Here is a 65997-nt window from a genome sequence, read left to right as displayed (position 1 = left end):
AAGATTTTCCGTTCTCCATGAAGTAAAAGTAATGAGATTTTGATATAAAAACGCAGTAAAAAATTGTTTTGACATTTTTTTGGCATAACTAAAAAAATGACTGTTGTACTTTGTTGTACTACTTTCTTGCAAGAGAAAGCAGTACTACCACTTGCACATGCACCTGCACCTGCACATCCAGTCTGGACCTGTACTAGTGCTGTGAACTCAGCCACATCAACTTCAGTGTTGAGCAATGGCTAATTTGAAGTGACTTTTTATTACTATTTTATAACTACAATTATAGATCTTTCAATGAGTAAGCCCTCTTTGCAGTTGCATCTCAAATCTAGCAACCACATCTCGCGTTGGAGAATGGGTTGTGCGCAAATAATGTCTAAATATATTTAACAACTGGGCTAGAAAAGGTGTGGCTGTGGCTGTAGAGCCACTCAGAAATGTAATAAGTAAAAGTGAATAGCCTGATAAGGTAGATTTGTTTCAAAAGTTTGGTTACTGTGACAGTAAACTATCTTGTCTTTACTCCTTGCCCCTTTGGTTTCTACTTAAAAGCATTATAAGTTGTAGCTTGAAAAGAATCAGCTCCGTTAACCTGAACAAACAGTACAAACAGTGGCTTTGTCAGCTAGCTAACTAGCGGGCTAATTTAGCAAAGCAACCAACGTTAATATTAAGAGGCAACTTTCCACCTCTAATTCTAGCTTCTACTAGATACGTAAGCTAGTGGGCAAATCAGATGTGTTAACACCAAGACTGGATACTATGGTTAGCTAGCTAACAAACTGAGATTATGTAAACACAAAATCAGTGGTGAAATGATAAGTTGCCAGTCAAATACAGCACAGAATTGAACCACGCCTATTCAGTTCTGTTGAGATGGCCGAGTCGTATGCTTATAGCGCAACCAACTGTTCATAGCCACTGTTGTCCAAGAGCTGAGGACCTCCAATATGGCCGGCAGAAGGTGTGTAACATCACCTGAACGTCACCTCTATTCAGTGTGAATCACCTGTGTTGCAGCCTTGGTTTCACCTCAAACAAATCTCAAAATCGACCATCTGTGCTCGAATCTCTTGTCGCTCTCGCCCACCTCAGGCATAAAGGAAGGTCAAACAAGGCTTTTCACATTTTTGCCCGAGTATTTGCTCAGAGCTATGTCAGACCGCACTTAACTAAATCTGCCTATCACTGGGTGGACAGGACTATAAAAAGCACATGCATGCCAGGAGTGTTCAGGCTGATAAGGACACACTGGTGACTTGCATTAGTTTCTAGAGAACATTTTGCTTGGTTGTAAAATTAGAACTTGTCATCTACTGCACTATACTCAAACCTGATGGGATGCGACTGCGCCCGATGGGCTTGGGTACGGGCCTAATGAAGTTCTTGTTTGGGGTAAGGTCAGGCTGAGCTTAGTAAGAATTCATTACTGACAAACTATTTGTGAATTTGACTTTAGATGGTATCCAATTCAGTCTGGGTAAGGAGAGACTTGTTCCGGGTTCACTTGAGCCTTACTCAAATTTTCAAGCCATGTTTACAGTACAGTTTATGCAGTTATAATTGGATGTGACAGTTTTGGAAATAACCCCTTAAAATACCCTTACATTTACATTAATTCTCCCCTTAATTCATACAAAATCCCCTTAAAATGAGTTAAGAGAGTTATTAATGGAGGAGACCCCATCAAAACCACCTTAAACACCCCTTAATGTTTCACTGCTTACTTTCTAATGTAATGGAAAAATTCAGGGACACAGGAACTTTCCCTTAATAATAATAACCCTGTAAAGCATGCACAAAAGGCATAAAAAAATCCCTTAATTTCTAGTGTCTCTGTGAACCAACCCATGAATAAATCCCTTAAAAACCCATGATACTAACCTTACTTTTTTTTTTTTTTTTAAACTATGTTATTTTTAATGGATATTTAATGTTTATTTTTTTGTGATCAGTTGTTTATTAGCCATTTTGCTTTTTTTGCACATAAACACAGGAAAACAAAACCACATACACCTACATACTCATAAACATACACTCAAGTCCCCACTCCCCCCTCCCCACAGGACCCATCAACCCACATCTCCAAAATCACAACAAAGTCAGCCCAACCAAATTCAAATGTTAACAAACACAGGTCATACCTTGACCTATACAATCTACAGAATGAACGTACATCAAATCAACTGTCATGGGACTCAAAATACAACGGTTATAAATTAAATTACACAATATTACCTAACTCACTCGAATAACTCATCACTCTCCTGCTGATATTTAATGTTTATGTAATGAGAAATGAAGGACATCTCAGGGATAAAAGTAAGGGGTTTGGATTCGTAGTGTAGGGTCGGCTTCAGAAAAGCGAGATGGATATCATGTGTTTGCAAACATTCTGAATTTTTGCAGCGGATTAGCACCTACAAACCAGTCAGCCCCACCACTTTGTGTGCTAAACCCTGTGAGGCAGGTGTACTCTAGCAGTGTTTCAATCTGGGCCTGTGTGCCAGGAGGGCCCCGTGCTTTGTTCCTCTCAGACTGAACTGCTCAGTGGTTCTGACTGAGCACACGCCTCGCACCGCTCATCCTGCCTTTAGCCATTTATGTAATCGGTTTGTTTCAGGGATTTGTTTTGCATTGCAGAAAGCGGCTCCTCTTACGAATAGAGACTCGGCGGCTCTGTCTACTAAAAGCATTTTTCTTGCCTAGGGTTTGGCAACAGTGGTGTCGTATGCATGCAGCTTTGTCACCAGGCACATAATGTACTCTACAGTATGGCACTCTCTCGCTGAATCACCACGGCGGCTGCTATGGCTGCACACCACAACAACACACGTACTGTAGAGCCAATCACCTGTTAATCTGCTTACAACTGGATTGTAAATTTGCACATATTGAATGGGCTGATAATGGGTTCGTGACTTTATTTGTCAAAGTTCAGCGTGGCTTACGGTCAGCGAGAGGGAGAGGGGGGGGGGGGCGAGGAGGGAGGAGAAGGGGGTTAAGACGGGAGACATGAGAGACTCGCGGAAGGGGGGGGGGGGGCGGTTTGGACGAAGCTCGCCCCAGAGGTGGCACATGTGTGTGTGGGCTTCAAAGACCCTCTCCCGTCTTTGACGCCTCTGATGGGTGACATTTACCGGACAGAAAAGCCCTCAGAGCTATCAGCAGCCGGGGGGAGGGAAGGTGGGAGGGAAGGGAGGGAGGGTGTGAACTGATTTTCAATTGTGCCCACAGGAAATGTTAACTGAATGCATGCATGAATGAGCAATCACTTATGTAGACATTCGTACAGGCGCATACAGTATACCCAAGAACCCATAAAACACGCTATAAAATAGACAGTAGCAGTAGAAAAAAAGCTTCTCTAGCTCTTCTGCAGTAGTTTGTAGTAGTACACTGTTGTTTCCAGTATTAGCCATGCGCACATCAACTCCAGTTCCTCAACAGTGTTTTCCCCTGATCTAACAGTAGTTCATTCAAAGCTGCAGATGATAATCAGCCCCCTCTTTATCATTATTAAGACCCACATAAAGCTCAGAGCTCCAATGTCCACAGCAGAGTTACATAACATTCTGTCAGCCAAATGAATATGGATCCTTTACCTTGAGTCTGGTGTGTGTGAGAGCGGGGTCGGACTCTGTTTCTCTCCCTCTTCTCTTTGTCACTGCCTATCCCCAACGTGCGTTTTGACGGGACGCAGCCTCCGTCCGGGGTCCAGTCCAGTGCCGGTGTGTGTGTGTGTGTGTGTGTGTGTTTGTGTCTATCTATCTCTACGGCTCTGGACTGAAGATATCTAGTGTTTCTGATGCCAGCGAGTGGGAGCCACACGCGGCATGCTCATTGGTGTGAAATCGTGGTGGGGGGGGGGGGGGGGGGAAGAGAGAGAGAGAGAGAGGGAGAGAGAGAAGCTGAGATGGATAGAGGGAGAGGGAGAGGGAGAGGGGGTGGAATCGGAGAGAGGGAGATGGGGGGGGGGGGGGGGGAGCTTTGTTTGCACAGGGAAATCTCCAAGGACAACCCGAGCGCATCTGTGAAGTGCCTGCCGCGGTGTTCAGTGGTGCTCTGGTTGAGGAGATGGAAACGCACTGTCAGATGTGTATTGCGGGGAGGGGGAGGTGGGGGGGGTAGGGGTGCGGATGTTGAGGTCTGTTGAAGATTTGAGTTCTAATGCTTTTGGGAGAAAGACCTCAACAGGGTACTCTAGCAGTTCTTTGCATCATACATACGTATCACACATACAAGGCGAGCTCGTGATTTTCCCAGCTGTGCCACAATGCAATGCATGTCAAAGAAATGAACAGAAATCAAGGCAATTTTTTCTATGAAGCACACTCCTCAGCTCTTCATATAAAAGGACAATAGTTAATTTTCAATCTCTCCCAAACCACACATAGCAAACAGATTCTGTCCTCTAGCATACTAACGTTGTACTGATGTACATGTGCACATATTGCAATATCCATACACATGCATATTTGTACCCAGAAGGTAACTCATGGAAGTATGTTTAGTTTGCTCAACTGTAAACAAATAGATGCCCTTACAGTATTTATCATATTATTATATTGAATACAAGTAGAAAATCATTGCACATATAAAAACAAAGCACAGATGAATTGCAGTGGCACGTTTTGTATAAAATATAATATATGGAAGATGACATGATGCGATGATGTAAGCCCATATGAAGGGAGAGAGGCCGGAAAACATTTATCTGATTGCATTCTGCAGAGGAAGATACAATCTGCAAGGAGCTTGAGAGTGTGGAGGAGGAGGCAGAGGACAGATAATTCTTGCCACTGAATAGACAACTGAGTGTTACATCAAGACACACACACACACACATATACACACATGCCCACACAAACACACACACACATGCAAGCCTGCAGAAGCACTGCCTACACACGTGTTCTCAGTCCCTCTGTCTCTCTGTCTCTCTCTCAAGTACACACACACACACACACACACACATTCACAGAGATTAAAAGGTAGCATGGTTAGTGTACAATGATCTGGCTAGCGTACAATTTCCTGTCACAGGACACAATCCATTTTACACTGTTATTCTAATAGTAAAGTAAAACTACAACTAAAACTAGACATGAAAAACATTTTAAAACAAAACAAAAAAAAGAAAAGAAAAGCTGAACTATAATATAATACAAGTTGAGTGAAGTGAGGAACCCTCTTATAAAGGTCAACATCAATACATTATCAATGCATTTTTACTTACAAAGATATTTTTCTGTCAGCATGTACACAAGTAGCCATATACTGGCCCTATACTGGCATGACCATTCCAGTCTGCGTTTACATTTAAGGGATTTATCTGACATTCTTATCCAGACTATACAATGAGTGCAACAGTATGAGAATCTTAAAAATGTTACAAAGCAATAGTAAAGAGTGCAAGGTTCAAAGCCACAGTATTCAGACATACGAGAAACCTGTATGATAGAGAAGTGGGAGGCAAAGAGGCAAAAGCCTGGTAGAATAGGTATTATATTTTTTATTTTTTTTTAAAGAAAACAGAAACAGTGGTTTGGGATTTAAAAGAAAAAAAGAAAAAAAGAAGGAAGAACAGAATGTGAGGTGTTTTTGATGAGGTGAGTTTCAAGCTTATGACAGAGGAGTGACTCTGCTGTCCTGACATTAGTCATTAGTTATTATTAGACAGAAGTCACTTCAGCATTGGGAAGTCAGGAGGAAGAAGAGCGGATGGTCAGGTTTCTGCAGGGAAAGGGAGAGCTGCCAGCTGCAGCAGAGTGAAGAGCACGGGTTGGACAGTGGGACCGGGCTACGGCCTGGAGGTCCGAGGGTCCGTTCCCCTTAGTCGCCATATCCATGACTTGTGTTGCTGACGTCGTCATATTGACTCCCCAACTCCCCAAAATTCTATCATAACCACAGAATATACTGTATGACAAGCGACCATGAACAAGCAACGTCATTCTGCCTCGGTGTACCACGGAGCGGCACAGGAGGTCCTTCTTGCCCACCGCCATGAGACTTTATAACTCCTCTCTGGACTAACCCCCCCCCCCCCCCCCCCCACAGACAAACACTGCATGCCCGGGCTTTCTGCTCTTCTTGCTCTTTTTGCTCCATTGCACAACTGGCTCTTGAGTAGCATTTGTATATTGTGTATATATACTGTGCATATTTTATATTTTAATTTTCATTATTTTAATTATGTTTGTACTGTTGTGTGATTTTGTGTATTGCTGTGGCAAAGAAATTTCCCCCTGGGGATTAATAAAGTACCTACCTACCTACCTCACCTGACTTGGGAAGAAAAGGAAAGAAATTTGAAAAACAAGTGGAAATCAAATGTGAAAATTTTAAGGATAAGTTTGCCATTTTTGGACCTATATATAATTTGTCTCTTACATACCTGTAGTACTTGGACCCACAGAGAATACTGACTCCAGAGTCAGCTGTCAGTTGAAACAGCGAGCTCCTGTTGCCTCTTGCTGCTAAAGTAAATCCAAATGCCGTTTGTCAAAATATTTCCAAAAAAGCCGTTTTTAGGCTCCACAGGAGAGTTGAGAGTAAACATGACACAATTCCGCCATTAGGCACACCTTTCAGGAAATCACAGACCTATTTTTCTCTGCTGCAGCACAGGGCTGAAAGTGCGTGATCTAGTTTTGTGGACGGTCAGGTCAGATTGTAAACAATTGCACATGGAGCCGGGTAGAGTTTGGTAGAAGACTATCCACTGATTGAACACCGACAGCTGACTCAGGAGACAATGTTGTCTGCGGGTCCAAGCACTACAGGTATGTAAGAAACAAATTATATTTGGGTCCAAAATCACAGAACTTATCCTTAAACTCTCATCCTACCGACTGGGGTACCTGCAGACCTCATAGGTATACTTTTTGTCATATCTCACAGGTGCTTTATTATTTCATTCCAATTTTTCATGACTTTGTCAATCAATTTGTTCCTAAAGACTTCATATCATTGGGGGTCATACTGAGACCAAGGTCTCTATCTACTTTTGTATTGAAAGACAAATAAAATTAAAAAGTTTGAATGACTGTGGGTTTATTTCAATTATTTTATATTGGGGTCAAAATGACCCCGGTTGGTTTATACCATATAAATATAACACAAATAATGTTTACTTGAAATTACTGAACACTAAATGATACCAGAATCAAAAGATGGTTAATAGGCTTTTAAGTACTAATGTGGATTGTACTTGGGATAAAAGCTGCAATTTGTATTAAAGAAAAGTATATATATTTTCGTTTTACACAATGTGCGAATTAACTGTAAATTTCCTAACATAATAATAATGTTTTTTTCAGATGACATTAATTGCATAACTAATAATGTTTTGCGAAGAAATAAGTTAACATTTTGCTATGATGGTTGTTTCTTACAGTAGTAGTCGGTAGTCCTTGTATGTTAAACACGTTGGTAGGATGGAGGGTTAAATAAAAAAGAAACTCAGCAAAAGTATAGTGACCATGTGTCACACACTTACAGATAAAGTATACTTCCGGCCCTGAGTAATAGGGCTGTAGTCAAGCATTCTCTCTGTTCAGTCTTGCACCTGGCAGCTATGACAAATGTACCAACTGAATCACCCGTTACGTGGTGTAAAAAAAAAAAAAGACGTGTTTGATTAGGAAGTAATGCTCAACCATAAATCACAGTACGCACAATCCTCTTTCCTGCCGGCTGATATCATCCAGGGGCAAACGTTACTTTACGGCGAGCGTTACCTCAAACTATGCGCAAAACCGAAGCCCTTTTCAACGCGAGGAAGCACGGCACAAAGGGAGAGCGATGGAAAGAACGTTCGCCCACATGGTCGACCATGGACGCGTGACCTTCCTGACGCCGACGCTCGAGAGCTAGTTACTGCAAAGTGCTGTATCGCCGGTTTCCCAGTCAGACGCTGCCTTTGTCTCGCTCTCTCTCTCTCTCTCTCTCTCTCTCTCTCTCTCTCTCCGGATGACTAATCGCCTTGGAAATCCTCGCTCCGGAAACTGCCGTATCACCTGTCCTTCGTCGAGGCAATTTCTCTTTCCGACTCGCTCGACATGGGCATTTTTAAAGTCCGGATTTCGTAGTCATGTTTGGTCAAACGAGGAACGGTGTCTTTTGAAATAGTTTCTCGCTTAGTGTTGATCAATCCTTCTGCAAAAAAGTATTTAAAGGAATAGTATAGGAAAGTTTGTCCATATAAACACACAGGGAGGCTGCCAGCACAACTCCATAGCAGCCTTCTCCAAAACAACTGAAGTCAGTGGGGACCAGTTCTTCAGAGTTCCAAAAAGACCTACAGTATATTTACACCATCATTTAGTGCAAATCTTAACTACAACTGATTGATTTGCAACAAATAATGGTGTATAGGTCTTTCTATTCACAGTGATTGTTTGGCTGTTTTTGTTTTGGAACTCTAAAGAACAGGTCCCCATTGACTTCAGTTGTTTCGGAGAAGGCTGTTATGAAGTTCATTTGGCATGAGGGTGAGTAGATGATGACAGAATTTTCATTTTTGGGTGAACTATTCCTTTAACATTTAACATGACATCCACTGGTGGGCTTCGTGAGATGTAAATGAGTTCATTCTGAAGTAAAGGTCATGGTTTTCATGCAATCCAAACGCAAATGCAAAATTAGAAATGGATGTCACCGACAGCAGAAACGAACCACATTTGTTCAGTGAGATGAAGAAGAACTGTTATTCCTACAACTTCTAATTCATACATCAGTTAAACCACTTTTTCATCAGTAAACTTTGCACCTGAGAAAAAAGTTGGTTATTATATGTTTTTTATGACTTATTTTGACTACTAATTCTCCTCTGTCCTCTGTGAGACATTTCAGTTGTTGTTGGTCGTTATATATATATATATATTTTTTGCCTCAAATCCCTCGCATCTATCCACCACAGTCTTTTTCATGAGGTGATTATGAGTTTCAGATTCATTATTATGGCCGACACAATGAAGAGGGTCATTACGGCTTACACAAGGACAAGGCTTACAGGTTCAGGGGCTGTATTAATAAACCCAGTGCACCTGTACGTTCTAAAATTATCGCTCCCAGGTTTCAATCTAATTCACCCCGTTACTCATTGTTGTTCTGTCTGTGGCCGTGATTACATGACTATCCCTGGCTATCAGATTTAATGTTATGGCTTCTGTGGTAATCTGTCTACCCTTGACACAGACAAGAGAGTGCACACTGCATTGTTGTTTTGGCACAGATGGCCTTCATTTAAACCCACTAGAGTGCACCAAATGATGTGGAATATTCTAATCTCTCACTAAATGGGCCTGACAGGTCTATAAATAGTGGCATAGAATGGAGGAGGCTTACTGAATTTGGGACATGGGTGGCGGGGGTTGGCGGTCTGGCCCCGGCGAGCCGATCCGCGCCCGGGCGTAGGATCCGATCGACTGTTATCTGATCAGAGAGCGAGAGAGAGAGAGAGAGAGAGAGAGGGGTGATCCACATTTAATCAGAATAAGAGGTGGATTTGTTCTTGGAGCTCACTTTCAATCAAATCTGTGGAGGGGGGAAAGCCTGGGTGGCACGTAATCCCCGGGGTTTGCTTGTATCAGGAAAGCTTTTCGAGGAAAGTTCAGGTTGAACAAAATATTGGAGACATTATATCAAAAACAATGTTAAGCCCAGTGTCATAGATATTGAGTTGAAGCTTTCAAGGTTGAGGCCAACACATGAAATGTCTATCTTCTACCAAGGATTTTTGCACCTCAGCAATTAAGGATTACACAGTAGGACTTTTTGGCCAAAGTACTTGCCCCATCATGTTTCTCTTTGTCTTTTTTCTTATCTCATCATCATTGTCCATTTTATCATTTTGTCCCAACACCTATTGCACACTCAGCCGTCCCGGTGGGGGAACCCTCTTTGAATTGGTCCACCCGAGGTCTCTTCCATGTTTTTTTCCTTGTAAGATTTTTCTTGGGAGTTTTTCCTGAGGGTCCAAGGTTGGTGGTTCCGGGGAGGCTGGTGTTCTATTTCAGTGATTCTCAACCTTTTTCATATCAAAGACCCCTAATTTAGTCCACATTAGAACCACAGACCCCCATTTGATGAGATTTTGTCTCTTGGACCCAAATCTGAGAATATTTTTATTGTTAGATATGATTTTGTCCAGAATTTCATGACTATCTGTATTGTAGGTAGAGAGATAACAGTGAAACTATGATCAAAATAGTCATTCTTCTACATTTCTACCCCCTCAAGGACCCCTGGTGGTCCCCGGACCCCACGTTGAGAACCACTGTTCTATTTTGTTGTATACTGTATTGCAGCATTTTGGTTTAGTCTCTGTAAAGTCCTATGAGGCATGCTTTTGATGAAGGGCTGTACAAATAAACCCGATTTGACTTGACTGACATGTGAATGAAGGTTCGGGGGAGAAGTACATAACCAAACCGATGGCTAAAACACGGGCCATAACCACAGAAAGCAAAGGCAGAGATGATATTAGAGGAGAGAAGGGGGAAGAAAGGAGAGATAAAGTAAGTGTTGCAATTCCTGACATATTGTGATTAGTTTGGGCTGAGCACTCCCACAGATGGAAACCCCAATGCCACAGCACTCTCCCCTCTGCTGTTATCTTGATGATTCACATCCCGTTGATTCACATTTCCCCCCCATGTGCCCGCCATGTGACATTAAAAAATTACCACCCAGTCATTTGCTCCGGGCCTGCCGCGGAATATGGAATTCCAGGAGGCTGGATGGCAATCGATGGCAGTAGGGGCATTATGCCATGTTATTATGCGTGGAAGCGAGGGAAGACCCCCACATGCGTCAAAGTGATGCATTAAGCACTGTCTGGGAAATACTACTGAGTGCGCCCACACACTGTTTGATCAATGAGGGCTAACAAGACTGGAGGAGCTTCCCCCTTTGGGTGTTTCACACCAGCAGGCCTTCAGTATAAGAATCCTCCAATACAAGGATTTCAGATGTTGTTTGCACCTGGTTTTAACAAGCAGCCTGGGTGATCAGGTTGTAATCGGGCAATCCAGGTGTAAGTGCACCTATGCATTGTAGGTCCGATCACCCAAACCAACTCCGGAAGTGGTCAGAAACACATTTAGCATGTATTCCAGGAGTTCCTTTGGGATGAAGTGTTATTACTTTTTTGGCGTTCTCACTTTCCCACAACCTACCTCGTATATTTCTACCTCAGTAAGTGATTTCCTACATTTCCTAGAAAGACTTTCCTCAACCACCAGACAATGTGCCTGAAATTGTTGCTTTCAATCAAAGGTATATATAAATATAACTGGCTAGCCAACTTGTATCAGGAGGGACTTCAGAGATATGGTCCAAAGTATACTGGAGCACACGGATTAAAGGCAACAAACTTTATTGCAGGACTAACGTTTCGATGCCAAGTGCGTCTTCATCAGAGTCAAACAGTACAAAGGCTTGTATTCTCTTATGTTGCCCCCAGACTAGAGGATAATTGAGGATTTAGGATTTTGGGTCCAATTTGCCCCCCGCCCCCGACAATCGCGGGGGCGTTCCCGACACGAGGCTGGTCTGAACCGATTAACTGCCCAAATGATCCTGTAGGGTGAGGGGTTTACAGACATAATCTTAATGTTACCGACTTGATCGGAGTCTCCCCGATTTCGAATCGTAAATATCAAACATGTTTGATATTTACGACTTGAAATCTTATAGTGTGAAAGGAACAGAGATGGAATATTGAGCAGAAACCCGTAATAGCCAATGAGAGCGAGCTGACCGGGAAGCGTCACCAACCGGATGTTGCGTACTTGTGCTTGTAGCAGTAGCTTGCACTGGCCCCGTTTGAGACGAACAATAAAACTTTATTTCCAACTCACCTCCAGCTCACGCTGCAAAATGTATAGGCCATGTTGATTCCGTAGCACACAGTAACAGTAACATAGCACACACAAGTGCAACAAGCTGACGACGACGGTCCGCCTCCATGTTTGTTTTGCTCTGAAGTCACGTTTGATCACGCGAGTTTCTGTGAGATCTCAAGTCCCTGGAATCGCCACTCTGAAATCGTTTAGTATAAACGCTAAGTGTGTGGTCCTGCGTCTTGACTGAATCGTCTGGTGTGTGCGTTCTTACGATTAAAATGTTACAAATCGGTTAAATCTGTCGTTATGTCTGTGGCCTCCCACGTTTTTAAAATCGATTAAGATTTGAAAATCCTCTAGTGTGCAGGCGGCATTAAATAACCTCCCTAATTAGGGACTAATCCAGCACAGGCTGGAAGAATGGGGAGGGGACAACAAGCTGCATGCAGGGTTCCCAACTATGCAACAAAAAAGAGCAGTAAATACATAAATAGATACATAAATATGATATTTCATCAGTAACCACATCCAATAAGCTGTATCAAGATATCAGTAACCATAATAAATAACTTGTATCGAAACGATATATATTAGTCCATTAAATATCTTAAACAAAACTCCCCTCATCAGAAATTACTACAGCATAGGCTGGAAGAGGGAGAAAAAGGGGAGAGGACAATAAACTGCATGAAAACAAAGTTCTCTCTAATGCAATATTAAAAAAGAGAAAAGAGAAAGTAAACATGAAAAAATAAAATATCTATTCATAACATTACAACAGTAACCACAGACTGCATCAAGACAACAGCAACAACAATAAATAGCCTGCATCAAAACGATGTATCTTAGCCCATTGAATATCAAAACCAACACTCTCCTAATAAAGAATTACTACAGCAAGCTGGAAAGAGGGGTCAGTAGGCTGCATGTAAATAGGGTTCTTGATTAATAAATAATAAAGAAAAGGACACATATAAAAGATACATGACCTTACATCCACCCATAAATTGTAACCATGCATCGTATTGTATCAATAATCATCATATATAGCCTGTCTCAAGCAGTATGGCTACAGAAAAAAACAACAAGTAGGGCTTGGCTTAGGGCTATAAACCACAAGTAAGGCTTAGCTCCTTGTTAAGTCCTGATGGTTCAACAGTGTTAAGTTCAGTGTGCAGCTTCTCTGCACAGCAGTCTATTAATAATATCTCCACCTCTAGGGGATGGTGTAATGTTTTCGATCCCCCAGAATTTAAGAGAAGCAGGAGAGCCATGATTAAACTGAATATAATGGTGTGCGATTGCATAGTCCATATTTTTAGTGCGGATAGCAGTCTTGTGTTCAGCTATTCTTTGTTTTAGAGGGCGTTTAGTTTGACCAACATAGACTTGCCCACATGGACATTTCAAAATATATATGACATGTGTAGAATTACAATTTATGAAAGATTTGATGTTACATTTTTTACCCGTACGGTGATGAGAAAAATATTTAGTGTCACTTGAAGTTACCGCATCTATAGAACCCTTTAATTTCAAATTCTGCCTCTGTTTTACAATTTCTGCGAAGGCGTAGAAATTGACCCATATCTCTGAAGTCCCTCCTGATACAAGATTGCTCTGATTTTAAAATTCTGCTGCTTGTCTATAAAGCGCTAAATGGCTTAGCTCCAAAATACATTTCTGACCTGCTCCTAGGATATGAGCCACCCAGACCTCTGAGGTCATCTGAAAACTAAATCAGGTGAAGCTGCTTTTAGTAATTATGCTCCCAATTACTGGAATATCATCTGTATGTAGATGTAACAGGTGTTATCTTTATTTCTTTTATTTATGTTTTACCTATTTTATACAAAATTATTCATCAATTAGCGTCACTAACAGGATCCCAACAGGAGTCTAGAGGAACTCTGGTGAGTAGTTTCTCTGCTCTGACGGGATCCTCAAACCTGTATTGAGAATTGAAGGATTTCTTGAAGTTTATAATTGTAATTGTTTAGATGATCTGTGTATTGTTCTACAGGAACATTTACAAGTCCTATAAGGGCTGTGGGGCCTGCCTATAGGAGGGGGTAAGACCACTGGAAAGACTCTAGGCTCCTTCGAAGAATCCTTCAAGATCTCATCTAAATTGATTTCCTTTTGAGAGGGAAAATCGAGGGAGTCACTCTCAGAGAAGTTATACTGGCCGACCAGAGGTGTCACCAGTGTGAGAGTGACTGCTCAATATCTTTCTTTCTTTCGTTTTTAATGTCATTTTATGTATTTTTTTCTGTTTTATGTGAAGCACATTTTATTTGCCTTGTGTATGAAATATGCTATATAAATAAATACTACAGTGGATTTCTCCCTGTATGATTGTTGAAGTGCAAAATGGTGAGTCTAGAAAGAAGGTGCTGACGTTTACTGTTTATGTTTCAGATTGCTGAAAAATGTGCAGCTATTAAACTCCATTGTAGCTACACTGGAAATACTTTGACGTGACATGGTGTGATGTTGTCTACGTTTATTTGTTAATTTGTGCAAAAATTTTGGAAAAGAGAAAATATGAACAAATATTTACAATGCACAGGTGGTATTAAAAAAACTCTTATAGTAAAAACCAGTCAACATAAATACCTTATATAAATTCCCATATACAGTATGTCATACTTATACAAACACATCCACATATACACTTGCACACACATATGTACAAACACATGCACATACTGTACAATATATGCAAACAAAACAGTTGGAAATTAACAATCAATAATACATAATTTAACATTACATAATTTTTTTTTTTTTTTTTTTTAAAGTTATACTGTACTCTTTCAAGAAAAACATTTTTTAATTTATTTTCAAAGCATTCATTGAGGGGTGACTACAAAGTGTATATCCACATAGAGCTACGTAAATGCAAATAAACTTTCGTACACAGATCCAACCACACACAAAACATAGGCACCAGGCAGCTTGGATAGTAACATTCCTGCCAAAAATGGATTGTCAGGATTGTACACACAGTCCAGAGTGTTCGGATAGATTTACAGTATTTAGACAAAGACAGATGCAACCACATTGACATATTGTAGACAGGAGCCGCTGTGAATATGTATCATCATATTCACAGCGGTCCGTATATTTTCCTGCTTTTTTGTCCTTTACCAATCACATGCCTGGGATGGTTACTGGTTCATTTTATCTCACAGAATGAAGCGGGTAAACTTTCTTAAGCTCTGAAACTGTTTTGTAACTTATTTTTGGATTAGGAAAATGTAAGTGACATCCAGCAGTTTGAGAGAACTGAACCTTTGTTCAGAGTCAATAGTTCTATGTCTGTTGCAGAAAAGTTGTTTTTTGATTCTTTTGTTTCAGGAGACACTCTTAGAAACCCTCTCCTAATCTCCTAATCATCAGGTTATCTTGGTTTAGCAGTAAATCTAGCATCCTTCAATCTATCTTTCCATTATCACCATTCCACAGGATCTGCCTGGTTGGGCTGTGTTTCTGCCTTTGTGAGGGCAATTCTCTGCTGTGTTCTTCATGTGACAGAATCAAATCAATCAACAAGGCACCAAGTATACAAGAATCATATATTGTATATTAGAAATCCCAAATCCTCTTGGAAAAGCACTTGTACTCACCTATTTTAATGGCATCTGATGAGTCTTGCGTTGTGCAAAATCCTCCACTTGGCATAGCAACAGTTGTGAACGTTTCTGTTCTCTCTGATGCTTGTGAGCTTCTCAAAACATGACAGCCCGCCCCGTGCAACAACGGAGCAATAGGTCACGGGTCCCAGTGCAACTGCACTGCAGACCATTGCTGTCTGCCCAAACTTCTCAAAAAACTGTACAGTGCATGTTTAACTATGGAATAGAGGGGTCTACAGGCATACCTAGCTATGACTGACTACAACTGATTAACTGAACATTCCAGAGAGAGTTAGTTCCCCACCAACCCCCAATATGATGGTATAGTGGAAGAGTGATGGCTACTAGGGGTAGGTAGGTGAGAGGTAAAGTTAGGGACAGGGGTAGGGAGGTGAGAGGTAAAGTTAGGGACAGGTGAAGGTCAGAGTTTAGCATCCCCAGTTGAATAATGATCAACTCTTCAGCTGATGGTTCATAACATGTTTAATGCTGTTCAAGATCACAGACACACCACATGAGCACCATAAAAACAACAAATAAATGCTGTGATATTTTAGTAACAGAAAATAGACATTGATCTTTGGTGACATAGAATTACAACTCGTCTCCATTTAACACAAAATAAAAACATAAAATCATTCAGGATTGTCAAACATATGCTATTATATCTTTATAACTCTTTATAAGCCAAGTGATCATCCTAGTGATCATTTAGGCCTACAACAGAATTTGTTTGATGAAGGATAATTCACAGAATCCAACTATTAACAAATAGTTAGCTAGTCTATGTAAGTTAGATACATATTAAGTATGTAAAAAGGAAATCCACAAAAATCACATGTACCTTACACAAAAATAGCCTAGTTTCACAATCCAAAATAATGCGTGTTTTGGGTGGCCCAAGGTGATTTAACCGGTGAAAAGCCGGCCTGAAAAAGGCCGTAGAGACATTTTTGAGATCGGTTTTGAGTGTGAAAATCTAAGAAGATGCATCTGAGAAGATGCACTGGTATGCATTTAGATCAGAAGTCGGTAATTCCACCTGGGAACTATCAACCTCCAACTTCCAATGGACTGCACCACTCATATAGTGCTAATGAGCTAATGCTAATGCAAGCTTGAATCATCACATCACTTTAATCTCAAACACGCCGAAACCTCTAAATATGTCCCGCATTACAATGAGCAAAAGTAAATTGTTAAAAATCCCCATAGTGCTGAAAAATAAATAAATAAATGATTACTTACCTTTGCCAATGACTCAAAAAGAAACACCTCATGGCATCGTGGTGTTGAGAAGAAAGGAAGAGGCAGGGAGCAATCATTTGGTTTTCAGTCAATTTAAACTATATTTGTTGATATGAAACTGAATTAACACAAACTCTATTAGAGAAATATATTTTAAGTCAACAAATGCATTTATCTTAAGTAATCTGAATATAAAACTGTTATACAAAGTGGACAGCCCCCATCTTTCACTTTTTTGCAACACAAAAGTAGAAAGGAAGCTTTTTTTTTCCAGATTTTTGCATGAAAATACAACATAAAGAAATAAATGCATAGAAACTGATGCAGAATTTCTTTCTACGTGTTCACTGATGAGGGAGACTCTAATCTAAAAACTCTAGTGTGTATGTGTGTGTGTGTGTGTGCTCCTCACCGTGCATCTTGTTGCTCTCCATAAAGCCCTCATCCTCCTTGTTAACGGTGTTGGGAGACCTGGTGAAGTTCCTAATGTTGTCATCCAGATACCAGCTCAAGTTCTCATCCAACACGGTTTATCATAGTTCTGTAGGAGGGGAAGAGAAAGAAAGAGAAGAGAAGAGGGAAAGAAAGAGAGAGAGAGAGAGAAGTGATGGTCCTCTGTTGTCTCTTTGTGTCTCCCTCTCTCCTCACCTGCGCTCCCAGACCTGCCAACCGTGGGAAAATATTTTGAGTGCCACAATAGTGTAACGCTTAAGTTCACATGCTTTCGCACCACTTTGCACGCGGTCATTTCCCCACTCACCGCCATATCATCAAGTTATTCAACATATAAATCAGCTATGAAGAAAACAATACCAATCATATATTTTTGAGAAGAATTCCTTCAATGAAAAAACAAGATATTTACATTTTGTAATGACTTGCAGGGAGCATTTTTACATACGTTCACCTCTGACCATGTTTTAACATAGACATCTGAAATCATAACTGTATATAGATAACAGAAAATCAAAAAAGGCATGTTATGTCCCTTTTAAGCACATGACTGTACCAGTGAAAGCCGTTCAACAGAACAAACAGAGGTGAGACATTTTTTGAACAAAAAAGTGTTATATAAATGAATAACCAAACAAGTTAACTATTATATATTTTTCCCAGGTTTTGGCTAAACTAAACTGTCTTTTTTTGTAAACGTAGTTCTGTGTGTATTTTCGTTGTGTTTTGTTCACCTTGACCTTGATGCTCTCCCCTTTTTTAACTACAGTTGAGATGCCATTTTGCAGTGGCATTTGCTCTTGACTGCTTTGCCTCATAGCTTGCTGACTTGGCCTTTCTGAGCAGAGCATCACTGAAGCCTTCCATGTGACAGACAGTCCCCTTTGCAGCCATGCTCACCTTTCTTGTCACCAAGGCGCTTATCATGTCAGTGCTAAGGCTGGCTCTGTATTGGGTCTTGTTTTTGGTAACGAGACTGAAAACCCTCTCGCAATCAGCATTGCTACGGAAGACAACCAATATCCCAAGCATGACTGCTGAAAGGTTGGGGAAGACCTCCTTGCCTCCCCTCTTCAACAGGCCAATGTCTCGCCAGGCCTCATCCGTGCACTTGCTGAGGATGCTGTCCTCAAAGCTGGTGGTTTGATACATCCGGAACTCATCTTCAACTTGATCCACAGTGACCTCTTCAGGCAGGATAGAAGGAAAGCGGCTGATAAAGAACCGGAGAGAACGGAATTTCACAGATTGCCTCTTAGCTATGTCTGCCACAACAGCATGCATAAGCAGCTCATCCCCAAATGGAAATTTGGAAACCATGTAGTCAGCTGCAGATGAAAAGAACTTCCTCACATCTCTGAAGAATGGCTTCAGCTCTAGGTTACCCTGGCTTTGGATAAAGGTGTGGGTGTCCTGGCCAATAGAGTGTTCCTCATCAGGTAGCTGATTTTCCCTTGTGCCGTACAGTGTTGGCTTGCTCCTCTACCAATGTCATTCATCATAGTGATTACATGCTCAGGCTTACAGCATGAAAGTGTGACGCACACAAATGTATGGTCACATTTTATGTTTGAAATGAGTGATGTATTTTTGAATGTGTGAACCAGATTTCATGCTGTATGGCTTTAATTTAAGCTTCCTAATTACGCCACTAGGGGGAGTTTTCGGTAAATGGGAGCGCTAGTTTGTAGAGTGGTGCCAGGCTTCTGTTCTTTAGACAGAGAAGAGCCTGCTTGAAGAATACAACTAACGTCTCCTGTCTCTGCTTTTTCCTGTTCTAAACAGGTTAGTTATGCATATTATCCTCATCCAGTGCATGTCTAACTGTATTATTATGAAGTTTGATGTCGAATGGGTTGGTAGAAATACCTGTTTAGTGAAGTAGGAATTTTCTTGGTGTCTATAATGGACGCATGCTAGCTTTTGAGTGAAAGTAGGCCTGTGAGAAAATGGCGATCACGCCGTCAGTATTTTTCTTTGTCATTTTTATGGCTCCTTGACACTTTTATTTTTAAGGAAACGGTTAAGATTAAGTTCTAACATAACATGCAAGTGGAAAACGTAAGGTATAGATGTTGAAGACTAAGTTATTTGAATGTTTACATGTTACCAGATTAACTCACTGTAGCCGCGTTCAGAAGGGTGAGTTGTGGTTGTCCTATTACTGAATTTAGAATGTGAATTTACTAAATGTTACGTACAGTACTTACCTGTTATATTTGCCATAGCAGTTTCCCTGTTACTGTGTTTAGTTGTTTTTGTTTTGGATCAGTAGGCTGCTTCATTTATACTTTTAAAAGAAAGGATATGTTGATAATTTCAATGCCTACAAAAGGGGTAGTGACTGAATGTGGTTTAGCTACCACAGGGAATTTACACCAGCACTTGGTGGACTGTTTGCACTTATATTAGTGATTCATTTTCATAGATTCATAGTAACTACAAAAGATCTGTTAATTCAGATGCTTGAGACTGGAAAATTAATAGTTTTGTATGTGAATATGGAATTCAAGAGATGTTATGGAAATCCATTTTTGTATTTTTTGTGAAAGATTATTTTGATAAAAAAAAAGGAAAGAAAAGACAAACCAAATGGGTTAGAAGAGAAAATGAAATGTTTAATAAAGACAGAGAAGAGCCTGCTTGAAGAATACAACTAACGTCTCCTGTCTCTGCTTTTTCCTGTTCTAAACAGTAATTACCTGTTCACAGGTATCTCATGCCTGAGACCTGTAACAAAAGCAATACCTTTTGAAGTTGCAGCTCCAAAGTTGGAAGCAGGATCTGTATGCATGGCTCCTCTTTTTGAAGTATTTGGTTGCTGATGTCAAAAATAGGTATGGCTCTCTTCAGAAAGAGTGAATACACCTTTGACATGGGGTTGGTGAGGAACTGAAGTACCTTCTCAGGTTTTGTCAGATCCTTTTTCTCTTCTTTCTTGGTTCTTTCAGGTTTTGTTTTTTTCTTTTTCTTTTGCAGAACTCTTTCCAATTTCATTTTGCTTGAAGAGGAATCTGGTTACGTCAAACTCTGCAGCAAGGTGTGCAGGAGCTTTAACTTCTGGTGTACTGGTAAGTGGTGTGGCTTTAGGCTTCTGGGTAGGATCAGATGGAGGTGTGGGCAGCTTTGGTGGGATAAAGGAGGAGAGCTTGGGCTGCATCGTAGCTGGCATGCTGGTGGAGGGTGTGGCTTTAGGCTTCTGGGTAGGACCAGATGGAGGCTTGGGCAACTTGGAGGAACCTGAGGGTTCTGTCTTCTTTTTCTTTCCTGCATCCACCTCGTTTTCAAAGAAAACAGTAAGAGGATCCCACTGCTGCAGTAGACGGTTCACACACTGCCCCAGAGACAGCCATCTTGTGGAGGCCAGCTTGAGGATCTTCCTCACATCTGCATCACACATGATCTGTATGTCACGTAGACTCGACTTTCTCTTGCTGCTTTTGTCCAGATAGATGGTGATCAGGAAGTCTTTAATGTTCACACTAAGCTGCCTGGGTGCCCTCTCTGGAGCTAGGTGTATCAGGTGGCAGACACAACCAACTAGGTAGATGTGTGGATTTTGTGCCTTCAAAAAAGCTGCTACACCTTTCCCCAAACCTTCATTGACAATTTGACCATGGTATGCCTCTCTTCGTCAGTTCACCATCAAGCAATTCAAATATTGCTCTCCCAGTAGACTCTCTTGATTCACAAATCTTGAGCAACATCACAACTACCCTCCCAAGACTGGCATCAAAAATCCTAACCTCAATGGGGTACATTTTTATGTCCTCCATATCTATGCTCCCATCTGTAGCAAGGCTGTATGGAGACCGCTTCATTGCTTCTGTAATGCACTCATCATCATTCCTGGCCAGTGTTTTTACTACGGAGGCCGTCTTGGTTCTGGCACAGCCATACTGTTTGGCTATCTCACTATCGGGAAACATCTTCCTAAATAGTGGTCCGGCATGGTCTGCAGCAGCTAACGGCAAGTTGTGCTCTACAGTGAATGTAGTGAAAAGGGTTTCTGCCCGAATTGGTCTTTTCCCCTTCACGTGGTGTCGACAGTCTGCAAGACAAACACACACACACACACACACACACACACACACACATAAACCTGAAGTGATCAGGCAAAATTGTATAATTTGACCTGATTCTAAAATATCACTTGCACTGCACTGGGCTGTAATATAATATACAGTGAAAGTCAAAAGTTTGAGTACACCTGCTTAAAACCATTATTTTCATGATTAATATTTCATTATATGATATGTGTGCTTATACAAACTGATAACCATAAGTGAATTGCATTCAATTATTTACCGTAATAAAAATGGAAATAATTTATTTTGTATATTGTAACATATGTTTTCATATGTATTTACAGAAACTTATGTTGTACTGTAAAAAAAAGAAAACTTATGTTGCGCTGTAAAACACTGTCAATTATGAATAAAACCCAAGTTTCTGTTAAGGATTTCCATTTTATTTAATAATTAAATAATTGAATCAACTTATATAGGCACACATCATATAGGCCTAATGAAAAAAATGTATTCAACTGAAAAATTATCTAGGAATGTAGGCCTTTGTAACTAGAGGTTTAACTAAATTATTATGATGTAGATTTTATGAATATAAAATCTTTTCACAGCCTCAATGTGATGATACAATATTGTATAAGTGAGAAGAATGAACAGTGTGTTTTAATGAAGGGGCAGAGATAAGCCTAATTACAATTATTCAGTCTGTTGATTTTATTTTTGGATTATTTTCTACTATTTTTATATTCAAGTTGTGCTTATACTCTACTGCCTTTTCCCCACTGAATCATGTTACTTTTCCTTTCATCTTATCTTACAAAATACGCTGCTCTTAATCTGTCCATGTTGCATGTGATTGGTTATTTGTCACAAATCCCGCCTCTTTCATGTGAGCTCATAGCTGGATTGGTAAATCCTGGGTTGTTGAGCCTTCTTCATGAAACCAGTTAGATAGAATTGCTGTTGTTTGGTTTTGTGAAGCCGGCAATCACAGAGATACTCTGACTATGTTGAACTGAGAATATATTCATCATGAGGGACCAACAGAGGAGCATCATGGGTATAGAGGCCATCAAGAAGGAAGGTGGACAGGCTATGATGCTGGGAGTAATCTACGCTCTGAATTTAGCATACCCAAAAGAGCTCAGATATTATTATGAATTTATTCAGAAGGTCCTTATGCAACATTTGTGTATTACTTAGACATTGGCAACCCTCTTGACACGTCTTGAACAAAGCACAGCATCTTTGTCTGGTATAAAAAATGATATGTGACACACTGAACAAACCTAAGTTGACCAGAGAATCACTGAAGAACTTGTATCTGCATTGTGCATCTTTAATCCTGTGTACAAGGACATTGGGAAGGCTGTCATCATGTCACTGCTTTTAAGGGTAAAAACTACTACAAAGAACATTTCAAAGTTGTGGAGCCAACAGAATTGATCTTGGATGCTGAAGAAAGAAGGAAGCTGCAGTATGTTCCACTGTTAAAGTTTTGCAGCAGCTTTTAAGTCAAACACATTCTTGACAAGGCTTTAGATACTCAGCTCATGTCAGAGATGGGAGAAGAACAGCTGATATACAAATGCTTTCAGGTTGGTGTGTATTTCAAGGACAACAGTTTTGTGCTGAACCCAGACTGAGAACCAAAGTCTTAGTGGAATATTTAAGTTGAACTTAAAATTTTGCAATCAAGTTGCACATTAAGTTTTCACTTTCATTCTTGGTGAAGTGAAAAACTCTAATGGCAGTATCAGTTTGTCTGGCAGTATCTTGTAGGAGTGTAAGAAAATATTGATAAGCTTGTACTGATTCTGTTTTACAATACAACCTTTGACTTTTTATTCCTTTGAGTTCTATAGTTCTATAGTATAGAGTAGCAATTAGGAGAGTAACATTGACTTGTTTCAGTCTTGTCTATCAAAACAACAACTGTCAAATTTTGTAATTGATAAACAGAATCAAAGTGAACTAGACAAATGGGAAAATAATTGTGCAAACACAGCAAATATAAGGCTAGGACAAAAAAGCTTTTTTAGTTAAGGAAAACAAATGTATTGCTTAAGTGCCTAGGTTAAAGGTGCACTTGAAAAAAGAGTACAAAAGAAAGTACGGTGGCCTGTTAAGAGTTCGAGTCGGACCCAAGCGCAGGACACAGACAAGAGGATGAGGGTAAAGAAGCGGTTTATTAAACAATGGATGAAATGTAGCGTGAGCGTGGAGCGAGGCAGGCTGGATGTCTGGGGAGGCCGGAGGCAGACGGTGGAACAGGCACAAAGTCAGGCTGGAGGGGGATGATTCTGGACACAGGAGATTCAGGTTAAATGCAAGAAACACACACGGAGAAAATCACCAGGTAAGCTAGAACGGCCTTGAGCTATCTACCACGGTAGTGTAGAAGACAATCTGGCGAAGAGCGGATGAGGGACCGGGGTAGAGCGAAGAGCGGATGAGGGACCGGGGTAGATATACCGAGGCCGATGAGATGATCGATAGCAGGTGAGCTGACCGGAGATGAGCCGCTGAGCCGGGAGCCAGGAGGACAGGGAGACCACGCCCACACCGGGACACATACAAAACACGGAGAGAGACAGACAGAGGGAAACACTGGAAACACAAGGGAAGGGAGACACAAGGAAACACTAGGAACAACAAGGAGTACGACCACAGCCGTAACAGTTCCGCTGTTAAAGTTTTGCAGCAGCTTTTAAGTCAAACACATTCTTGACAAGGCTTTAGATACTAGGACAACAGTTTTGTGCTGAACCCAGACTGAGAACCAAAGTCTTAGTGGAATATTTAAGTTGAACTTCAAATTTTGCAATCAAGTTGCACATTAAGTTTTCACTTTCATTCTTGGTGAAGTGAAAAACTCTAATGGCAGTATCAGTTTGTCTGGCAGTATCTTCTAGGAGTGTAAGAAAATATTGATAAGCTTGTACTGATTCTGTTTTACAATACAAATTTAGACTTTTTATTCCTTTAGAGTTCTATAGTTAAATCCATGCACTATATTGTAGAGTTTATAGAGTAGCAATTAGGAGAGTAACATTGACTTGTTTCAGTCTTGTCTATCAAAACAACAATATGATGTACTGTCAAATTTTGTAATTGATAAACAGAATCAGAATCAAGTAAACTAGACAAATGGGAAAATAATTGTGCAAACACAGCAAATATAAGGCTAGGACAAAAAAGCTTTTTTAGTTAAGGAAAACTAATTTATTGCTTAAGTGCCTATCTTAAAGGTGCACGCGAAAAAAGAACTATGTACAAAAGAAAGTACGGTGGCCATTTTAGGACATCCTCAGCTGCCTTTGTCATTCGTAGATCTACTTTGTCAAATTTAGGTGGACTTGTGTCGGGTTTAGCTCAAGTCTTTTGTCAGACTTAGATGGACTTGTATCAGGTTTAGATGTACTTTGTCAAACTTACATGGCGCTCGTCTGCAATAGAGGGCAGTCCCGGCGTTACAATCAAGCGCTTCCAATCTGTCATCACACGGTGTGCTACAACTGGACTGAGAGGAACCAGTTTCAAGTAAATAAGGCAGCAGAGAGCTGGAATATGCAAATTTGAATCAGATTTATCGGAATCGCTGCACAGTTAATTAAAAATGCTTTTGCATTTACTTGAAACTGGTTCCTTTCAGTCCGGTTGTAGCACACCGTGTGATGAAGGACCGGAAGCGCTTGGTTGTAACAGCGGGACTGTCTTCCATTGCAGGCGAGCGCCATCTACGTTTGACAAAGTACATCTAAACCTGATACAAGTCCATCTAAGTCTGACAAAACACAGCTAAACCTGACACAAGTCCACCTAAATCTGAGAAGACAGCTAAACCTGACACAAGTCCACCTAAATCTGACAAAACACAGCAAAACCTGACACAAATCCACCTAAATCTGACAAAAGATAGCTAAACCTGACACAAATCCAACTAAATCTGACAAAACACAGCTAAACCTGACACAAATCCAACTAAATCTGAGAAGACAGCTAAACCTGACACAAGTCCACCTAAATCTGAGAAAAGACACCTAAGCCTGACACAAGTCCACCTAAATCTGATAAAGTAGATCTACAAATGACAAAGGCGGCTGAGGATGTCCTAAAATGGCCACCGTACTACGGAGCAAACAGCTGGTGGTGGTGCAAACAGCTCCTGACTCCTGTTCCTGCTACAGAGGTGCAGGGTCCCCCTCACCTGCACCACTAGAGGAAAAGAGGACAAAGAAGACGGGGCATTAACTCAATAGTCTCTCACTTACAAGTTTGCTTGAAGACTCAAACAGGAACAGTTCATTGATTCCTCCTAAGCAGTGAGGGCAAAAGTCTTACCTGAGGACATAGAACAGGAGGTAAGCGGTGTTCCCTCTGTCTCTCAGGACCGCGGCCTCGTCCGTCCTCGTCACCCGGGAGTCATCTAGGGTCAGCCATTCCCCGCCGGGTCCCTCTGTGACGTCACTGATGTAGTGGCCTGTGTGGGGCACAGGAAACACAATGCAGATTAAACTTTATTTGGTGTGTTTGTTTATATGTGTGTCTGTGTGTGTCCCAGATCCATATTTATGTCTGATGTGTGTGACATTAATTACCGCAGTTGATGCTCCTCCCGAGGTGAGAGACGACTGCAGAGAGGTGGTAGCTGCTCTGGACACCGTGATCCTGCTGTAAAGAAACATGGTGAGTGATGAGGGGTTCATTTCCTTTTTAATAAGGCTCTTAAACTACTCTATCCATGAGTAACTATTCAGTACATTTTCTCTCAACAGTTCATTGAAAAATGACTGTTTTCTCTCTCTTATACATGTATTTTCTTTCTCCATCTCTCCTGTCTCTCCCTATGTCTCTCTCACCACAGGAGCTCCCTGCTGAGATCTGTCTCTGTCTCCTGAGCTCTCCAGCTGATCGACTGATGCTGAGAGACACACCACACAATCTCGTTTTACTTGGAAACTTACAAACTCTAGTTGGGTGTTTCTAGTTAGATTAGCACTGAACAGGTTTAAAATTGCACATTTTCTCTTACCTGTGCTTGGGAGGGGTTTTGCCTGGGCTGACACCTCCCTGCCTCCTGGGGAGCTTTGAATGAAAGAGCATCCATTTTGATCAATGTGATATTCAAGACAAATATACTGTGTATAGGAAACTGTTTTCAAACATGACATACGTGTACAGTAATAGGCAGGTGCTCATTCATGCTAGACTATAGTTTCTTAAATCTATAAGTCATGTATCAAGCCAGTCAAGCCAGTTTGACAGACAGTCAAACTGGCTCATTCAAATGAGATTCAACCAGAGAAGTGAGAATAATCAAAATAACTCCATTACATTGTTTGGAGTTGTTTTGGATGGTATAACATGCATTTAATGTACATTAAATCATTTCATGGTGGTATTTCTGGTAGGTGAAATTACTCAGTAAATATATGTATATAGTATGTTTGAGGTCATTATGCAGTTGTTCCAATATGGAGTGTAATGAGTGTAAGTTTACCTCAGTACACCCTGCTGCTCTTCCAACAGGGAGGCCAGAGACAGGACTGGAGGGATGCAGACAGCATCATTCACTCTCCTCAGCTGTTTCCCATCGTAGCAGAAGCGCTTCATGTGAAGCACTAGCACTCTATTAAAAGAGAGAGTACCATTAACACATACTATAGAAAGACAGTGTAGTTTACAACATCATGTGCAGGTTCATGTCTGGGACTTACCTGGGTACAGTGAGGAAAGCTCTGGCCACTGTTGCCTGGTGGCCAAGGCACTGCCGGCAGGTACACTCTAGTTCTGATGCCTAAGGAACAAGACACAGAGTCACTAACATAAGTGTGTGTGTGTGTGTGCGTGTGTGTGTGTGTGTGTGTGTGTGTGTGTGTGTGTGTGTGTGTGTGTGTGTATGGAGAACTGAACTGATCCGCTGTATACTGACTTTGAAGTAGAGTGCCAGGCTGTCGGCCAGGCAGGAGGAGAGGTCCAGAGAGAGGTTGTTGAGCCCCTCCTCCTGGAAGACTTTGTCACCACAGCTTTAAAAACAAACATGGAGGAGAAAAATACTTTAACTCAGATCACCAGACAGTTATGTGAACCTCAGTGATAAGTGATGTGCTTTGTTGTTTCATGTTTGATTCTGTGATTGTTCAGATAAAACATCATGAATATAGTAAATGCAGTTTGCTGTTGAGTTACCTGGAGCAGGTGCGGACACACTGCAGCTTGAACTCAAAGTTCAGAGTGGGACAAGCTGTGGACGTCCCCTGCTGCATCTCTCCCTGCATTTTCATGCCCATGAGGAAAAGCATGAGGAACTCATGGGCATCCTGTAAGAGATCAGGAAGCCATTCAAATATGTTTATCACACAAATACTGCAGTAAAAAAGAAATCATGAATGCTAGACTCATTTTTGTACCTGCTGAAAGTCACCCTCGTACTCCTCATTGAACATGGCCAAGCTGCTCTTGACCAACCTCAGGAGGGTGCTCTTGCTGTGGAAGGAGCTGTGACCCTGCCTCGCCTTGTACAGCTCTCCGAAGTAGCTGGAGAACAGGAGATTGAGAGCATAAGTATTTATGATTTACTTTTAATATCAAGGTAACAATCAGTAAAGCAATGAATCAGTGAAGATCTCTTGCTCTACTGTACCTCTGCAGCCTCAGGCTGGTTCTCTTGGGGCTCCACAGCGCCTCCTGCCCCATGATGTCAGCACAGAAACTTGGGATGCTGTACAGGGCCTGGAGAGTGGCGTTCAGGAAGCAGGTGTTCCCAATGTTTGGAAACCTGGTAGGAAAAGCACATCAATAATCACATCAACATCAATGTGTTCTGTAGCCCAAGGTGCTTTTAATGAACCTTGAAACCATGAAAATTCATGGTTTGTAATGGCAGTGATACGACTGACTTATCTGAACCTCAGATATCCAAACTGTCCAGTCTACCAAATGGGCATAATGAACTAAATAGGCAGTGATGAGCAAATGAACTCTGCCAAGTCTTAGAGATGACCTCAGTCTAAAACGTTTTGCTTTTCCAATATGCTAATACTGTCAAGTGCAATTAGAATAATTAAAATTTTCCTGCTTGGATTTCGCTTGCCTTGTACTAATTAAACAGGAATTGAATGAAGAGTGAAGGTAGATCAATTTATTTTTTGTTTCATACCCCAGCTTCTGCCTCTGGCCTCTCTGGGTCCTGCTGGACCTGAAGGAGGATTTGCTGCCCTCTGCCTGCACTGGCCTGAAAGATGGAGAGAGAGAGAGAGAGAGAGAGAGAGAGAGAGAGAGGAGAAAGAGAGGGGCTGGGTAAGAGAGAGGCAGACTAGCAGGGATGTGATCTGAGCAACACAAAAAAGAATGGAGCCAAAGGCAGGAAAACAGGAATATTCAGTGGAAATGTATCTCTAAGCAACATATCTGATCTCTAAACTGTCCTAGGTTTCCACTGCTGTATGAGAAAAACAGTAATACCTCTCCAGAGATCCAGAGCAAGGCAGCTCCAAGGAGACTTATGAGGAGAAAAACATGAACTAATGAGAGAGCAGTTTTGGAGTGGCACATGGACAATACATCTATATGTATATCATACATACATACATATCATAACATATCTGTCATTAAATGTTGCTGCTGTGGCAGCGATGCCAGGAGACTCAGTCCGTGCTTCCTGGCCAAGCACCTCAGGAACTGCTGGAATCCTACAAAACAGTTTACCTTCATTTAGGACAAAGCAGCTACACAGGCACACTGACCATGATACTGAGGCATACAGGATGTTTACAGTTTCATCTCAAAATGTTAATATCACCCCACAACATTTCTCAGCATTGCAGGAATCACTTTCATTCACTTAAAACAAGCCACTTAAAGGGAAACCTTGACTTTTTGACTTGAAGGGTTATTTTTCTTCTTCAGCCAATGGACACAAAACAGGGAATCAACTAAACGCTTCAGTCAACTAAACAATGGCATGCTAGTATTGGCAGCATCATTCATGGAAAGTCATGGATACTGATGTGTCGACAGCTACCTCATTGGCTACCCATGGCAACCAATTCCATAATGAATGAATGAATGCAATGCCAACAAGCAGTATTTAGTGGGAATTCAAACCATCACAGTGTCCCTTTAAGTTGGTTTGACCAGACAAATTGAATAATGGAAGAGAATGGAGCTCTCAGTGATGGTTGGATTCCTGCTGGACAGCCACAGTAAAAATATATCATTAGCCTTAATTAGCCTGTGTCATATTCTACCTGTCAATGGAGCTGTTCTCCACACTCAGAGTGGTGGAGGGAGGAGAGGAGGAGGGAGAAACAGAGGTGAAGGGGGGAGAGGAGGAGGGAGAAACAGTGGTGGAGGGGGGAGAGGATGAGGGAGAAACAGTGGGGGAGGGGGAAGAGGAGGAGGAGGGAGAAACAGTGGGGGAGGAGAGAGGAGAAAGGCGGCGTCTCTTCCTTGGGGGAGAGGAGGAGGGAGAAAAAGTGGAGGAGGGGGAAGAGGAAGGAGAGGAGAGGGGAGAAAGGCGGCGTCTCTTCCTAGGGGGAGAGGAGGAGGGAGAAAAAGTGGAGGAGGGGGAAGAGGAAAGAGAGGAGAGGGGAGAAAGGCGGCGTCTCTTCCTAGGGGGAGAGGAGGAGGGAGAAAAAGTGGAAGAGGGGGAAGAGGAAGGAGAGGAGAGGGGAGAAAGGCGGAGTCTCTTCCCCATGGTGGATGAGGCACGGCTAGTCGGCCACGTGCCATCATCAACAACCTGTTAGAAAGAACAAGGTGAATTTCAACATACTGTAAATTACCTGGGTAGAATTATATGTAAAGATGAACAGAAGTCATTTGAATTTTAATCCTATTTTTGTTCAATTGAATGGCTAATTGGCCCTTTTCACAAACATCTGCGCAAGTAACTGTGATGAGGCTGACAAAATGCTAACTGCCTAAAGCTAATTTCTGTGCTGTTAGCAGTTTTTTGTAGTTGCCAGTCGTCTGACAACAGAAACAGAAACATATGTCAGTGACAACACCTGTATTGTATTATGCATTGTGTTGAAACACAAAATAAGTAATCATAGACAGAGTTACAGGCGGCAGAAAGTTTGCTTTTTAACATTGCTGCCAATGGTAAGAACCAAATTATACCTTGCGGAAGTATGGAAGCCATGTTTGTGAAAAGGGCCTCAGTAGGCTAATGAGAGACTTATTTGTTTGGTCTGGTATCGTTGTCCAAAGCAGGCGGAATCTGTTTATGTCTCATTGGCCCAATGAATATTATCAAGGATTTAAACAAAGTTCTTTCTAATGTTATTTGGAAGATTTTAGCTCTCTTAAACGAACAGATCACCCAATTTTTTTTTATTTTGTTATTATCTAATGACCCTCCTGTCAGCTGAAACACTGGTGAAGTTTGTATTTATAACACACGTCAAGCTAGCTAGGGCAGCTCCATAGCAACTTTTTCCAAAACAACAAACGAGTGAATAGAGATAGTTTATTTAGTTCCAAAAAGGTAAAAAATTACCATAAATTAATCCAAACAGCATAATAGAAATGTTTTGAAGCCAAACCATTGCACTGTGGTCCAAAAGTCCAATATTCAGGCCTAGTTTACCTTCTCTCCCAGATTTTCCGCACTTCTTCTGCACCGAGCCAACCGTCACAACAGTAGCGAGCGGATGTTGCCTTCAAGTACGGTCAGAAAATGTTGAATTACGGGAAGAGCGCGCTTGAACGACCCAATAAAATGGTAAATACCAATGGGAAAGTCAAATTTTACATGATAACCAAGAAGCCAAGATGTGACATACTCACTTTTTGTTTAACTTCTGGTACCATGCATAACAACTATAGCTAATACACGTATTAAAAAATCAATTACAAAACTGTTGTGAATATTCTCCTCTTCATTCTGCTGTTGTAGCACAAAGTAGCTCTGTACCGTTTGGTTTCTAAAATAGTCACCAAAAAAGCTAATTTTGTTGCAGTGCCAATTTAGTTATTTCTGACTGAAAAAGTACTTGAATACACGACGAGTTGTATTTACGACTGGAACATGCGAAAGTACGAGCAAACAAGGAGCACCTGAAGGCAGCAAGGCTCTTCCACCAGATTGCTGAGAGTGAGAGTGGTAGCACACTTATAATGGGATCAACATCTAATTTACTGAGCCAAAGTTTAGACCATGGTTTCGACACTATATGTCTTCATCAGGGCATAATGTATGAATACAAATAAATGTGATACAGTTTCCCTGTTTCCCAGTTTTCCTGCAGGTACACTAATTGGACGACTGAACAGAGGAAATGGATCCTGAAGCATTAAATTGTTATTAATTTTTAATTTAATTATTTAATTGGTAATAAAGTAACCTTTGAAACACAAAGTATAATAGTATTTAATATCTTATTAGCTTTGTAAAGAACTTTGAAACGATTGTTTGGAAAAGCATCACGTGTGTGTGTGTGGGTCTGTGTGTGTGTGTTCGCTGAGGTCAAAAGTATTCTAAACACAGAACAGCGGCTCGAGCTAAAGCGCGTGCTTCATTCAAACAATAACAAGTCCAGTGTCCGCGCGCAGTCGAGAAGCTTAGAGCGAAGCTCCGTGAACTAACAACGTTAGCAACACTTTGACCCCACGGACCCATAAAAATCCACGCTAATTCACAATTAATGAAGCAATTACTGTGTTTTACTCGGAACCGTCACATCTCAGTTGACACACGATTTTTTTCTGAGCTGCATTTCACATCCTTCACAAAGTTTCTTACTTGTAGCTCAAGTTACACCGTGAAAACGCACAAGACAGACAATTTTTTTCCACTAGAAAGATGAAAATGAGTCAGTCTTACCGGTTTGGAGAGGTCGCTGCCCATGGTGCCAAGTCCTAACCAGGTCCGGCTTTTCCTGTGAAAATCTAACCAAAAAAAAAAAAAAAAGAAAAAAAACTCCCGACAAAAAACAACAAAAATTCACCCAAAAACGAAAAAAATTAACGAATTAACGAAAAAAATTATAAATGAAAAAATAAATGAATTAAAAAGTGCCTAAATGAATGAAGAAATGAATGCAGTCAAGCGATGCCAAAATGTCTCTTGAGTCGGAGCGTGCTCTCGGGTCAAGTCTGTGGGGACAAGTGATGATTCTCATTCCAAACAGCATTTAAACAGGGAATGTTGCGCTGTGGCATCACAGCTGTTCTCTGACTCTAAGAACTAGCAGCTAGCAACATAGAACCATAAAGTAACTATGGACCTTTTTACAGCAATGTCTCTTTTTCCGACGTCTTTCATGCGTTAACATAGCCTAGGTGCGCATTTGGCCTCTGGACTCGAGAGTAAACCACCTAAAGCCAGTTTGACCAACTTTATATTTGTGAACAGTTTACCCATTTTTTAAGATGACAAAAATCTTATACATTCATAGTTAGACTGTAGTAGGCTAAGTTGTATCAAACTTGCATGATAGGGGGAAATAATTATTTTCTATAAAGACTGGGGATTTGTTTATTATTTATTTTTATTTAGGCTATGTTTTAATTTTTGTTGACCAAACCACTAGGCCTCCATCACTGCTTACCTCCATCTGTATATTTGACATGCTGATGATGTGACAGCATTTTCTTGCTCACATTTTCTACACTTGGTCACAAATCATTCATTCATTGCATTTTTGAAAATGGCTCTTTGCAAAAACAAGTCATGTTTCATGCTCAAAATCATTTCTTTTGATGCACAAATAATCATGACAGGGAAATACCTTGATCTTTGTTACTTTGTTCCTCTCTCCCTCCCTCTTCCTCTCTTACACACTCAGAAAACACACACAGATCACTGAAGTGTCGGCTTCAGCAGACAGGAAGAGAAAAGAATGAAGAAGCAGTGTGTGTTCAGCCAGACCTCCATGGCTCAAATCATCTCACTCATGCAACATAGCCAGCATCTGGTTTTTATTTCAGGTGAATAAGCCGTTTTACATGACATAGTGCTTCACTGTGTTTCACATGTGGCACCTTTTGTCTTATCAAAGCTGTCAGACAATTATGAAAATACATATTTCCATACAAAATGACTGTTTGGAGCCACTCTTTTGAGTTTGCTTACATGTGTTTTTTTCCTTCTTTCCAGACGCTGATCCATTCCTCTCTACTGTTCAGCCAAAGATTCCTCTCCTCTTTCCTGTTGAAGACACACTCTCTCTCTCACACACACACACACACACACACACCAGTACCTAGCACACAGCATCATCATCAGCATCAGCATCCTCTCCATCTCTCTCTCAGTCCAACTCTCTTCCCCTTGCCATGGAAATAGAGGCTGTGGATGTCCATCTCTGAACCCAGTCCTGATAGGTGCCACGTTACTTTGTCCCCCTTACACATGGTCAGGCCTGGAAGGTTCCTATACACAAAGCCATTGATGGCTGAGAGAGAGAGAGAGGGAGAGAGAGAGAGAGAGAGAGAGAGAGAGAGAGAGAGAGAGAGAAATGGGGATGATTATCTTAACATTTCACATAGAAAGCCCTGTCTTTACAGGCGAACCGGCCTGGAAGGTTTCAGAGCGTGATGATGCAGTTCAGGCTGAGGAGGCAGAGCAAGAGGTTAAACATGGTTCTATTATGAAGAAAATAAGGGATGAAGGGGGAAACACTGGACAGCCCTGGAAAGATACCATACCATAAATATATTCATTGCTTAGAAGAAAGAGATAGACCAGATGAACGTGTTTACAGGTGGCGTGTCCAGACTTTTTTGACTGGGGTGGCCCAAGTGGGGCACTGACTTATGCAGGGGTGGCATGAAATACGAGCACGCACACACACACACACACACACACACACACACCTCAGAATAGCATTAATTTACCATTTTTGTCTCCACTACCCATATCTACTTTAATTACTAACATAACAGTGTCTTACATTCCTGTGTATAAAGTTTAATTTGAAAGATAAATAGACCTACCAATCACAACACAACAGAGTGGCACCATACAAATGTAATATAAAGCTTCCATACTTTATTCTTTAAAGAAATTGTACCTCCAAAAGTAGGCTACATACAAAAGAAAACAATGCACATTGAAAAATACAGTCACAGTATAAAGTGCCAACAAAATTAAAATAAATAAGCCAAAAAACAAAAAACAATATATTAATTAAGTACAATATATTTCATATGAAAAATGAAATATTAAGGCATACCATGAGGTCCAGGTGGGGCAACAAGGGCTGCCTATTTGGAATGTTTAAATTATAGTTAACCTAATTTGTTAACTTGTTACACATAATAATGATCTGAGGACATAGGATGTGATTTATTTCATTTTATTTGTTTAGGATATTTCCTTATTATTCATTTACGTTTTCTGTTTATCTCCAGCACATCGGAATGAATTGTAAATAAATGGCAATATTAACAAGTTAACAAATTAGGTTAACTATAATTTAAACAAACATTCCAAATAATAATTATAATGAAATGAATCTAATTTGAGGCAAATTTATCTTTCTTTATCTGTCCATTGTTCACACTAAATCTTCCATAGTTTCTCAAACAAACAGAAGCACATGGCTAATAATGCAGAATGACGTCATTCTGCATAATAATTAGCCATGTGCTTCTGCAAAGGAGGAAGCTGGCTCTAACAATCCTTATTCCCTGGTTGGAATTCTGCAGCGGTCCATGCAGCAGTGATATTACGATGGTAGTGAGGGCTTAATCCCCTAAGAAGAACAATCTACTCACGTTTTCTTCATGGACGCACATGGTCTGATGTTTGGAGCAGCCGAGTGGTGTAGCCTAGTTGGTAAGTTACCGGACATCAGTTCCGACAGCCATATGATGCTCCCAATCAACCGGGGAAAGAGGGTGTGAAACATTAGGAGGCAGGGCCGACTGATTGCAGGCCATGAATCTTTCTAACTGCAGGGAGAGTGTGTATTTTCGGAGCAATGGGTGTTTGTTTTCGGGATAACGGGCTGTCGGACAAATGGGCTTTCGGTCCAATGGGACATTTTTCGGACTATTGGGGTTTCGGAAAAATGGGCCGTTGGAACAATGGTCAGCCCCCCTGTCCTGCTCTGCTGTTTTGGTTTTCTTTCTTTTGAAGAAATCCTGAATGTTCAGATTTCTTTTCATACTGTAATAGTCGCATGACGCATGTCACTATCTTACACAATACATTTAATTATGTATGCATGAATGAATGTGACATGCAAAACTTACTCAGGCCTAAAAAGTTACACAAGACAGATTTAACCTAGTGTTAGCATCGTTGACAATAACCAAACAATGACGACAGGTATTTAAATTAAGGGCAGAATTTCCATCCAATTTAAATGTGTAGGCCCAACTAAAAGTAAAAAGTTTCATCAAAGGTAAAATAATCACGTTGGTCCAACATCTTTGAACCACATAGCTCTGACATGAAATAAATCTGTTTTAAAAATGTATTTTCCCATATTTTGCATTAGGACTTTTTGTTTTGGGTTTATTAATTTCAAATCGACCAAGGCGCTTTTCAAGACCAACTGCCTGATTTAAATATCATTTTGCCTATATCATAATGAATTTGCAATTTGCAATGCTCCCATTTTTCATGAGTTGAAATAAAAGATCTAAGACTTTTTCTATGCACACAAAAGGCTTATTTCTCTCAAATTTTGTTCACAAATTTGTTTAAATCCGTGTTAGTGAGCACTTCTCCTTTGCCAAGATAATCCATCCACCTGACAGGTGTGGCATATCAAGATGCTGATTAAACAGCATGATTATTGCACAGGTGTGCCTTGGGCTGGTCACAATAAAAGGCCACTCTAAAATGTGCAGTTTTATCACACAACACAATGCCACAGATGTCGCAAGTTTTGAGGGAGTGTGCAATTGGCATGCTGACTGCATTGGCATTTGACTACTTGATCTATACATAATGTAGACCCTATGAGGTATACTGTTGCATATTAAATGCAGCCTACTCCTATCATAGGGTTCCCCAGAGTGCCATTGACTGCACCCACATCCCCATCTCCGCATGTCTGGTTGAGAATGAAGCCAATTATGTGAATCGCAAGTCATTCCACAGCCTCAACATTCAGGTAAATCTTGCAATGATAATTTGCAATGCACAATGCACATTTTACATTAAATTTGCACATCAATAGCAATATCCTGCCCCAAGTTTGAATTTCTATCCCACCTTGCTGTTATCCCATGTATTTGCATGTAGTACAGTACCTTTATATTCCTATATTCAAATTCCTCGTATGTAATCTGATTACCTACTTGGCAATAAAGTGATTCTGATTCTGATATATATATGTTTGGTAATTCACACACACAACTCATTGTGTATGTTTTAGTAAGTAATGCAGTAGCCTGGATAATTAAGGTCATTCCCTCTTAGCACATATGGAAATATTCACACAGCACAGGTGTCACAGTTGGACTATCTTTCACTCCACCATGGGGTCCTTTCAAATGCACATTGATGCTACATTGACCTTAATGCTGTTATCATGTGGAAGTATTGTTTACCCCAAATGCTTTTGCAGATGACCTGTGACCATCAATGCATGGTCACCAGCATTGAGGCAAAGTGGCCTGGGTCAGTCCATGGCTGCGGTCGAATAGTCAAAAAAATACGTCCTAACTCCTATTCCTAACCACTTTTCCTTGACCTCGTTGGAAAACATCATGTGGCCAATAACCCATCTACCCAGCTGAGTAGTATATATCTTGATGAGCCTATCTTCAGTGAGTGGCCTATAAAAGGGCAGCTGGGGAGTATCAGCGTTATACAACAAAATGAGAGATATGGAGCTTGCTGCTGCTGTGTGGCTCACCTTACAGTGAAACCGAAGGGACATCCACAGGAGGAGGGTACGACTGCGGAGGCTCATGGCATTGTGTTCACAAATGGTAAGAGGATGCTGATATGGGTTTTGAACATAGATCACAGAACATGCTTAAATAGAACATATCATCAAAGCATAACTGAAATTGTTCCTGCATATTTAATGTGTTCCTATGTAGAATACAGTATGGCTGTTATGTTTTGCCTTACACAAGGATAATGCATCATTAGGTTTAAAAATGAAAACAAGACAGGAAAAAAACAGCACACTAGTTATGTATTCACACTTTATTCTATGTACACTTTATTTTGTCTCTTACAGGAGAAGAGCAAAATCTACGCCACCCCCAACACCAATGTCCCTCTAGTACAGATCTATTTAGATCCAACAAAAGACATGCGTTATGACTACCGCTTGTCTAGGCCATCTATTGAGGCACTGATGGCCCTTCTCAGGAGGGAGAAGACCCATGGCTGGGAGAAGTATATGGAGGTCCTCCTGGTGGTCTACTGGCTGGCACATGGACTGTCTTACACCGTTGTCTCCCGGGTCTTCGATGTGCCAAAGACAACTGTGTTTGACATCGTACATGGCATGTGTGAGGCAATCCTGTCCCTCCTGGACAAAGTGATCCACTTCCCCACACTGGCACAGTGTGCTGAAGTTGGCCATGGCTTCCAACACCTTGCCAACAGCCCAGCCTTCAGCCACTGTGTGGGAGCCATTGATGGCACGTCCTTATCAAGGCTCCCCATGGTCCACATGCACAATATTACCTGAACAGGAAACTCTTCCACTCTATCCAGCTTCAGGCAATCTGTGACAGCACTGGCAAATTTCTGGACATATTTGTTGGTTACCCTGGTTCAGTCCATGACAACAGGGTGCTACGAAATAGTCCAGTGTTTGTCAGGGGCTGTTACCCACCAGCTGGTTACTTCACCCTGGGGGATGGGGGATACCCATGTCTGACTGCACCAGTCAACCTCATTACCCCATACCAGGAACCAGTGAGGGGAAGAGGCGCGCTTCAACGCTCACCATGCCAGAGCCTGATCCATCATAGAGAGGGCCTTTGGCATGATGAAGGCACGGTGGCGAGGGATCTTCTTCAAAGCCCTGGAAGTGGATCACACTTTTGCTCCAAATGTCGTCGCAGTGTGTGAACTGCTCCACAACATCTGCTTCACTGCTGGGGACATTCTGGAGCCGGCTGAGGGAGAGGATCCAGTACCACCACCACCTATGCAAGGGGATGAACATGGGGGTCAGCATTACAGGGACAGACTGGCTCACAAGTGTCAGCCCCAAACCAGTGTCCTGCACCTCTGCAGGATCATGACTACTTCATTTTGTGACGTGAATAAATGGCTTTTCCGTTACATTTTGGTTTCAGTCAATAATTCCAAGAACTTTTCTTCATTTTGTTTGCACATTAATAAATCAAGAACTTTTTCTTTCACACAGTGTTTGTCATATTTATTACAGTGGATCTTTCTGTGAGAGATGCAAAGACCATGGGCTGCCTAAGAAACACTTAACTCTCTGTAAAACCAGTGGTAAAGGGGTTCCAACTGGTCAAATTATTCTAAATAAATGTTGAATGTAAATGGAAGTATTTAGTAAATAGGACAACATGGTGGCTATGTCCTGCTTTTATAGCCTACATGTGTGCCATTACTGCTAGATTCCTTTTTTCATCTGCATGGTCATTATATTTAGCTTCAATGCGCATCACAGTAAAGAACATACATTATGTTGCATGTACAGCAGAAATCTCATGTGTTTTAGGTGACAGTTCTGAAGAAGGGGCTCCTGACATCTATTGCTATTGGCCATCTTGTAAGAGGTGGGAGGAAGGGGCTTGCACAGTACAGTGAATTAAGCAGTGGTCGGGGACAGCTCTGACAGGTGGGCTAGGTTTTTGTTTGTGGATTGAAGCAATGTGTTGCTCAATACTATTCCATTCATTCAGCAACTGAAGAGCTTTGTATTTGACTTCTTTCAGTTAACACAACAGGACTCAAAGTTTAGAGTTTATTTTTTTTTAACAAGCTCAGAAAAAAGGCTGAGAAATCTCTCATTTTGCTCATGTAGAGCCGCATCCCTTGCTTCCTCCTTTTCGGCCTGCTTCTTAAGGAAGGCCAACATGCCCCCACCCCTCTTAGTGGGTGGCTGGGAGCAGGTGAAGGACTCCTCCTCACTATCTGTGCCAGGCCCTGGATGTGAAGGCCCTTCACATCCAGGGCCTGGCCAGGTTGAGGCTTCAGCAGCAGTCTGGCCATGGTTTGGCACCGAGCATGACGACGAGGATGGGAGGCTGAATGGACGGCCTTTCCCCAAGTGCCTCATGCATGGCATCAAACCACGGCCAAGTAGCGGCTGTTGCCTCACCACTGTCCGTGCCTGTGCCGGTGGGGGGATTCTTCAGCTCCTATTAACACCATGGATAACAGAATGTTACTGGAAGGGCAGTTGGGGCAGAATGCACAGTGACCAATAGTCTAACTGTTACTAGCCATTCTACTTTGTGGCTACTCATAATTGCTTTCGCCTCAAATGTTGAAAAGTTAATCAAATATGTAGATGACTAATTAATTGGCACATTACATTTCCATATAGAAGGCTGGGGTAGCCAATGTAAGCCTGTTTTAATTGTACAACATAATCTCCACAAACACTAGCCCACCACAGTGCCCAGCCATATGATTTGCTTTACCTTGTATTTGGTTTTTAGGTTGTCCCACTTTTTGGACGCCTGCATGGCAGTCTGCCCCTCCAGTCGCATTTCCTTCACCACCTGCCTGTAGGTCTGAATTAGCTTAATTCGCCATACCCATTTATGATAACAACATTGTCATCCACAAATACTTACTCCCAGCCTGATTTGGCTGCATTTCTCTTCCCGCTGAAGAGGTGATCCAGTTTGACCCTTGCCTTTATTAAGGCAAGGGTTTCAGCATCTGTGACTGAAGTAAAATTAATGAATGACATTCCTAAAGGCTGCAATACAACAACGCTCAGAATGAAGAAATAACTAATGCAAACTGAGCATAGGTTACGCTACAACGTTAACTTCACTTTGATCATTTTACAACAGCAGCGTAACGTTCATAGTTCGCCTCTGGGTTTAACATATTGTCGAAAGTTCAGAACATATAAGCATATTAGCAAGTTATGGCATAAGATGGAAATGCTTAATAAGCAACGGTAACGTACATGATCTACATCCCTTTTCGGTCATGTTGATTGTTTGTTTTCGTGAACGGCCGGATGGTGTGTCGCTTTAAATGTTGATGCCGCAAGGAATTGTGGGACGGCATTATCTCCTTTCCTTTTGTAAAGGATGGTCCAGTGTATCCTATGCTAAAGGAGCTAAGTAAGGAAGCATTGGAGCACCTTTCTTAGCATTTAGAGAATTCGAACAGCTCTTATCATGGCTGCCACTTATTCCGGGTCATTTCACTCAGTTAGGAACCTTCCTAAGCAAAAAGACTATTCGACCACAGCCCATGAATCTTTCTAACTGCAGGGAGAGTGTGTATTTTCGGAGCAATGGGCCTTCAGAGCAATGGGTGTTTGTTTTCGGGATAACGGGCTCTCGGACAAATGGGACATTTTTCGGACTATTGGGGTTTCGGAATAATGGGCCGTCGGAACAATGGTGAGTCCCCCTGTCCTGCTCTGCTGTTTTGGTTTTCTTTCTTTTGAAGAAATCCTGAATGTTCTGATTTCTTTTCATACTGTAATAGTCGCATGACACATGTCACTTTATATCTTGCACAATACATTTAATTATGTATGCATGAATGAATGTGACATGCAAAACTTACTCAGGCCTACAAAGTTACATAAGACAGATTTACAAGATCTGAACAATATCTTATTCTTATTCTTCTCTGGGTTTTTGGCAGGCTAGACACCACTCTGGCGCATTACTGCCTCTCAGCTTTAAGACTGAATTGCACCTATAAACGAAACGTCAAACAGTTCAAACTAAGTCCTGCCTCTGACTGGGCAGATAGCCAATCATAGTTTAGGATAATGGGGTGGCACTTTGGATGGTCAATCAGATTCCAGGGGTGGCCCGTTTTATGCAGTGTTCAACTTGCCCATCTCAACACAGGTGGTGAGAGTGTGGACACTTTGCTGTAATTGATTTATCTCCAATTACTCGCTATTGGTGGTGGTCTGCACATGGGACTAATAACTGCTTCAAGTGCTCTCTGTCCTAAAATGAATCAATTGCTTCCATTGCTATGATGTTAATCTTGCAGGAAGAGAAAAATCTTCCTCCCCCTGAGCCTGTGGCCTCCACTTCTAGGCCAAGAGCATCACAAGTGGTAATGAATTAACCTTAATTTAAACAGGGTAGTCAATGTGACATTTGCACCTTCCTTCAAGTGAGCCCTGCAAAGGGACAATGCTTAAATGTTAAAGCAACTGTATTGTGTGCTGTACATGTGTCAGGTTGGAGCAGACAATGTGAGGTCCCTGTACAAGAGGACCTTGGAACTAGATATCGAGAACAAAAAACTAAATATAGAGTACAAGAAAACATCTGATCAAAAAAGTGAAACTCGAGGTGGAGAAACTGGAGTACGAAAAGAAGGTACTTCAGCAACGTAAGTTAGTTCCAGTCATGGGAAACAATTACACTAAAATTTATTTCCATTTGTTCCCAGGAACGGGAGAACAAAAGATGATTACAGAATAAACAGTTATAAATTAAAAGAAAAAAGGTGTGTTCTTTGTGTGTGTTCAGGCCTCTCTCACAGCCCTGCCAGTAGGGTGGTCCAGGGTGATGGGGTCCACAACACCAGGGGGCTGTGGGTTGACAGGAGGGGCTTTCTCCTTCCGGATGGTGGCTATGCTGTGGAGCACAACACATGCTGTGATTATTCTGCAAGCCCGGTCTGGGGCCACTCTGAGGCCACGTAGACAGGTGAAGCGGGCCTTCAGTATGCCAAATGTCATCTCCTAGCAGCACTCCACTGAACAGCCCTGAAGATAAGAGGGAATATTGCCACGATCAGTATCATAAATTGCAGTTTAAGGAACATAACACAAAATGATATGCAATGTACAGTTGTCCTACCCTGCTCAAATCTGTAGCACAGTGCAGACTCCATGAAGATCCGGGAGTCATGGACTGACCCAGGCCACTTTGCCTCAATGCTGGTGACCATGCATTGATGGTCACAGGTCATCTGCAAAAGCATTTGGGGTAAACAATACTTCCACATGATAACAGCATTAAGGTCAATGTAGCATCAATGTGCATTTGAAAGGACCCCATGGTGGAGTGAAAGATAGTCCAACTGTGACACCTGTGCTGTGTGAATATTTCCATATGTGCTAAGAGGGAATGACCTTAATTATCCAGGCTACTGCATTACTTACTAAAACACACACAATGAGGTGTGTGTGTGAATTACCAAACATATATATATCAGAATCAGATTACATACAAGGAATTTGAATATAGGAATATAAAGGTACTGTACTACATGCAAATACGTGGGATAACAGCAAGGTGGGATAGAAATTCAAACTTGGGGCAGGATATTGCTATTGATGTGCAAATTGAATGTAAAATGTGCATTGCAAATTATCATTGCAAGATTTACCTGAACGTTGAGGCTGTGGAATGACTTGCCATTCACATAATCAGCTTCATTCTCACCCAGACGTGCAGAGATGGGGATGTGGGTGCAATCAATGGCACCGATCACTCCGGGGAACCCTATGACAGGAGTAGGCTACATTTAATATGCAACAGTATACCTCATAGGGTCTACATTATGTATAGATCAAGTAGTCAAATGGGTTAATGTGTACCTGCTATGTCATAGAAGCCCTCTTTTATGGACTGCTAGGGCAAGTGCCCAGGGAACACGATAATGGCATCCAATAGCTCTGTTAGCGCATGTGCCACCTTATGGATTGCGCTGCAGACTGTATTTTTGCTCAGGTCCTCTGCATCTCCCACAGCATACATGAAACTACCCGTGGCAAAGTAGCGCAGGACAATGCATAGGGTCTGCGGGACTGTGAGCGCACAACTCTGATGTGTCGCACTGGCAATATACGGCTCCAGCAGCTGACACAGATAGGTGATTCCCTCTGACGAGAATCTACACCGAACAAAAATATAAACACAACACTTTTGTTTTTGCTCCCATTTTTCATGAGTTGAAATAAAAGATCTGAGACTTTTTCTATGCACACAAAAGGCTCATTTCGCTCAAATTTTGTTCACAAATTTGTTTAAATCTGTGTTAGTGAGCACTTCTCCTTTGCCAAGATAATCCATCCACCTGACAGGTGTGGCATATCAAGATGCTGATTAAACAGCATGATTGCACAGGTGTGCCTTGGGCTGGTCACAATAAAAGGCCACTCTAAAATGTGCAGTTTTATCTTGAAAAAAGACATTTATTAGGCACTGAACTATGGATCTCACATGACTAGAGCTACAGATATGCATTTTTTGAAAACCAGTCAGTATCTGGTGTGACCACCATTTGCCTCATGCAGTGGCAATCTCCTTTGCATAGAGTTGATCAAGTTGTTGATTGTGGCCTGTGGAGTGTTGGTCCACTCCTCTTCAATGGCTGTGCCAAGTTGCTGGATATTGGCAGGAATTGGAACACGCTGTCGTACGCCGATCCAGAGCGTCCCAAACATGCTCAATGGGTGACATGTCTGGTGAGTATGCAGGCCATGCAAGAACTGGGATGTTTTCAGCTTCCAGGAACTGTGTACAGATCCTTGCAACATGGGGCCGAGCATTATCATGCTGCAACATGAGCTCTGGTGGACATTCCTGCAGTCAGCATGCCAATTGCACGCTCCCTCAAAACTTGCGACATCTGTGGCATTGTGTTGTGTGATAAAACTGCACATTTTAGAGTGGCCTTTTATTGTGACCAGCCCAAGGCACACCTGTGCAATAATCATGCTGTTTAATCAGCATCTTGATATGCCACACCTGTCAGGTGGATGGATTATCTCGGCAAAGGAGAAGTGCTCACTAACACGGATTTAAACAAATTTGTGAACAAAATTTGAGAGAAATAAGCCTTTTGTGTGCATAGAAAAAGTCTTAGATCTTTTATTTCAACTCATGAAAAATGGGAGCAAAAACAAAAGTGTTGCGTTTATATTTTTGTTCAGTATAAGTCCAGGAAGCTTTTGCAGGCTTCAGGGTGGCCAAGGCCAAAATAATAAACAAAAAACCCACACTGCCAAGAAACAAAGATAGCTAAACTGGGTTAAACAAAAAGTACAATTCTAAACTCCCTGACTGACCAAAACCCAACATTGTTTTGGAACATAAAAGTGAGTTATTTCAAAAATACAAACAAATAACTGAACTGTGGTGAGAATGACATAAAAGAGAATCTAAAATATCTCAACCTGAGAACAAGTATAGATACTAAACAGAATGTAAAATAAAGGTCAGAACTCGTCAAAGTATAGCACAAGGGGAACAAAGTGAAGCGCTCAGCCTTAGTGATGCTCTGAAGTGAAAAAATTAATGTGTTATTGTATGCTTTAATATGTTATGTTTCTGTATGTCATTGATGTATTTCATGTCTATGTGAGCAGTGTGTTGGTTGTGCTTTGTTCTGTAAAGAAACTTCCCACTGTGGGAAAAGTATCAGTGGCTATTAGTCCTAGTATTACAGTAATGGTAGTAATGCTGGAGTGATAATAGGAAGTGAATGGTAGTTCTTTGAGCTCGAATCAGCTGAAAATACAGTAAAATTGTAGCCCATAAAATTGCCATGGTTTTGTGGCATGGCAAAGTTTTGTGAAGCCACAGAACTTTGGAGATTGCCCCTTTGGTCAACTTACCCATTAAGTGATGGAACATAGACACCAAAATCATCCAAGTGTCCCCAGTAGATCATTTGGTGCATGCGGTGCTCCATGCTAAACACTTTAGCATACACTATGGTGAGTGATAGCAGGCTCCATGCTGTAGTGGATACACCTTCATCATCATCATCATCATCACACATCTGGAAGGGCCTTGCACCCTGTGTGAATCTCTTCCCTGATAACAGATCAGGAAAGTGGTTGGATCATAAAGGAGGTCACTGACCTCTTGGTAAATCACTCACATTTTCACTCTTCATGGATGATACCAAGAAACAGACTCAGTAAACAACCATAAAACACCAACACACAGCCTGTCTCTGGTAAGCCCCTAGGCTCCAGAGAGTCTGAAATGACAACCATTGGAATGTTGCCAAAATGAGAAGAAATCTGTGATACAGACTCATGAAAAGTTGGATATTACATTGTGATGGACTTTAATGTATGTCTGTAATTTTGTGTGTGACTGTGATGTTTTATATGATAGTTATTCATAGTATTCGTGTTTTGCATCTTTACATGGGGCTTAGATGGCCATGTTTGATATTAAAATACTCAGTAATGTGCGCTGAATGCAATCAGGTTAATGTTATGACGGTAAAGTATGTTGCATAGAACTGGGAGGCAAAACTTAAGTTTTGTGCATATGAAATGAGATTTTTCCCACTGTAACACTACACACACTAGCCCACACACACGCCCCCTCACACATCACAACAAAACCACATGCACACATGCCCAACGCGGATTTCACGCCTACGTGGTCATGAACACGTTACAGTGAATCTACACAACTCCGCTGGTCGGCGAGAGCCTTGAGAGACCAACACGTCAATTATCCAGAACTTGGAGTGGGTCAGCCTTGAGAGACCAGCACATCATTTATCCAGAACTTGGAGTGGGTCAGCCTTGAGAGACCAGCACATCATTTATCCAGAACTTGGAGTGGGTCAGCCTTGAGAGACCCACACACCACCAACCCGAGTGTGCAGCCTGCTCTGCCCCGCTGTGACCCTGCCGAGTTCAACCCAGAATCGTCGTTGGATCTTCATCACCTACCAGGCCCGCTGAGCTGAGATTCTTCACAGCCTCCCAGACTCTGCGTGCCTCCTCTTCCTCCAGTCCCCGTCTGTGGCGTATGTATGGTCATTGTCCGCTGGGCATCACGCATGCACTACACATAGTTATTCCATTACCCGACACTCCACTTCATCCACTTAGTGTCTCCCTATGATTCGTAACTCAGCGCTCTGCAAGTCTGTGCATAATCAGTTATAACTCCGTTATCGATTATTCAGCTTGTTCAGTGTTCAGATATTATTGCCTTTGGTCCCACTTCTTAGCTGGGTCATATCCTCCAGCGTTCAATTTATACCATTGTGTGTTGATTACCTCATTACTATTATAAACGCATTTATTCATGTTACTCATTCACCACATTTCAATCGTATCTACCTCATATGCCTTTATTGATTTCACTGATTATTGAGTGTGCTTTAGTAGAAATAAATATATTCTTTCACATAAAGTCCTCTCTTGTGTTTATTGTCTGGGTTTAAATTCAAGCAAGCTCGGAATTCATTCCTTCAGATGAGACCAATTGATTTGTCTGTTATCTGGTGCCCCATTCTTTAAATTCTATTGAAACTAATTCTAAATTGTTTGATATCAGACACCATCAATACTTAACACCCACTACAATGCTAACACTTTAGCATACACTATGTTGAGTGATAGTAGGCTCCATGCTAAACACTTTAGCGTACACTATGTTGAGTGATAGTAGGCTCCATGCTAACACTTTAGCGTACACTATGTTGAGTGATAGTAGGCTCCACGCTAAACACTTTAGCATACACTATGTTGAGTGATAGTAGGCTCCATGCCAGACAGTACACCACTAGCATTATCTCAAAAGTGAGAAAATTAGAACTTGTTGCAGCTCTAAAGCCAAATAGTAAGTATTCGTTAAATGAAATGTGACCAAGTTTGTCAGTTTTGTGTAGGCGTAAAATTGATACAAAATATGATACAAAAATAACATACTGTTTTGAACTACCAAGCCTACTTTCCCTACCTGAGAGCGTGAGGAATTGAAAGCGGTGGGTGATGGGAGACTGCATAAAGCTATAAATCACATGGTTGCTCAACTGAAATAGTTTCCGATAATAAACCTGGCTACGTCAGCTATATTGACTTAATGATGTAATTTATTAACCTACAGGCCATATAATAAAATCCAATTCTTAGTGTATGCTAAAGTGTTAGCATGGAGGAGTGGACCAACGATCTACTGGGGACACATGGATGATTTTGGTGACTCTCTAAAAAAACATGGTATATTCGTTTAAGAAATGTGACTAAACGGAGCGAGGTAGACCAAAATTCACTCTTTTTTCGCCTCACTCTTCCCGTACTGTAAATATATGATGACTCACTCCGCACTCAGGGACGATGTGACTTTTTGATCGGCGTCTCTTACCAAGATCAAGAAGCTGCACTCGTGATCCTGTGGAAAAAAAAAAAAAAAAAAAAGACACTCCCCTCCCAGTAATTTACGACATTGAGATAAAATCACATTGACGATCATAACTCATCACTGCCTCTGGGTTGTATTGCTGTCTCCGCACTCTGTATAATCATTTGCAGCCATTGAGAATTTGGCAAGCGATGTCACCAATGCGCTTCAGGATGTGTTTAATAAATGCGGGGGGGGGGGTGTAGACCTACCTGTTGCGCGCTATGCAATGCGTCAATGAAAATATTACAAGATAAACGCATCGATTAATGACTTCCACCTCTACTACATCTGCCACATATCCAATATATCCATCCAGAGTGAAGGGCGGGTTGTTTTATTTCCCTCAGAGGAGACAGGATGATGACAGTGTGGACCTAAGCCAAGTTCAATAAGGTGTGTGGCTGCTGTTTATATGGTGAAATGCTGATGGTATGATAGACAAGTCATGATAATATGAGCCTATTTCCTTTTTTTTTTTTATCTGTGAGAACGCTGTATAGCCAGCTCCTTCCACTGACAGTAAGACGGATGACCCTGAACCCCAACTGAATAAACCGTACACACACCTTCCATCTACGAATCAGAGGTTTGTGTGTGTGTGAATGCTTGAACTCACATAAGCAAGCATCCATTCCATGAAATATACAGTGAATGTGCTAAAACAGCTGTCACACTGTAGCTCTTGCTGTATTGCGTTCTGCTGTTTACCGTGCCAAATATAGTTGGCTTTCTACCATAACATGCTGTATATATGAATAATTCAGTTTCAGAAGTGTGTCACACAAAGCCCGTCCAGAAGCTAAAGGTCTCTCTGTGTTTACGAAAGAAATTGAATGTGAAATTTCAGAAATGTAAATGGTAAATGGACTGCATTTATATAGCGCTTTTATCCAAAGCGCTTTACAATATGCCTACATTCACCCATTAAATGTAATTAAATGTACTTTTTTTTTTTCTGAAATGTACATTAACAATTCTGTTGATTTTGAGGATGCTAAGACTTGAAAAGGTGGACTCTATGTGATGCATTTTATCTGCAGGCCCTGAGAAAAACATTTATTATGTTTGTATACCTGCATTTGTTATAGATGATGCAACATTATGTACAGAATGGATGATTTTTCTATTATACACTGATGCCTCTCAGCCCTTTGTAAAATGTACAGGACATGCATCCCCTCTGGGGCTCAATTTTCGTGTTTTGTTGCCAACTTTATAAAAAACATTTTCATGTATTTATAGTCACATATGATTTGTTCATATTTGTATAGTAAGGCCTTGTTCATAGAAGGGGCTCCAAGGCTTAAACACAAAAGCTTGAACATCTCAGGTCATAGTCATATGATTGTAAAAAGAACATAATGTAGACACAGATTTATTTTCATAGAGAGATACATTATCGGCCCTGTACCCACTGAGCATCTTTTGCGTAGTGTTCTGGAAGACAGATGTGATGTTTGGTTGGCACTGTGTATGCCACACTAATGGTTTTCAAACTTCATCTCAGGCTACCACAACTTTCCACTTCTCTTCATCTTTCCCTGATCCAAAAACTGATTTTGCTGGATGCAGAGTAATGTAACAAAATGTGCACTAGACCTATCATATCAATATAGATGACATAGGACATATGAAGGCTCTACACTGCAAAAAATGACAAGCGTGGCAAGTCATTTTTTCTCCTATCAAGACTTAAAAACCTTACTTCAGCATAGATTTAGTCAAATTATTTAAAAAAAATACACCTGTTCTGAATCCAATGGAGATTTATTGAGACATTTATTGGAGACATGGAGACATTTATGGAAACCAGCAAACACATCTGCCAATGCAGTGAGATCATTTGACTAAAAATATCCTGTAATACCTTTCCCAAGCTTGCCATTTTTTGCAGTGTGGAAATAACATGGCCTATAACTTTTGACACCATTTACTCCATTTATTACTAATTTTTGGGGACTCACAGATATTGATGCATGGCTTGATGTATAGCCTACCATATGCATTAATGTATGCATGCACTGTGCATATATATACACTTTGTGCCTTATTGACAACACGTAAACAAGTGTAATCAAGAGAAACGCCATTATCAAGATATGATCAAACATATACATAAGCAACCTACACCCTACATACTACACATATGCCAGCTCATTTCAGTAAACAGCTGCTAACTGGTCTCCACCCTGGAATCTTAATCAGCTCAGTATTATAATTATCAATTATAGGTCAGACGTGACTGCACATACATCGTCTCACTACTTAAAATGCAGGGTCACTTTCTCTTCTAAAGGAGGCTAAAGTTAGACTTGACATTATTGAATTGTCCATCCATTCATCTGGCTGGCTGACTGCTGTGTGATGGTTATATATGAGGAAAGAAATGCCTAATAGCCTGGTATCATGCACACACAGTATGTTAGGGTTACAAACCACCTGCTGAGATTCACTGAACTGATTGAACTGAATGAGCTTTAACAAGGTCCCTTTTCTCCAGGCATGTTTAGTCTTCTTACACACACACACACACACACACACACACAGATACACAAATAAATATAAGATGTTGACTGTGTGATGTGATGTGACAGGGCTGGGAAAGTTATATATTTGTAATAGACCTTACATAAGTTATTTCTGTTGAGAACACTATGCTGGGAATTTTTTTTAGAAACATGTCTTCTGTCTTTGATATTTATTGTGTCTTAATATCATTCTATTGGTGAGTTACTGCACCCAGTTTAACAAAGTGGGTAGTTCTAAAGCTGGTTACCCACATTTTTTCATTCACTTATATTTCATGCTGTATGCTGCAAAATTGTGTCCATAAAAGACTTGGAGTTTCACAACCATGACAAAAACCAAGAGTTAGAGAAAATCATTCAAATGTATGTATGGGGCTATTTGTCCATGTAATCTCATGATAGGTAGGCATTGTGTGGACAAGGTCAAGGAGGTGATGACATGAGTCATTTTGTAAAAACTTAAAAAAACAAACAAAAAAAATCCCAAAAATATCTGTCATGGAAAACTTAGTGAATCAAATCCAAATGCACAGCTGTCCATGCACAAAATTCCTCCAGGCTTGGGAAACAATGTAATAGATTTTGACACCTTCAGCATTTGAACTGGTGAGGCATCTAAAATGTCCTAAATACATAGTAGCCAATAATCAGGCAATTTTGCTGGCAACAAAATTGTATTTATTGTAAAATACACGCATACAACATGACAACATGATAGCCGAGCATTGCTGTCTTCTCTCTGAACCACCACAGAGCTGTTATGCTGGTTCTATACTGTGTAGGTAGTGTCCTCTAGTGGCTGCATGCGGCGATTGCAGTCCCACAGTGCGGGTGGCAGCACCTCTGTAGAATCATGTTGATCAGTTAGAGTCCTATAGGTCAGTGAGTCTCAACCTTTTTTCATATCAAGGACCCCTAATTTAGTCAACATTAGAGCCACAGACCCCCATTTGATGAGATTTTGTCTCTCGGACCCAAATCTGAGAATATTTTAATTGTTAGATATGATTTTGTCCAGAATTCCATGACTATCTGTATTGTAGGTAGAGAGATAACAGTGAAACTATGATGAAAATAATCATTTTTCTACATTCTCTAATTGTGTTAACTTCTTGTAATGATATAATGCTGAAGTCGAACAATTCATCAATTTGCTGGGGACCCCCTGGAACCCCCTCAAGGACCCCTGGTGGTCCCCAGACCCCACGTTGAGAACCACTGCTACAGGTGACCGACTGTTGAGTCAGTCCACCTCACGGTCACTCTTTGCTGGGCTGAATATCTGGATGTACATTTGGATGCGTCCCAGGGAGCTGAGACGCATGCTTTCAAGTATTTCTGATGATCGCAATTATGATGATGATGACAATTGTGATAAAGATCCTTACGATCCCTTTTGTCTCCGAGACTCTTCACACACGTGAGCCCTAGGCCTCGGGCAGGCTGGTAGCTCTCTCTGGCCGGTCGCCCGCGGAGAGGCGGTTCATGCGGAGCGCAGTGTACACACCTCTGACTGTGAACAGCAGGCCGATGGCGGCAAAGTACGAGGCATAGACGAAGAACTGACAAGAAAGGTGAGGATTACTTGCACTGTAGATGATGCTCTCACCGAGATACAGTGCATGGCAGTTTCATCACTCAATAACTGATGAACTCATTCATTTATTCATTCTTTTTGTCTCTTTCTCTCCCTCTGTATTTCTCTTTCTCTCATGCTCTCTAAGCAAATAATGTACATATACCCAATGTTTTGTGATAAAGAATCATGTTTACTCCAGCAAATATTAATTGCTGAACTGTTCCTAAGCAAAGACATTGTTAATTTTATGCTGTATTTGCATTATTCAATGTATAATGAGAGTGTGTATTTTTGGTATTTTGACTAGTTGTAATTTTCTGCAAATAAATGTTTTGAATGAGGTTATTGTTTGAAATTACAGTCAAATAGTACATGAAAAAATATAAAAAGTTAGATTTTACAGATACAAACATAAGCTATAAAACTTAAAATTTTGATGTGGTCTCTTAAGTTTTTCTAGAGCTATATAAACAAGTAACATAAAGCATATGCACCACCTTAAGTATATGAATCAGTAAGACTCAAACCATCTCCTAAACTCAATGTGTGATTATTGTGTGTGTGTGTTCCAGTACCTGTGAGGTGATGGTGAGCTGCAGAGACTTGGTGTTGATGACGACGGCTGTGAGGAGACTCTGGAGGACTGTGCCCATGAAACTGTTGACGCCAAATACCAACGCATAGCGCTCCCTGCTCAGCTGCTTGGCTATCTGAAAACTGGGGCGCAAAGTGTTGCCTTCAAAGACATGATAACCCTTTAGCTACACTTGTCGCCAAGCAAAAACTGAAGTTACTCCAAATGCTAGCAATAGGTATACCCATAATTCATTATATAGGGTTTATTTGAGACATGTTTAATTCCACATGCCTAACCCTAAACCTAAACCTAACCCTGTCTCCGAGTTGAACAGGTTTAACAAGATGTCTGCCATTTTGAAAGGCCATGATTGTCCCTGGCTGAAACAGAGAGTAGCTTCTGGCTTTGTTAGCTTAGCATAAACACAAGTTTGGTTGTTTGTTGGTTATATAGTTTTGGCAACTACATCAATATTGCCAATAATTCTGGCACTGTATTACATAAATAGTCAGTTTGCGAATGATAGCCTATCTGGTAAACCATATGGTGTTATGCATGTCAGTTAGCGGTCTTATATCAAGTTGTTTGTTCATGGAGCTTGCTAGCTTCAGCTAGCATAGGTTAAAGCAGAAGTATGTATTTATGTTCTGGTGTCATTGTGGCCTGTATTTGATTTACATCATGTTGTAAATCAAACTACTTTATAGTACTGAAACTGTATGTCCTTTAAGCTAGATTTGTGTTTCAGGACCAAATCTTAATGTCTTTTATGTTATTTTAGCAGTATGTGTTTTATGACTCAATTTTAATGTTCTGTATGGGTTTTTTTTGTGCTGCAAAATGAATTGCCCCAGTGAGGATAATACAGATTTCTCTACTCTACTTGGCAGTCAGTGTAACAGATTTAAACAACTGTAGACAGGTTTTGGACCGACACTTTTTTGAACTATACACTAAAAATTATCCTTCAGAATGATTGAGTGATGAGCAGAGGCCAAGAAGAACATTGGAAGTAAGTATTCTTTACAATACAGTCTATTCACCAAGCAGTCAGCAGCAGGTCAGCTTTACATTCATACATAATGTGTTCTTACGTGCAAATGGTGATGAGCTGCATGTAAAGTGCTTTGAAGAGGATGACGCAGGTGTAGCTGAGCCAGATGGATTTGGTCAGATCCATCAGGAAGACAGCCCCTGCGATCAGGAGTGTGAAACCCCCAAGAACCAGCTCCCCCCACACAGACCATTCCAGAGACACGTGGCCCACGGCAATGGAGGCTGCAGCTCCTATTGGAAAGCATGGTAGCCCTTTAAATTAAAGCTCCATCATTAATGTAAGTATAGTGTTATTATACAGCAATAACATGTCAGAGAGGAAAACAGGTGTATCATTCAGCTGACCTCAACTGGATATTTTGTGGTCAGATTTTCGATTTGGTTACATCTTGAGAAAAATAAACCAATGCAAATAGAGACAATATTCATACTTCACCACATACTTTGTTACCATCTAATTACATTTGAGTTATGGGGAAAAAAAACTGTAATTGAATATTATCATCCCTTATTCTTGAGAATCCTTTAACTCCAAACAATTGTTTCCACAAATCGGACCAAACCATATGAGATTAAGCCCCTTTAGAAAACTTTTCCAAACTTTTCCACTATGAGGATGAGGTAAAGGTAAAAGCTTATTGGGCCCCACAGATATTACACAGGTGTGACACTATTAATCAATAAAGCCTTTCACATATATATTGGTATCAGTATGCACCATCAGCAAATAGCACAGTCACAAAATTGAAATTTTTAGACATTGGAGCTTCAGTAAAAGAACATTTCTCTGTCAAAACTAAGAGCATATAAGTGTCTTTTCAAATTAATTTTGCCTCTGGAGAGAGCTATGATGATAATTTATAGCGTGAAAGCAGAATACATTTTAGTGGTTGAAAATCTTCAGCGTCAATTTTGCTTCTCAAGGAGATGTCTATCAGTTATACATGAAACCAATGAAATCTTTATCAGCAGAAAAATTGAGCATTATTACATTTACTCTCTGATTTTGATATTTAACCCTAAAATCCTGTGTTTGTTGAACTGTAACCCATAACTGCTGACAGTATCATTTCTGAAATTGATGTTGCTCATATCAGCCACAGAGTGGCGCAGTGCGAGCCTGAGACATGAAACAGCTCCTCTGTCTCTACAGCCGTGAGACTTAATCCCCATGGAAGGACTGTGAACTGTGGCGGACTGGGGACAATGAATCCATGAGAAATTGTTGATGCTTTGACTGAGCTGATTATTTTGGGACTCTCTGTGTCCCCTCTCTCTTTTTGTCTTTTCTCCCTCCTTTCTTTCCCTCTCCCATCCTCTCTCTCTCTCTCTCTCTCTCTCTCTCTCTCTCTCTCTCTCTTTCTCTATCCCCCTCACTCTCCCTCTCTTTCTCTCACTTGTGGTGAGATTGTTCGCCGCGTATTCGCGACACGTTTTATCGCTCTTTCTGTAACTACTGCTGCTGTCTTGGCCGGGCCTCCCCTGTAAATGAGATTCTTGAACACAGTGAGACTAGCTAGATAGATAAAGGTTAAATAAAAACAAAACATGCGGTACATTCAATAAAAGGTAGCTGGGTGTAAATGGGGAAACTCCTGTCTCCAATCCCACCGAGACATGGATCCATGGACACATCACTCTTTATCCACTGCAATATAAACAGGGGCTGAGTATAATTGGTTCACTTTTACAGACCTGTACGTTTGCTTCGTTTCGTCGTCCATCCTTGATCGATCAACACTAATAGTCCGGCATAAGCACCACTCCGGCCACTCTGTGTATTTAAGATGTACTTAATCAATCCCCCTGGCTCTGATTAGCAGAATGGGGGCAAATGGAGACTAAATCATTAGTCGGGCTTCCACAGCAGGGTCAGCCGGAGACTTATCAGGATTGGCAGGAACCAGCTGCACAGCTTCATAGAATGGGATCGATAGTGCATTTGGTTCCTACATTATAATGCAACGGTTCAGGTACAGCTATTATAGGTAACTAAGGCTATGTTCTCATCTTCAAATTGCTGCTCATAGGATGTAATCCATCTTCAATACCAATATGAAGCGGTAGTGATGTCAAAAAGGCACATGTGCAGGGTAACAATAACAAGAGATGTCATATCTGTTCCCATGCATATGCTTCTCCCACTTGTTATGAACACATTTCAGTTGCAGTATGTGCCTTTGAGTTTTGACTGAATTTCAATGAAGTCGGTTATCTTGCTTTCTTGCCACTGGTGTTTGTCCATTGTCCTGCATGATAAAGCTGCTTCAGCCAAGCAGCCGTGGGTGCCAAAATTATAACAATTGTCTCAGGCAAGTGTCATGGCAACACTGACAAATTCCAATATGAGCTTTCAAATACAAGTCACATGTAGGACGCATGCCTCAGGATCCGAGTTTGTAGCACATGTGGTCCAGATCTAAATTGAAAAATGTGACTCCAAGCAGCTTTTTCCTGTTCACACTAATTAGAAAACATCAGATTTATGTCACAGGAAAAAATGCCGCAGCGTGAACATAGCCTAAATCTACATGTACTCCGTATATGTTGTTTAATGCTAAATTACTATAAATGGCAAAACCTTGGACAGCTCTGACCAGTTCCATCTGGGGAAGGGAACAGCATGACTGGAGCCAAATGAGAAGGTGAATGTCATTGAAGACTGTTGTGAAGTTTTTTCCTCTCTGAACGCGAGACGGAAGGAGACACATTAAAACTGCAGGACTAAAAAGTTGTGAATAAATTATGCATGAACGAAAATAGATGTTTGATGTGCAAATGACTTGTAATGACTTGTTTTAGACCCAGAGCCAAACAGATGGGTCAAGGTATACCGCAGCTCCCTGTGCATGGAATATACCATACAAAAACAATGCAACTGAATAGAACTGACTCAGTCTCTTCTGCATACACATTTGGTTTTATCTTAATACTAATGAGCTACTAAAAAATGGTGTGTTTGAAGCTCCGGGACATTAGTGTATAAATACGCTGAATATGAAAACAGTGAATTATGTTCTGCTATTCACCCCTATTTTATCATCTTGGTAATCCATATTCATACTCCCCCTATCGGTTCTAACCAGGTTTTTTCCCCAGGGGTGTTTTGTGAGTGTGGAAAAAATACAGCAAAAAATAAAATATAACACAACTCTTTGGGGAAATATCAGACATGGGCCCTACAGCTTGATTGCATGTTGGGCGGAACCATTTACAAGTGAAAGACATACAGCTGGATGTGATTTACACAGAGTAATTGCCTTTGGTTTCTGGGGAATACAGGAATGTATCAGCACTATAATCAATAAAAGTGCACTGGCTGGATAGCAGCAGCTGCTGTGCCCATCTGGGGATGAGAGCAGGCAATTAAATAGTCTAATTAATGCTCTTCTTATTGTCCAGTGTGCATTGGGGGTTGTGAAATACTGATAGTAGAATGGGATGGTGTTTGTTGATTTATTTTTATTTATTTATTTCGCGGGAATGTGTAACACACCCATAAAATTAGATGATGATGTTTGGGCTGATTATTGTTTTTACAAGAGCCTCAGCAGATTATATTAGAATCGGATATGCAGCAGTGGCCATTCTGAATTTATCCTGCAGGATTTGCACAGTTCTTCATTGGCTTTGGCGCAACAGTGCAGCAACAAGCCATTAAGCCTCTTCCGCCCTGCTGGTCCCTCATTAGAAACGCATGTTACGTGGCCAAGCCTTGTTCAAACCCACAGAGCTGTATTTCAAATTCTAGTCAAGATCCCAAGGTTTTCAAAGATGCCAAACATGTCAGGCTGAATTACAGCGAAATGTGTATGAAATGATGCACAAGACATCAAGTTTTTTTTCCCCCCACTTGATGTAATGTTGCAGCGTCTTGGGCTTTCACTCAGAGTTCACTCAGTATGAGCAGCTATAGCTTCACTGAAGTGTTGGAACGATATAGAATATGGATGTGACACAGTATGTGTACAGTATGGAATGTTTTCTTTTTCTTACTCTGAAGCGACTCAAGGGGAAATAAAAGGGGGGGAATCAGAGTTCAAGGGGTTAAAGGTGTGACTTTTCAATGATCTCAAAGTTCTTCCCTAATGGTGAGGTCCTTGTTAACAAAGAAATTGTCAATGTCAAGTAAAATCAAGGCAGCAAAAACACGTCAATGCTGCCCTATGGTTTACCTGACAGTGTGGCGATAGCGTCCACCCCTCCATTGTAGGCTGTGAAGTTATGCTGGGGCTGCATGTAGACCCAGAGGACTTGGACGTAGTTTGAGACCTGGTAGAAGCCGCACCTCCCCATTGCCCACCATAGGCAGAAGAAGAGCACGGCCATAGAGGAGTAACACTCCTTACAATCCGAGAGGAGCCTCCTCAGCGTCCTCCCAACATACTTGGCCGCGCTCCTGCTCTTTCTCATCCAGACGAAAGAGTCGCGGCTCTCCGGGTTGGACCGCGAGTCCTCACCTGAGCGCGTCTCCCTTCGAAATAAACTCGTCTTGGGCATGGGCAGAAAAAAGGAGGTCAATAGCGCTACGCTGACGGAGACAAGACTCACGATAGCCATGCAGTACAAAGACACCCCACCCAAAGACAAAAGCAGTTGGCTTAGGAGGGCGCCCACAGCGTAGCCCACCAGGATGGCCCCTCTGGCGTAGCTGGTCACCCTCTGGTAGTAGCTGGGTTGTACCACGCTGTAAATGTAGGAGTAGTAGCCCACGTCTGCTGCGGTGCCAAAGCTGTAGATGAACAAGGCCCACTGAGCGGAGTGGACGCCCGAGCCGAGTAGTAGCAGTAGAAATGCTACGACATAGCTGAGGCCCTGGAGGACGATGACAGGCTTGTACCGGAGGAAGTCTGTCACCAGGAAGACCGGGATGAGGAGAATGAGGCTGGAGTAAGTCCACACAGGATACACCTGTCTTGTCACCTGTATGGGGGAGGCATGCAGACCGCTATTTTGTAGATCATTGTGAGAGAATCATTCAAAGGTTGAAAAGGTTTAATATTATGCAAATAGGCGCAAATGGTCACAGTATGAGAACCAGTCACATTCGGGCAAAAATCTGGTTGTCAAATTCTCCCAATCATTACATTTTTGTTCATAGTTTCACTGATATGAATGGAAGACGGAAGAGAGAATTATTATGGCTTCAGCTTATGACGATCTTGATGAACAAAATAATGCATGGAAGAAAGTAGCACAGATTGTCTTCCTAATGTGTAACGTTACCTGAAGTATAAAAGTAAAAGAAGTGGTATAAAATATTTTGTTATTTCTGCTAACTTTAACTCTAGCTTAGCTAAAGCTAAAGTTAGCAGTAAAGTTAGCAGTAGCTCTAGAGCTAAAGTTAGCAGTAGGCTAAACAAGTATCACATCCAAATAGCTGTAGCCATTCACTCTCGCCAGCGGGCTAGAGTAAAGCAGAATTTCAAGATTACGTTTATTTTTGGGCAAAATGAAAAGCGAAAATATAAAATAGGTCTACATCAGCAAATACTGAGAATTTGCTTCAATGGTTGACCCCAGAACACACCCAGTGAAGTGGCCACAATAACTACATTTAATAGAGTGAAGTGGTTCTTCTTTGTCTGCTTGTACTGTAAGAACATAACACAACCCATGACCTCATTCTCTCCAAACAACACGGCCTCCACTGCAACAGGGATATTGTACTTTGGCAGCAGGCCCGTCCACGGTCGCTACAAGATATATATTTTAGGTATATCTTGCTATTTTGTGGCCACTTTTATCCACAATGCCTTACAGTGCACACCTTGTTAGCATGGGTGGCCCCGGCGGGAAAATATCAACTCTATCGTGGCAGGTTTAAGCCGTGCCCTCTCACTTAGCACCACAAGTTGAAAAGGTAATTTGTATCACGGATCAGTGAGCACGAAATGAGCGCACCTGCCACCATTTGTGCAAACAAGTCGCACTCACTTTGCCTTTTGCATTACAAGGTGATTGTCATTGCTGCGGTGTGGAGGAATTCACCCACCTCCTTCCCAATGCCACCAGGCATGATGGCTCGTGCTCTCCTGATCCCCCCAGTCTGTACAAAACCTTACTTACCTTACTAGCTTTTATTCAGCAAATGCCATGTAAACATATCTGTTGATGTTAGTCTCACTGATTTATGTACGTACATCGGTTTGCTGCGGTTGTGCTCTGTTCTTTCATGTATGGGGAGCAAATAACATGTTGGTGAATAATGAAAGAAGTGATGAATATTGAAATGTAGATACTCGTGTAAGATGGGATACTAAATTATTAATGATACACAGTGTATGTATTGGTTTATTTCAAGTGGGAGGGAAGTCTACCCACCTCAAGTATTTACAACTTTAAGTAGTATTTACAGCAAAGTCAGAACAGCCAAAAGCCATGGCATAGAGTTAGAGTATGCTGCATCTAACATATCCTTACACAATGATTGACCACCGTAATTAATGATAGCAATAACATTGGAATAAATGTGTAATCGAATCGATTATGATGCTGATTACACTTGTGAGATACACTTGTGGTGCTTTGAAACCAAGCAAACAACAGTTCTCTCAGAATTGACTGTGGATCAATAGGTAACTTGTTAAACTTGAATTCCCAAAAGGAAGGTGTTGAATAGTTCAGTTGATTGCGGATTATTTATATTATGTATATAAAAAACATGATGACACTTCACTTAAAGCATACACCTATGATAGCCTTAGCTGTATGCCTCGAGGAAAATGTTACCGTAAACTCGAATAATACCCAAATGCCTCTCTGGGTGTACAAAAGTCACATTTCTCATTTCCTGGCTCGGCACTGTACCTGCTCGGTGGTGAGATTCTTGTAAGCCCCCGTGAGGAACTCTGTCAAAAAGGGCTCTACGGGCCTCATCATGGAGCAGAAACCGTAGATGCAGAGCAGCACGGTGGGGCCCACCCAACCCGCACAGTAGGGCCCATAATGGCCTGCGCAACGAGCCTTGTTGCCGCACTCCCAGCTCCAGCAGGAACCCATCGTTTCTCTCCGGCTCCCCGGGGACGTCTCCCTGCGTCCGGGGAGAGCGGAGTCTAATTTAGGCAGTTTAATCTGTTGAGATATGGAAGCGCTAGATAAGGCCAAGGTGAGACTGACTGTGAACGTGAAGTCACCTGCTTCCCCATTGTTGTTTCTCTCCTCTGAAGTTTTCCTGGCTGGCGCGAGACAGGGGGGGGGGGGATGTGAGACGGTGAGGCTGTGAGTGAAAATACATTAAGTTGAAATATGAGCTGGTGAGCCCCCAGGGCTCCAGGAGGTTATAATAAATATTGTCTCCTCCTCTGTCTTTATACAAAAACACCCTCATTCCAACAGATATTGAGGAAGGGGTGTAAGTCAAGTAGAGGAATGTGCATGAGCGTTTGTCTGTGTGTGCGTGTAGGCGTGTGCACATGTACGTGTGCGTGTACGTGTGTGCACATGTAGGTGTATATATGCTTGTGTGCCTGTCTAGCCTCTGCCACCATTAGCCACTACAGTCCATAACAATACTAGTCATGGCGTGTAAACATAATAATTCAGCACTCGTTTGATCATTGCAATAATTTCTCACAGCTTAAACTACAATTTGAATTGTATTGGTATTTATTTTATTTAGGCTGCTAAGCAAATAGGAGGAGTAAGGTACACACATTTGCACACATCCACCAACATCACTCAGCTCTAAATTAACACTCCCCAAATTTCAATTTTCATCGGATGATGTTAATGCCCAGCATTTTGTCTTTGTACACAGCACTTTAAGCGTCTATCGCGATAACCAGTTCATTTGGAGTTTATTAGATTGCTTGGCAGTGAATGCTAATGCTTAGACAGGGAGAGAAATAAGCAAGGCAGTCATTCCCCAGATGAGAATTACTGTAGTCTGTAATTTAAAATATCCTGCAGTGAATTATGACTCACCAGTGGGATGCCAACAGAAAGCTCTGCCTCAGCTTTAACTGTCAGACTGTCTTGCTGACTTAATTCTCAATCTCAAGGTCAGCGACAAAGAAAATATTATTCATATGTTTGTCATTCCCAGTTTAACGTTCCCAGATTCATATTCGTATTCAGTGACTATGGTCGGAGTGTGCGAATACAAATTTACTCTATTTTATATATGGCCCCTTTGCACTGTCATAAGTGAAGTTTGAATGTAGTTTTTTTTATCATTATATTATATTAGAATTAGCTGTAGTAGTAGCAGCAGTGGCACAGTGTAGTAATCATAATAGCAGCAGTAGTAGTAGTAGTGAAAGCAGTAGTAATAGTAGTAGTAATAGTAGTAGTAGCAGTGGTAGTCATAGCAGTAGTAGTAGCAGTAGTATTAACAGTATAGCAGCAGTAGTAGTAGTAGTATCAGTAGTAGCAATAGTAGTAGTACTTGTAGTAGTAGCAGTGGTAATAGTAGTGTATTTTAATAGTTTTTTTCAACCACACCTGTGTAATATTTAATCTCTTGTCACTGCTAATCTGAGCAACCCCACCTGAATCTTTGTCTTTGCATAATGTACCTGCTATGTTTGCATAATGTAACTTTCTCTATGCATAGTAAAATGTTTTTCACAAAGTTATAATGGTGTTTCAGAAGGAAACTTATTGTATTCAAATTTTCTCAAGCACTACACACACTCAGGCTCCGCATTGGCCCAGGTGCGTTGAAAGCCTTCATCAACCATTTCCTCGTCCTCCTCATCCTCACATCCATTACACCCATTCCTAGTGTCTTGCATCCCACATCCACTCCTCTCTTCTCCTTAAGGTAAAAGGGTTAGGGGGTGCTATGCTCCATATGCACATACTCTTAGTCAAGCTATCTTGCAGCATAATTCAATCTAACACCTTATGTCACCATCCTCTCACCAATACTGCCAAGTGATAAGAAGAAGCTCCAAGTGATGTGGTGCACCTTTAACCCTCTGCCAACGCTGGACTATGTATCCCATAATAAGCTAAGGCTCCATTTGTACAGGTACAAAGGACTTTAGTTTTCACTGTGATACAGGTATGGCTGTCTGAACAGGCAGAAACATCCTGGAATTAAGATTTTTCACTGTTTAGCTATATTAATAAATATCAAATCTTTACCACCATGGCTTATAAATCAGCTTATCTGCTTCTGTTTTGCCTTGAGTCATCCTTGTCCAACTCATTTTCAATGGACAGAGAACAAAAGGTCAGAAGAGTGTAGCAGTATATAATTAGGAGTTTGTAACTCTGTCTTGGAATACTTACCACACCACTGTCTTTTCAGTATGAATCTTGCACAAGAAGAGATCTCTGTTAAAATGGGACTTTAAATATCCAGATACAGTAATAATGAATCATAGGGAAATGAAGGATAAGAAAGAAATCCAGACCAACAAACAACAATAACACTGTGCCAAGATCAAGGCATCATTAACCCTCAGGACTAGCTGGCTCATAAACATCTTGAATCTGCACTAATCTCTTTTTTCCTGTTAAGTTACAGCAGACAAAGACAGTCTTTATTCTTTGTTTTATTTCAGGAGCCAGACTCTGCTCTCTCTTTTATCAGAAATATTCTCAAGTCCGGCAGATTTTCTGTGTAGTACCGGGACCGAACAGGATGATCAAAGGTATCTCAGTGCTTTTTTTTTTTTTTTTCATCTTTGTCATTTGTAAGTTAATAGGCAAAGATAGTGTTAGATGGTCTTAGGATAGCTGTGGGATACCTAGACCAGAGTGGGGACCACGGGAGGCAAAGGCAGGTAAAAGTCTGAAATAGCCTGCTTTGCACAGCGGGGTCAAAATGGAGCTCAGCGTGGTGAAGGACATCTGAGGGCTGATGGCACTCTGCACCTGTGTGGCACCTCGTCCAGCTGAGAAATATCCCTGGGAGAAACCGTGTGTGCAATTTGATTTTTTTTTTTTTTTTTTTTTTGGGGGGGGGGGGGGTTGCAAATGGACTGAGATAGACACTTTGTTGAGTAAGCTCTGCAATGCCCTGGCTGACCCTGCTGCTGCGAACAAGGAGTTTGTTCAAAGTTTACCTCCCCCCCCTCCACTTCTCCCCCCACCCCCCCACCCCCACCCCTCCTCAAAACCTGCACCTGTACCGGCGCAGCAAAGCCAGGAGAAGGGAAGATATTGTTCACCTTTGTCAAAAGGGCGGACAACCCTCTCTACTTTATCATATTTTGTACGGTGCTCGCTTTACTCAGTTTCCCGACGTTACATAACGTTTCAATTAACCTATTTATCCTTTCTTTCTTCCTCGCGGGTTCCGAACTGCGGCGTGTGACGGAGCGAGCGTTCAAAGGCAAACCCAGATGCATTGATTACCCCCCCCACCCCACCTCCCCCGCGCTTCCCAGACCCCAAACCCCACCTTCCCCCGCAATCTCTGTTCCTTCCTTTGCTGGCAAATCATATGAGGCTGCTGCAGTCAGGAGGCTGACTTTGAAACAAACGGGGGGTGGAGGGTGGATGGAGGGGGGGTGGGGGGAGTGGTAGGGTGTGTGTGGGGAGGGCGGTGGGGGGGTGATATTGAGGTGTTTGCGAGGCTCAGATAAGCATGTGTGTGCAGTGGTTCGGCTGGCCTGGCTGCAAAACAGAACTCCCACTGTGCCGGGCTGATAAGACGTGGGAAGTTAGACGTGTTTTTCTTTTTTTCTTTTTTTCTTCTTCTTCTTCTCTCCTCCTTCATGGTTCCCGCTGATTTCGTTTGACAATGAGTTGTACTTTAGAATAGGGTGGCTGCAAATTTGTTCCGAGTTACAAGACAATGAACGCGCACGCATACATGCACACACGTGCACAATATATCCAACAGCACATTACACTACATTTCTTTTCTTTTTCTCTGGTTGTTCAGCATTCAAATATTTAATATTGACTTATTCATATCTTTATGGCAACACTTTATTTGGACTTTCCAGTGTTGACACTCAGCTATCAGGTGACAAAAAGTAGATGTTCATGCTCTACAGACTATGTAACCTTAACCATGACCTTAGCCTAACTCTAACCCTATTTCTACCCCTAAGATGAACCCTAACCCAGACAGTGAATATTTCTAGACTAATTTTCACACTGTTACTGTTGTTAGTGACACATTATAGTCACTTGACAGTAAGTTGAGTATCAGCATTGGACTATCCAACTAAAGTGGGGACATTTGATTCATACGTGCTCGATTGGTAAACATCCAAATCTTTACTGCACCAGCCCAAAGTTTTGAGTGCAGTATGCTGGCAAGATTTAGAATGACACGCTGTAATAATCTATCTGCAGGGGACTCATATTGATCTTGTGACAGCCAATGCCAAATTTGAGAGGCACAGCAAATTGAAAAAATAAAAGTGCTTCAGAGAGCCCCTGGGCCAGCAGCACTAAAGGCTGCTTATACTCCTCCACACTAGATGGAGCTCTTGCTTCACCCTTCCCCCTGTAACAATCACTCCTCATCCCTGTGACGCAGGGTGCTCATGACAGATTTCTGACAATTTCGACAATCTCAGCCACAAACTTGTGAGAGCTGCCGGAAGAGTAGCAAATGACTGACACACATGATGGACAGACAAACAGCGGAAATCTCAAAACCAGCTGTCCTTGCTGTGTGGCCATCTGCTGCTTTCTGTCTAATTGGATAATGAGCGCTTCGATTGGAATGCTGGTTTGATTGCTAAATGTTTTGTCCCATATGTTTTGAATTGTCTTCATTTTACAGTAGGTCTGTGCAGCTCTGCTATACAGTGAAAGTAGATGTAGCAGAATTAGCAGTAGCAGCAGTGATACTACTAATAGTTATAGTAATAGCAATAGCAGCAGTAACAGCAGTAGTAATACCACTAGTAGTAGTAGTAGTAGTAGTAGTAGTAATAGTAATAGCAACAGTAACAGTAGTAGTTGTTGTACAGTAGATGTTATAGCTGCAGCAGTAGTAGTACTAGTAGTAGTTGTAGTAACAGACATAGTAGTAGTTGTTATAGTAGTCATACTAGTATTAGTAGCAGTAGAAGGAGCAGTAACAGTAGAAGCAGTACAGTAGTAGTAGTTGTAGTAACAGATATAGTAGTAGTTGTAGAAGTAGTCTCAGTAATACTAGTAGCAGTAACAGTAGTAGTAGTTACAGTAGTAGTAGTCACAGTAGTAGTAGTAGCAGCAGTAGCAGTTATTGTATTTTTATTAATTTTTCCTTCTGATCCCAACCAATCATTATCTGAAGATATGAAGTCTTACTTTGTAAAGCCAGGAAGCCGAAGGCAAATGACAGCAACTATGATATATCGACATGCTCATGGTAAAGGATATAAATTGGTCCACAGAAACGTATAAGGAGCTGTTTTGTTGGATTACAGCTAAGCTCCTCTGACATTTGTTCACTCTACCATAGGGTAATATTTCCTGAGATTGAGAAAAATAGTAAAGATCCAGGCTTTTCCAGGGTGTAGTGCTCATCTACAGTATATGGGGGAAAAAAGATGCCTCATCCTCCCAAGACTTACCAGCGTGTGAAATATGATGCATATCTCTGGACATCGGTACATCGATACCAGTAAAGCCAGGTAGGATTGTGTATGACTCACACTGTAGAACCACTTTGTCACAGTGGCGAGTTCCTGCTTTTACCCCTCAACCTGTCAGTCAAATGGAAAATGAAAAATAACCTTTTCATCATGCATTCTGGTACGGTGCTGTCTTTGGCAGCCCTGTTGAATAACTTGTTCTAGGAACTGAAGGAATATTTTCTTCTGACATGCATAAATAGGTGATCTCAGAATCCCACGGAGGCACTGCCATCGAAATGAGGCTGG

At 41.4% G+C, this 65997-nt stretch overlaps 1 protein-coding gene and 2 pseudogenes across 1 annotated transcript; 1 reads left to right on the top strand and 2 right to left on the bottom strand.

Moving 5' to 3' along the window:
• The first annotated feature begins 35252 nt into the window (after positions 1 to 35252).
• On the top strand, positions 35253 to 38422 carry LOC139667526 (uncharacterized; annotated as a pseudogene).
• Positions 38423 to 41825: 3403 nt separating this feature from the next.
• Positions 41826 to 46101, bottom strand: LOC139667525 (putative nuclease HARBI1; annotated as a pseudogene).
• Positions 46102 to 51427: 5326 nt separating this feature from the next.
• On the bottom strand, positions 51428 to 60214 carry LOC139667528 (thiamine transporter 2-like). The gene is made up of 5 exons (XM_071547010.1): positions 60023 to 60214; positions 57388 to 58135; positions 53251 to 53443; positions 52155 to 52296; positions 51428 to 51562 (listed from the first exon to the last, which is right to left on the bottom strand). The coding sequence occupies exons 1-5, from the start codon at positions 60212 to 60214 to the stop codon at positions 51428 to 51430; spliced, it is 1410 nt and encodes a 469-aa protein (XP_071403111.1).
• Between the last annotated feature and the right edge of the window lie 5783 nt (positions 60215 to 65997).

Source organism: Centroberyx affinis, unplaced genomic scaffold, assembly GCF_046629955.1.
Source record: "Centroberyx affinis isolate AG114_WGS23_722 - 3 ecotype Tasmania unplaced genomic scaffold, CSIRO-AGI_Caff_v1 ptg005594l_1, whole genome shotgun sequence".
In the NCBI taxonomy this organism is placed as follows: domain Eukaryota; kingdom Metazoa; phylum Chordata; class Actinopteri; order Beryciformes; family Berycidae; genus Centroberyx; species Centroberyx affinis.
The sequence above is the reverse complement of the archived record's forward strand: the minus strand, read 5'-3'. Positions and strand labels throughout refer to the sequence as shown.

Excerpts from the sequence above, each read along its gene's own strand:
- LOC139667528 (XM_071547010.1), bottom strand. The coding sequence starts at position 60,214 with ATGGGTTCCTGCTGGAGCTGGGAGTGCGGCAACAAGGCTCGTTGCGCA. Across the intron at positions 53,444-57,387 it reads CGCTATCGCCACACTGTCAG|GAGCTGCAGCCTCCATTGCC; the intron begins GTAAACCATAGG and ends GCTTTCCAATAG. Across the intron at positions 51,563-52,154 it reads AGCTCACCATCACCTCACAG|TTCTTCGTCTATGCCTCGTA; the intron begins GTACTGGAACAC and ends CTTTCTTGTCAG.